This window comes from Copadichromis virginalis, linkage group LG6, assembly GCF_057382275.1.
Source record: "Copadichromis virginalis isolate Kocher_CV1m ecotype Utaka linkage group LG6, C_Virginalis_male_GT1.1, whole genome shotgun sequence".
Taxonomy (NCBI): domain Eukaryota; kingdom Metazoa; phylum Chordata; class Actinopteri; order Cichliformes; family Cichlidae; genus Copadichromis; species Copadichromis virginalis.
In genome coordinates this window covers 37,580,187-37,652,275 of record NC_140623.1, presented here as the reverse complement: position 1 = coordinate 37,652,275, position 72,089 = coordinate 37,580,187, and the positions used below count along the sequence as shown (strand labels likewise).

Here is a 72,089-nt window from a genome sequence, read left to right as displayed (position 1 = left end):
CGGAATTTTCTTATTACAGATGCCACTGTGAAGCGGCTTAGATGTGGGTGGACTCTCTGCCCAGCTTCCCTCATAGTCAGGCCGTGGTTGATGACATGGTCCACCAAAGTTGCTCTTATATCATCAGAAATATGGGTCCGTGCATGGCCTCTTTGACCTCCTCCTCCTCTTCCTCTTGCTCTCCCTCCATCCATGCTTGCAAAGTTCTTGAAATGGCTAAACTGAGGGCTTTTTGTGGTTGGCTAATTGGTGTTCAGTTTTGCAAGTAAGTGCCTTCAGGTGTATATTTGAGTGGTTGCAATTACCCAATGTGTTTTGTATTTTGGATACATGTGTTTTCCAAATGGCATCCTGAAATTTCATTTTTGAACGAAGTGTCTTATGTATAAAATAGAGTGTACTATGCAGGACCATGTGTGTTGCATAAAGGAGTAAGTGTGTTGTATAATTGCAACCAGAGTGCAAAGCAGCACTTTTGTTTAAGGTATGGGTATGGTGTTTGAGGTATGGTAACAAAAGCTTCAAGTTGTGTTACTTTAGTCTAAGCATGGGTTTATAGTGTTCAAGCAACGAGCAAAAACTGTAATAGTATTTTTGAAATAGTCATCCATCCATGACAATAAACTGGACGGGGTTAAAAACACCACTGCACCATAGAGGAACGACGAAAGCTATCTCTATTTTCTGAGATGGACAAGGCTCAGGATTTTCTATGAGTGTGTTGTGGGCAGTGCCACACAGTGATGCATGCTGGAGCCACAGGTTGAGGTTCACAAATCCCAACAGACTCAATAAACTCATCCATTGCTGGGACAAAGCTGGACTCTCTTCAAGTGGTGTTGGAGAGGCAGAAGTCTTCCAAGAGCCATTCATCCATCCATCCATCCATCCAGAAGACCAGCCACGTCCTCTGGTTCATCCCAGGGGACAACTGGGTTTTACTAAGCCAGGCCAAGAGATATAATCTCTTCATTGTGTCCTGGGTCTGTCTTGGAGCCTCCTCACAGTATGACATACCTGAAACACCTCACCTAGGAGGTGTCTAGGATGCATCCTAATTAAATATCCCAGCCACCGCAACTGGGGGAGTAGCTGCTCTATTCTAAATCTCAAGCTCATTCTTTCAGTCACTTACCCAAAGAGGCCATAGGTGATGGTGCAAATGTGAACTAACAGCTTCATGTTCAGCTCTTGCTTCACCACAACAGATTAGTATAGCATCCTCACCCCTGTCGTTTCATCTATCGGGCTTACTCTCCTCTCTCCCATTACTCATGGACAAGACCTAGAGATACCAAACTCCTCCACTTGGGGCAGCAAAATGTTCCACAGTAGGCACTCCAGCAATTTCCAGCTCAGAGCTATGGCCACACACTTGGTGGTACTAATTTTAAAAAATCAAAACAAAAATTAAAATCATGATCATATAATTCAATTCAATTTTATTTATACAGCACCAAATCACAACAACAGTCGCCTCAAGGCACTTTATATTGTAAGGTAGACCCTGCAATAATACATACAGAGAAAAACCAAACAATCATATGACCCCCTATGAGCAAACACTTTGGCGACAGTGGCAAGGAAAAACTCCCTTTTCACAGGAAGAAACCTTCCTTGCATTCAGTACAGAGAGGTAGCATTTATAATCTATATAATATGAACATATTTTAAAGGAACAGTTTTATAAATCCAACTCCAAACATTTGTGGGACTTCATGAAGTCTCTAGCTAAAATGTCCCAGTGAAGAAACTGTTTTGAAACAGTGTTTCAAGTGTTTCAGTATTTCCCAGTGTTTTAAAACTGGGCACTTAACGGCTGAGACAATTAGGGACCTAGGTTTAACACTGTATAATGAATGTGGTGAAAATGCCAGACTATCATATCACAAGTCAGTCACACTCTATTCAATTAAAAGGGCAAGCTCAGATTGTGGCACATCACTGTGGAAGCCCTGGTGGCAACCTCAGAAGCCACTAACTACCACAGTTTTTGAGGTTGATGCCATTTGGGGTTCATGTCAAGTCATATAGGGATGGTGTCATGACCTGCTGTGGCAGTGGTCTCTTTTTGGAGGTAATGCAGGTGCAAATTGGGTAATGCCATGGGATTTGGAGGTAATGCCATAAAATCTGTGTATGATGCTGTGGCATTTGGAGGAGATACCATAGCATCTAGGGATGATGCTGCATTTGGAAGTAATGTCATAGTTTTTTTGAGTAAGGCACAACTTTTGAGGGTGATTCCATAGAACTTGGGGGTGATCCTGTGGCATTTGGGAGTAGTGCCATATCCTGCCATGGAGGTGACTTCTGTTTGGAGGTAATGCCACGGGCTTTGGGGGTATTGCTATAGCTGTTGGTGGTGATGCCATGGCTGCTTGAAGGTGATGCTACAACCTGCAGCAGCTGTTTAGAGGGGATGTCATGACATGGAATGATAAAGTATGGAGGACAGGTGAACAACTGGAGTTGTGTCTCCTTCATAAGGCAATGCAATGTGGCAAGTTTACGTACATTAGTCATCTATTTCTGAGTGCATAATCACATATTAGACTGACTCATTCCCTCAGCTTATTCTCCGTTTCTTTCACACACACACATCAATTGTCTGGGTTGGTGGTAGAGTTACATGAATTAGTAACCAGTTGGGATCAAGATATACCCAAAGATATTTTTATGCACTGTTTTACAAAATCTGTAAAAACACATTTGAGTAACATGTAAGATGCTATGCAAATGTTTTACAATGGAAGCAATGTTAAGAAATAAATAGTTTGTGTCCACTGAAATTCCATTGACAGAGAGATTTTAATTTGAAATTAAAACAGGCATTGGATCAAAAGTGATAACATTCCATTGATTATACTTTTTTAAACATTTATAATGAGAAATGGACAGTTACATTCAACAGTGTTCTGAAAGATGAAATAGGCACTTTGTGTGAATGAAGGAGAAATAATGGAAGCCAATGTTATTTTTTAGTAACTTTTACTGTTCAGTGGTTTCAAAATTTCAAAACATCATGTAATGTCTCTCATCTTCACTGGTTAACATATAGGATAACAGCTAACAACATTTTTTAAGATGGAACATTTTCTGTGATGTTATTGAGAACATAAGTTAACATTATGAACACATCAACACACCTAAAATGTCATTGTGACATTTCACCAATTAATTTCCCTTTATAAGGCATATTATAAACTTAACGCAATTATTGAAGCTGTGATTTAAAAATTGTCAAGTCTGTAGATTAACGTGAATAACTGGGTATTGTTTCTGCACTACTTTCAAGTAGCCAATTTCAAGTAGATTTTCATCAGAAGTGTGTTCTGTGAAACCAACCATTCTTGGCGTAAGCTGGCTCGACAAAATCTAAAAGCGCAGTCAGCAATAACAAGAATCACAATGGTGGTTATCAACTTTCTCTGTTAAGCCGGTCTTATGTGTGCAGGCACATAAAGGGCCTCTCTCTCACCTACAGCATAAAATGGGCAAATTGTGAACATAAAAATGCAACAACACAATGGAACACTGTTGTTGCAAATAAGACAAAACAGCAAAGCTGGAAGAAAATAATTAATTTTGTAAATTCATGAATTAATATATTTTGTAGCTTGTAGCTACTGTTGTTCTAATGTGACAGTTAAACATTTGAGCTTTGAAACTTTAAACTTGGTGTATTTAAACATTAAAGCTTACTTAATATATATCATTCTCATTGTTTCATAGTCTGAGGGAGACATTAAAGTTATTTTAGTCTGATGCCAGATCAAAGTCAAACTAATTAATCAGCTGAATATTTTGGCAATAAATGTAATCTAGTCCACACTTTTAGCAAGAAAAAAACAAAAATGAGTGAAATGTGACCAAAACTCTACACTCTAACCCTGCTGTTTATTTAATGTGTTACCATTAATTACCATTGGTTGTCATGATTATATAGGGTGAAAGAGAGCTACCTTTGTGACATTAAGTTTAAGAACAACAGATCAACAAGTCATGTTTTGTAGTACACCCCTAGGGACAAGAGTTACAGTAGCTTGTGGCATCACCCCAGATACCCATGGTAACATATATTCATCTCCAGACAATCACAAACACTTGTGGTGAGTCATCAGCTCACAAAAACTGCATTTTAAGATTGTTGAGGTTGCTAGAAGTGGTGCAGACAGTCAGAAAGTTTATCATAGTCCTTAATCACCTTACAAACACTGTGTGTTATAACAAGGCAGAGGTATTCTGTGTTAATTTGTGTACTGTTCTTTTATGATGTTTGATTTTGATGTAAGTGTTATTCACAAATTTAGATATGTTTTGCTTTGTATGTATGTGGCGGCTTCAATATGGTTATATTGTTGGTAACTTGGACTTGGAGGCCAGAACAAGTTTTATCCATACTTTGAATATACTCTGTTGGGGATATAAAAGTGTATTCTGTTCTGTTCCTACAACTTGAATGTGAGGTCATCCCCTAAAGACACTGATAGAACTACATCATCTGCTTCGGTGGAGTTCAGCATCCTTTAGTAACAAGTTTGACTTATTTGTTAGCAACTGGGCAGCATTTTGAAAAGTGTGATTTTGTTTGGATTGTTTTTTTTTTTTAGTTAGATATTAAGAACAATAACCTAATCATTTGCTGTGTGCTAAAACTGAGGCCAGCAAACGTAATCAGTTACAGTAGCTAGCTTTGAAAAAAGTTTGGTTTTCTATTTTACATTAGACTTTTGATGGACATAATGGTCACACGGCAAATATCTAATTAACATAATCACATACAATCAGTATATCATTAGTTTTTAGTGAAGAACTTGTATTCTGAATTATGACCAATGCCAAAAATATTACATTGTACAATGTTGGAGGGCAGTTTTGCTATCCCATTCAATCATAAAAAATATACAAATATGCATCCTTTCAAAAATTATGTTTCCCAGCCAATCATGTTTGTTTAGATTATGATGATCACTAGAGTTCTCCCATCTCTCGTCACCAGAGATGGACAGTAACGCGTTACTTGTAACTATATAATGTTGCATAATTTAATGTTTGCCTGATGCATAAAGTTAAAAGATTAAAACTAATAAAACAAGTTTTAAAAGAGACTTTTTTATTTGATTACATTTTATATGATGGATTATGCAGAAAAAGTAGAATTGGGCTAAAAGATCTATTGCTTTATTACCTATTTAGGGGATAAATCATGTTTTAAAAAGTAACTAAGTAACTAATTACTTTTGAAAATAAGTAATCAGTAAAGTAACAGGATTACTTTTTTCAGACATAGGTGCAGTGTCAAAACTTGTCATCTAACATTCACAAGAGGTCATTAAATTTTTTTTCTCCACAGAGTAATGATTTACAAAAGCCAACAAGAACATCTTAGCCCATTCCAACCACTCAGCTCACATCTTGCCTATTTCTTATCCTTATTGTATTATTTATTTTTCTTCTTCTCTTTTTAGAGTTCATGCAGAAAGTAGTTCTGGCATCCTCATTTTACCTCTTCTGTGGAGTTAGTCAAGAGTGATAAAAGTACATAAGTGGGCACGGTGATGCATTGAAGACAATGAAAAGGAACGCGGTGGTACTTCAGAAACACACCATCCTTGAGTCTTCCAGTTTTTTGATGTCTGTCTCTTTGATCTTTGATGCTGGCTGCTCCACTAAACTGGGTGGCATTCAGTCAAGATTCTACCTGTGCCAGTGCTACATAACTGTCAGAAGATGTCATTTCCACAATTCAGACTTTACCAAAAGTTATTCATGTTTTCCCAGACCTCATTACCAACTTGTTTCACACCGAGAGATGCACACATTACTGGGAGTACACATGCAGCATAAGACATGCTTGCTCATTGCTTATCGCCACATCAAATAACTGCACATTATTTGTGGCATATTTCTGTATTTGTTGAAGTACCATTAGAGCCAATCTTGTACAGAAGGTGGGTTTGATGTCTATAGTATACATTTTTCATGACTAGGCAATTGCAGGTTTTTCATTTCTAAAAGCTAAGTAGCCATGATTGCATTGCCAGGGTTTCCATGTCACTGACCAACTTCCTCCCCCAATATGTTTTAATATTTCCAGATAAACTGAATGGTAAAAGAGAATACATCCACGTGGAATGAAGAAAATGATTATGTGCAACCTCTATGCTCAAAAGTTGAGGATAATATATCAACTTTTAAGGGACAAATCCACAGTGGATCATCAATAGTGGGGAAAATTACACCTTGCTTCTTGCTATAGGCAGAAACTTTCCAGTCAGCCAGGCTTTGCAACAGAGTGATATCACCAGATTGTTAGTGTGCTCTGTAACATCACACACAAAATTCATGGAATGTTATGAACTGCAACGTAGTCTTAACCTTCGTCATCCTGCTATAGTCCACCAGTGCTGCTGATGACAATACATGTACATATGAAGCTCCTACTTATGAGTCACTCTTAAAAATAAAGATGCAAGTTCCCAGTAAATAGAGAAGAAAAAAGCCAAAGAAACTCAAGAATGCAAGCACAGCATGTGTGTGCACGCATGTGTGTGTGTGCGCGCGTGTGTGTGTGGGAGAGAGAGAGAGAGAGGGAGTAATTTAAAGGTCATTGTCACAATGAGGCCTGCTAAAGAGTGTGTATCACAGACAGCCTGACCCAGCATAAAACCAAGGCAATTAAAGCCCAGCCACGGACCAGGGAATCGACACAGCACAGCAGTGGAGTGATCCAACATGGCCTCGGTCGCACAGAGTAAACAGAGGCTGAGGGAAAGGCTAAGGCAACTGGCAGTAAGGGAGGGGAATAGGTTATGCAAATGATCCTGGGCTCCGGCAGAAGGGAGTCAATGGAGTTCCTCCACGCTGACGGGAGCAGAAAGTTAACTACACAAACAAGTCACTGGGTTTTTGAACCAGTTCTCTCCTTCAGTCCCTCTGTCTCTTTTTGCAGTCTGCCTAAGTCAAATTATTGCAACTATCAGCTGATTGTAAAGCTCTGACCTTGATTTAAAAAAAAAAACAAAAATAGACTCCAAGCAGTCTTTGAATTCTTGGTTATGGATTGAAAGCTACCACAGAACAATTTGCCGTAATCCATTTTCAAGTATACTTACAATCTCAGAATCTCTCCCCTAACCAAATGAAATTCCTTTGTATTCCATTTAGCCCACAAAACATGTTATCTTTGCTCATAGTCTGCGGTTGACTTGAGAGAGAATGACAGGATGGCTGGGTATATGTGGGTATATTTTCATGCCATTCTGGTGGGAGAGACTTGGCCTGGTTTTCAAAGCCTGGTGCCAGATGGTGGGAGCAACTTGCGAGGCAAAGGAGGAGAAAAAAGAAAACAAGCTTGACTCTATAATGCCAAGACCAGATGAGAAGACGTAACCCAAATCAGACACACTCATAGACAGACACGCAGACATGCAATCTTGCATCTTGATCACAACTTCAAAAGACTACTTTGAGAGATGTTCTTTCGCAGGAGCCTCAGATACGCTGAGGTATGCTATTGTTGGAACATAAACAGAACCGTCTGTTCATCCCACTTAGAGGATTATACATTCACATTTACAGTACAGCTGTATGAGAAGGTATAACACATTTTTTTCCCTTTGAATGGTAGTGTTAAACAACTAGTTCGCTGTCACTGTGTCAAGAGCTTTATTTTAGCATCTTCAGTTCTCTTATTTTTTTTGTTTTATTTCAATGTCAATGATAGTTCACCCAGAATACACCCCCAAGTTGCAGGTTTATTGCAGACATTCGTGTTGAATCCATTTGGTGCAAACTATTTAGTTTCACCAAAACCCTGCACTGCATTTGGGTGCAGCTCGTTTTGATGTTATCAGCCCACTACATAGCCATTACCAGTTCACTACAAACTGTGAGTGTACAAAGAGGCCATCATGACAATTGTTAACAGGGTAACACCAAAATGTGTTTTTTCAGGTTAAGGAGTATTTTAAAATGTCATAAAATTATTGAAAACACATTCAGTAAGGAATGAATTATCACAATAATAATAATAATAAGCACTGTTAAATGAAAATAATATTAACTCATTCACTGCCAGCCATTGGCAGTGAATGAGTTAAACCCATTGACTCATTCACTGCCATTGACGGCTATAGACGTCAATGGCAGTGAATGAGTTAAACATTATAGTATTTCCTAGTGTAGGGACTTTGTTTCCAAAACTAGGGTTTATGATTTGCATCAAAAATATAGTACCCTCCTAAAATATGTAAACAAAGAAGTGACACTGATATTTTTCCATCTTCCATCTAGGAAATTGTTTTACATTTTTAATTTATTTCCACTTATCCCTTATGCAACATGTTGTATTTCTACACTATTTGCACTGAAAAAAGAAAGAAAGAGAAAAAAGAAGCTAAAACCATTTTCTGTTTTTTTCTTCATTTCTGTTTTGACCTCAACTTCAACTTAAAAATAAATAAGGAAAATTAATATTTTTCCTCTTACGTATTGTGATTTTGGAGGAATTTTCAGTTTTTAGGATGACTTTTAAATTTTTTTCAAGGGCAACAATAAAATATTTTTTTTTCACCATTAATCCAATAAGTTAAAATAATAGGACTTTGTAACAACAAGAATGATATTCATCCCTCCTGTTGAGTTTAAGGTTACTGGAACAATTTGTGTATTGCATTTACAACTAAATATAATTCAACAATAATTCAAAAGTCCTCATCTGAGTTTTATCAAAGCTTATACTATAATAAGTTATATTATTAAACATATGGGAACTATGACAATTGTAATTTTCAGACAGTTATACTTTCAGCAAAAAGTCCTGACTGATTTTTTTATGAAGCAATTAGATGAGAAATGATTGAATGCCCTCTTCTGGTGTGGTCATTAAGTGAGGGCACTGCCAGTATATTTTCCAGAATTTCTTGCAGATCTTTCTAAAATTTTGACAAAAATATTTTACCAAGGCTTTGTTAGTGCTATATCTTGACACACCTTGACAACAAGTGAAATGCACTGTGTTCTTGGTATTATCAATTAACTCACTATATTATCACTAAATAGCTCTGTGCTGTTCTTAAATTGCTGCTAGATTTGAGTTTGTCTACCATTCCTTGTTTCTCTTTTTTTATTTTAAGTAGAGGGCTCTTTGTTTACCAGCACCCTGGCTACTTGGTGAGAGGTTTCAATCATTTGTCTGGTGTTAGAAATTTTAAACTTTTTTCTATAGATTCACAGGAAGATGTGAGCTTTTGATCTCAGTACTGTAAATAAATCTGTTTCAAATTGCTGTGTACGTTGTCATCTAGAATTTTTACTTACATTTGCTGTTCAGTGACTGAGGTCTACATTATAGAAATCACACAGACACACATCATGTACTACAATCCAATGTTTAAATGTATGAGGATTTTGAGGCAGGGGTTAATGGGTCATTCATGGCAGGAATGTTGTTAGCCAACATATGGTGAGTCCAGACAGCTTAAACCCTATTTGGACAAATAAAGGAGGACAAGTCAGGTCAGGAAGTCCAAGCACAAAGACTTTGCGGAGATGACCTGAGAAAGAGATGATCCTAAGTTCATCACACCCCTTACACTTCAGTGCACGTCTCACAATACAAAGAACACAACTCAGACATGCACACAAACACTGCATAGCATGCATTTGTACTCAACACTTTGTGCTGGGTACTTTGTCTTGCAAAAGATTTTAATGCCTGACAAACTTTTGTATCCTCAAATAACTTGGATTAGACAAATCGGATGAATCAAGCATTTTAGTTTAATGTTGTGTTAATGTGGCTCTTAAGATAAAATACTGTTGATAAGAATGCATGTCTGTAATTGGGTGGGTTTTAAAGAGTTAACTGTATTAAGTAACAGGATCAGTTAATTGCAGTCTATTTTAAATGTAACTAATGAATTGATTACAGTTTAGTTAATTAAACTTTTAATCTGCTTTCTGTATAATAGATGGGATAGACTAAAATGCAACCTGAGGATCAGTGTACAATTACATGTATATTTTAATTAAAGAAAATTCATCATGTATCATACCGCAGAACAACTACAATTAATGTGGGTTACATATACTTCCACATTCAGAATGTTGTTCTTCAGTACAGAGAATCCTCAAAACACTTTTGATCACAGGAGCTCCATCCATCCATCCATTCGCTACCGCTTATCCTTTTCAGGGTCGCGGGGGTGCTGCAGCCAATCCCAGCTGTCATGGGGCGAGAGGCGGGGTACACCCTGGACAGGTCGCCAGTCTGTCGCAGGGCTAACACACAAGGACAGACAACCATTCACACTATCACAGGAGCTCATTGACACTAAATATTCTCTGCTTGCTAATAAATGAATTAGAATAAGCATAGATGATCCCTAACACAGTTAATGTAGTTAATACATACACTGTATGCTACAATCAAACCAAAGTACTTCATGGTGTTGTCAGTCATCTCAAGGCCAAGACTTTAAGGAGTGTTTCAACATGAAGATGATGAAAGTGCAGTGGCAGATTAAATGATAAGACATTAGGTGATTCAGTGGTTAAAATTCTAAGGGTAATGTTAAACAACAACACAGTCAAACAAGCTGATAAAATATCTATTAAATGATGGTAGTGATCAAACTAAGAAATGGTTTCATTATCTTGTTGACACTGCAATAGTTACAATTACTATTACTATGGTAACAATTACTATCACATTTGGGAGCATTCTTCTCAGGTCTGCATACTACTGCATGTGTGAGAATAGCTATAGAAAGCATTTTTGAAGCTCCAGAGGGAACTGGAGGAAATTAGATTTTGTCAGAATTACCACAAGTTACATCAGTTGCATCAGGATCGGTTTGGGGTGAAAAGTTTGCCCTGACATCTTCCTTGTGCAAGAGTAGGTAATTGTCCAGAGAATTTCCAGCTGCCGTATTTCTAGTAATTTAAAGGCGTTTGAGATTAACAGTCTTCGATGGAAGAACAGTTCTGGAATATGGAATATAGTCCAGACTAAATAAGTGAAAAAAATGTTTTTGCTTTGTTTTGTAAGTTTATATCAGGTTTATATCAGATTTATAAAGCAGAAGAAATAAGTGTTACCCCCAAACCCCCAAAACACTTAGCAGTGACTAGTAAAATCTACTAAGAACAGTACAAATTCGTATGCTGTTTAATGAAACAGCACAAAAGCTTAAACCTAGGAGATCTATGTAAGAGAATGTAGGGAAAAAAGGTTTTATGAAACATCACACACAAATTTCATGGAATGTCATGTTTTATGTGTTTTATGATATAACAGTACATGTTGGAGAAATGTACATTTCAGGAAAATATTTCAAAACCACAAAGCATGCAATAAAATAAATATAAATCGATAGGAAGTCACATTTGTACGGTATAATAGTATTAGATATATTAAATTAAATATATTTCTTTGCAAATTATAACCTGAACACAGCTTTGTGTTGTTAAAAAAAATCAAAACACAGCTGGAAACAAATGTTCCCTTTTTAACAGTTAATCTATTACAGCCATGTCGAGTACAAAATGGGGTAAGCTATCTGCTTGTTTTATTTTAATTTAATTTTTTTCTCTCTGCACTGTGCTGGTACAGTGACTGTACCTGCCACTAAGACACTAAAGTCATGGAGACACAATCTCTGTGAGATCGTTTTACTCAGATAAATGTTATTGTTACCGTGTGACATTATCTCAGGGACAATGCTATTGCACCAATGTTTAGTAAGTTGGATGTTTACTACTTAGTTTAGCTGTTAGCATCCTAACAGATTTTTTTAATAACCAGTTGACAAAAAGTACAGAAAAATTATTAGAATTCTATAGGCATTCAAGGAATTAGTCATAATGTAAAAATAGGGGCAGGGATAGCTCAGTAGGTAGAGTGTACGGGGGTTCAAATCCACTGAACGGCTACCCTGAGGTAGCCTGAGCAAGGTCTCTACACACTGCTCCCCAGGCGCTGGATTGGTAGCTGCCCACTGCTTCACTGAGTGAATGGGTTAAATGCAGAGCAATTTCTTATGGGATTAATAAAGTACACATTAAGCAGGGTACAACCTGAGATTAATATAATTTTACCAATTTAAAATATATCGTTTGAGCTTAGTGACTTCTATTGTTTAAAATGTTTGATTAACAGTATTTTTCCTTTTGTGTACTATACATACATACGTGCTGATTAATGTAGAGATCTGTTGCATGCATTTGCTGGTTAAAAATTTGGATGGATGGATAAATGGATTGATGGGGTGTACTAACTTGAGCTGAACTGAATTCAAATAAATTGAATTAAGACACATTTGATACATATTTAAAGAGGCTGTGTCTTATTGCCTCATATCAACATACAACAGTTTAAGATGCATTTGTTAAGATAGATAATTTGTAGTTTGTAGATGAGGATCATTTTAATAAGCCCTTTCATATCTATTAGTGGCAACTTAAGAATAGAGACTGACAGCTGAAATATTCCATTGTCTATTTGGAAATCTTTTTACTTCCTAATTAGATCTTTTCCCTGAGATAAAACTGGATCCATAAAAAGAGGTCTGGAACTAAGTTGCAGAAACATCTGAGACTTTGAAGTGGCTATAACAAATATGAAACTCAAGCTGTGCTTGATGTAAGAAAAGCTCAGTCATTACCTCTTAATATTGTGACTGTTGTCAAAGCATTCGCATAATTTATTATCAATTTATAGCACTGCTATGAGAGGGCTTTATCTTCATTTCTATTCAAAGTGTGCTTCTGTGTTAAGCAAGGCAAATACAGCTGAGCTGAGAGACTCTCTCTACAGCCTCTGCTCATTTAGCTCTATACGACAAAGGGAGATGAGTTGCATTTTCGGATGCATTCATTATTTCTCCTCTGTCTCTCTTCCTCCCCTCCTTTCTCTCTCTCTCTCTCTCTCTCTCTCTCTCTCTCTCTCTCTCTCTCTCTCACACACGTACTCTGTCCTTGCTATTAAAATCTGTGGGTATTTTTGTTCCCATTAAATGAATTATACCCATTACTCTCTCTGACAACTCAGCATTGAGTGTGTGCACCCCGATTTAACATTGTTCTAATTCCTCTCACTATTATTGCAATAAAGCATTCATCATAATAATTAACCATTTTGACATCTAATTTAAGTTAATTAATTTAAGAGAAAGAATGCTTGTGTTATATGGAGTTTTGTGAATTGCTTTGAAACTTCTGATAATCATGGGGTCAGAATGAGTGTTGATAAATTTCACATTCTTTGGAACTACAGGAAAAAAAATATTCGCACAAATGTGACATGGGTCACCTGTCCATTAAAGGACAATGACATTGATCCATCTTGGTAATAGCAGTAATGGCAGATTCCTGTGAGGGTAGCTTATGGTGACCATTCTTCTGTGTGCCAACCTAATGATAGACACTCGAATAAAATGCTCTATTCTTAGATTGGTAGCACCATAATCTATCTGGATAGAGGCAATCTAGCTTTTCAAAATCAGGCTATTGGTTTTCTCTGTATTGCTCTTCTGTTATGGATCCCTCCAGGCAGCACATTGATGTACTATAATTTGCGTGTTTTTGTTCTCTGCATTTGGCCAAAAGCTTCTTTGTTCGAAGAGACAAGCGATCGCAAACAACAGTAGGCAGATATTGTTATTGGCACATTGTTTTCTTTATGATGAAGCAAACTCTTGCAAGAAGTGCATTTTGAATTCACATATTGATTCTTTGAAACCGAAGCCTAGAAAATATATAGTTATTTTGCCAGGTTCTTGGTTTGCTTTTGCAGTGATTGGCGTTGAAATAAGAGCCTAGTGCAATAATAAAGCACATCTGATAAAGACATGTGTAGATTTTTATGTCTGTGCATTACCAGACCTGCCTACCAGCTACTGACCAAGTGACTCAAAGGTATCACAGACAACAATCGTAGTGTATCAGATTAGTGAGCATGAAAAAACAAAACAGTGAGCACACCAATATGTTTCTCTTGCTGTCACCAGAGCCTGTTTTTTCTAAAGCAAAAACACCATTAAATGATATTTAATATGACATGTCTTCAGCAGTACTCAGACAGGTATATTTATCATGCACGCTAATAGATTAGGGAAACACTCATTTGGTCTCAAGTAGCACAAGTCATTAATTAAATTCTCTTCTCAAGTGATTTTTCACCATGCTCTATAAGCACAACAGTGATATATGCTTGTGTCCCAAGCACAAAGTCAAACTGCAAGTAAAAAATTGTATTCAAGGCATATAAAGTGAGATGATTGGTACCTGTTGTCACATCAGACAGGCATATGGATGATCTTGTTGAGTTTCCACACATTGCAAAAATAAATAAATAAATAATGTATATTGGGAGATGCCCCTTAGAGTGGTGGAGATTGGCCGAGCTACACAGTCCTGTGGGACTTCCAGATACAGATGAGCAAAATGATGGTGGATAACCAACCGGACATAGTGGTGGTAGACAAGCAGAGGAAGACGGCCATAGTGATAGATGTAGCGATACAGAATAACAGCAACATCGGGAAGAATGAACACGAGAAGCTGAAGAAGTACAAAGGGCTCAGAGAAGAGCTCGAGAAGATGTGGAGGGTGAAGGTAACAGTGGTCCCAGTTCTAGTCGGTGCAGTGGCTCCTAAACTAGGCGAGTGGCTCCAACAGATCCCAGGAACAATATCAGAGATCTATGTCCAGAAAAGTGCAGTCCTAGGAACAGCTAAGATACTTCGCAGGACCCTCAAACTTCCAGGCCTCTGTTAGAGGACCCAAGCTGGAAGGATAGACCACCCGTAGAGGCAAGAGGGGAATTATATAATAATAATAACAACAACAATACATTTTATTTGAGTGTGCCTTTCTAAAACCCAAGGTCACTTTACAAAGAGAAAAAGACATCAATAAAACAATAGATTAAAATAGATTCTAATAAGTTAAAATACAAAAAAAAAAACCAACAAAATACAAGCACAAACACCAAATTTAAAAAAACACACACACACACACACACACACACACACACACACACACACACACACACACACACACACATATATATATATATATATATATATATATATATATATATACAGTGGGGCAAAAAAGTATTTAGTCAGCCACCGATTGTGCAAGTTCCCCCAACTAAAATGATGACAGAGGTCAGTAATTTGCACCAGAGGTACACTTCAACTGTGAGAGACAGAATGTGAAAAAAAAATCCATGAATCCACATGGTAGGATTTGTAAAGAATTTATTCGTAAATCAGGGTGGAAAATAAGTATTTGGTCAATAACAAAAATACAACTCAATACTTTGTAACATAACCTTTGTTGGCAATAACAGAGGTCAAACGTTTACTATAGGTCTTTACCAGGTTTGCACACACAGTAGCTGGTATTTTGGCCCATTCCTCCATGCAGATCTTCTCGAGAGCAGTGATGTTTTGGGGCTGTCGCCGAGCAACACGGACTTTCAACTCCCGCCACAGATTTTCTATGGGGTTGAGGTCTGGAGACTGGCTAGGCCACTCCAGGACTTTCAAATGCTTCTTACGGAGCCACTCCTTTGTTGCCCGGGTGGTGTGTTTTGGATCATTGTCATGCTGGAAGACCCAGCCTCGTTTCATCTTCAAAGTTCTCACTGATGGAAGGAGGTTTTGGCTCAAAATCTCACGATACATGGCCCCATTCATTCTGTCCTTAACACGGATCAGTCGTCCTGTCCCCTTGGCAGAAAAACAGCCCCATAGCATGATGTTTCCACCCCCATGCTTCACAGTAGGTATGGTGTTCTTGGGATGCAACTCAGTATTCTTCTTCCTCCAAACACGACGAGTTGAGTTTATACCAAAAAGTTCTACTTTGGTTTCATCTGACCACATGACATTCTCCCAATCCTCTGCTGTATCATCCATGTGCTCTCTGGCAAACTTCAGACGGGCCTGGACATGCACTGGCTTCAGCAGCGGAACACGTCTGGCACTGCGGGATTTGATTCCCTGCCGTTGTAGTGTGTTACTGATGGTGACCTTTGTTACTTTGGTCCCAGCTCTCTGCAGGTCATTCACCAGGTCCCCCCGTGTGGTTCTGGGATCTTTGCTCACCGTTCTCATGATCATTTTGACCCCACGGGATGAGATCTTGCGTGGAGCCCCAGATCGAGGGAGATTATCAGTGGTCTTGTACAGTGGGGCAAAAAAGTATTTAGTCAGCCACTGATTGTGCAAGTTCCCCCACTTAAAATGATGACAGAGGTCAGTAATTTGCACCAGAGGTACACGTCAACTGTGAGAGACAGAATGTGAAAAAAAAAATCCATGAATCCACATGGTAGGATTTGTAAAGAATTTATTCGTAAATCAGGGTGGAAAATAAGTATTTGGTCAATAACAAAAATACAACTCAATACTTTGTAACATAACCTTTGTTGGCAATAACAGAGGTCAAACGTTTACTATAGGTCTTTACCAGGTTTGCACACACAGTAGCTGGTATTTTGGCCCATTCCTCCATGCAGATCTTCTCGAGAGCAGTGATGTTTTGGGGCTGTCGCCGAGCAACACGGACTTTCAACTCCCGCCACAGATTTTCTATGGGGTTGAGGTCTGGAGACTGGCTAGGCCACTCCAGGACTTTCAAATGCTTCTTACGGAGCCACTCCTTTGTTGCCCGGGCGGTGTGTTTTGGATCATTGTCATGTTGGAAGACCCAGCCTCGTTTCATCTTCAAAGTTCTCACTGATGGAAGGAGGTTTTGGCTCAAAATCTCACGATACATGGCCCCATTCATTCTGTCCTTAACACGGATCAGTCGTCCTGTCCCCTTGGCAGAAAAACAGCCCCATAGCATGATGTTTCCACCCCCATGCTTCACAGTAGGTATGGTGTTCTTGGGATGCAACTCAGTATTCGTCTTCCTCCAAACACGACGAGTTGAGTTTATACCAAAAAGTTCTACTTTGGTTTCATCTGACCACATGACATTCTCCCAATCCTCTGCTGTATCATCCATGTGCTCTCTGGCAAACTTCAGACGGGCCTGGACATGCACTGGCTTCAGCAGCGGAACACGTCTGGCACTGCGGGATTTGATTCCCTGCCGTTGTAGTGTGTTACTGATGGTGACCTTTGTTACTTTGGTCCCAGCTCTCTGCAGGTCATTCACCAGGTCCCCCCGTGTGGTTCTGGGATCTTTGCTCACCGTTCTCATGATCATTTTGACCCCACGGGATGAGATCTTGCGTGGAGCCCCAGATCGAGGGAGATTATCAGTGGTCTTGTATGTCTTCCATTTTCTGATGATTGCTCCCACAGTTGATTTTTTCACACCAAGCTGCTTGCCTATTGTAGATTCACTCTTTCCAGTCTGGTGCAGGTCTACAATACTTTTCCTGGTGTCCTTCGAAAGCTCTTTGGTCTTGGCCATGGCGGAGTTTGGAGTCTGACTGTTTGAGGCTGTGGACAGGTGTCTTTTATACAGATGATGAGTTCAAACAGGTGCCATTCATACAGGTAACGAGTGGGGGACAGAAAAGCTTCTTACAGAAGACGTTACAGGTCTGTGAGAGCCAGAGATTTTCCTTGTTTGAGGTGACCAAATACTTATTTTCCACCCTAATTTACGAATAAATTCTTTACAAATCCTACCATGTGGATTCATGGATTTTTTTTTCACATTCTGTCTCTCACAGTTGAAGTGTACCTCTGGTGCAAATTACTGACCTCTGTCATCATTTTAAGTGGGGGAACTTGCACAATCGGTGGCTGACTAAATACTTTTTTGCCCCACTGTATGTCTTCCATTTTCTGATGATTGCTCCCACAGTTGATTTTTTCACACCAAGCTGCTTGCCTATTGTAGATTCACTCTTCCCAGTCTGGTGCAGGTCTACAATACTTTTCCTGGTGTCCTTCGAAAGCTCTTTGGTCTTGGCCATGGCGGAGTTTGGAGTCTGACTGTTTGAGGCTGTGGACAGGTGTCTTTTATACAGATGATGAGTTCAAACAGGTGCCATTCATACAGGTAACGAGTGGGGGACAGAAAAGCTTCTTACAGAAGACGTTACAGGTCTGTGAGAGCCAGAGATTTTCCTTGTTTGAGGTGACCAAATACTTATTTTCCACCCTAATTTACGAATAAATTCTTTACAAATCCTACCATGTGGATTCATGGATTTTTTTTTCACATTCTGTCTCTCACAGTTGAAGTGTACCTCTGGTGCAAATTACTGACCTCTGTCATCATTTTAAGTGGGGGAACTTGCACAATCGGTGGCTGACTAAATACTTTTTTGCCCCACTGTATATATGCTGTGTGTATAGAATCACATTGAAGTGACACCCTTTATTATGTCCGTCAGTCTGTCAGAAATGTCTGCTTTAATATGAAATGATGGTCAAGGTCCACAAATTTAAAATTCTAACGAATTTCATAATTTAAAATTAGAAAGTTATCATGTAGGCCTTTAATTATCTTTTTTAAACTTTTTTTTAAATACTGCAGTTTATGACTTGCAAAACTACTGGTATTCTCTTTAGTATAATCAGTAGTCTAAGTTTAGAGATGATTAGCAAATCTTAGGTTAAACTAAGATGGTGGACATTACACAGAAACATCAGTCAGTCTCCACATCAAAGCATTACAGGCTCACTAGCATTTTTAGATGATTGTATTTAACCACAGCTATAAAGCTTGTTAAAAAAGAAATGTGTTTTTATGCTTGAAATCCATTTATTTGGAGCTAGTTCACTGACACCCTGCCCTTCCCCTTCTCTTTTCCCACCACCACCATCATCAATATCAGCCCTTCAAACTAACCATGTTTCAGAGTCACTTTTGCACTGAGTTCTGTGCCTCTCACAGGTACTACAAAACAATGACTCCATTTCAGAGACTTGGGTTTTTCATTCCATTTTTAAACTCAAGTACCTTTCCGGAAATCCATCACAGGCTGAGATACATACAGTTTTCTGTTCAGACCTGACAATGTTCTCAATGTAGTCTGGGATGAAAAATACTAAGAAATATTCGGCTGTTTGTTACTAGTTCCCAAGGTAAAAACGAAGGATATAATATGGGACAATATTTTTAATATTTTATATTAATATTCATGTTTTTTCACTAATTTCACAAAGTATTAGACAAAGAGTTGTATTTCTGAATTTTTAGACGGATCTTAAATCAGAAGCGTTCCTAAATTAAGTAGAGTTCATGTTAAGGACAGAAACATTTTTTGCTTAAAATATGTATACATAGTATGAAAACCTAATTAAATAAAGCATAAACATAAAACTATTCTTGGTAAACTGCTCCTTTATTATCTAAGTTTGTTCTTGGGTTGCTCTGGCACGCTCCAACCCCCCATTTCCTAGTCCTGTTATTGGTTTTATTATCTCTTGAGCTCTGTAATATTTGTGGAAACTGTCTCCTCTTGTGGTTTTGTTTTCATGCAGTTCTCTGTAGACCAAAACATGGGGTTTTGAAAATTATTTGTTTTTTATTTGTCTGTCTGCTTTTATTTATGTTTATTTTACATACAAAGGTCAACTTACTCCCCTTGTGATATACTCCTGTGAAAACAGTTGCAAAATGCATCTAAAGTCAATTTGACCAGGGACACCTGCATCGCATTGCTTGTATTTTAACATATTTGTATTTATAAAGAATTATTATATAGCATAATTTGTATTTTTTGGACATGAAGGATCTAATGCCTTTTAATCTTTGACCCATCTGAGAGACAAAAAGGCAGAAAATCGTTAACTGATTGACTTTACCATTGATTTTAAACCTGTTCAACCAATTCCCACAACTTTGTAAATTTTCAACACTAAATTACTGAAGTACCCTTTCAAGAAGTGATTATTCTAACTGTGACTGTGCCTCCAGCAGTGGTATGCACGGGGGATGGACGATTGTCACCATTTTGCCAAATTGTTTTCTTAAACATTCATTTATCAGGTATGTGTGTGCACTGATGTGATATTTTTGCGCTCCATTTTTGCCTTAATATAATAGCTGGTGGCAAAGGGGGCACCTGGTATGGTCAGGTTAAGTACCTTGAAAGTACTTTTGTTGTTGACCCAAGTGCCCCTCTAATTAGTTAAAGTGTCATCCTTCTGACCTTAGGGCAAAACATAACCTTTTTCCCAAATGCTGCACACTCCATTTTATTATTTTTACTTTTACCCCATTAGTGTAGCTGTGTTTATCACTGCCCACACCAATCAGCAGCATACATACATTTCCATACAAGCTTGAAATCAGAGAAAATATTCCAGCTGGACTCACGCAGTCAAAATTGCCCACACATATCACAGGGAAAAAAAAATATCATGTCCTTTTCAATGTAGAGTCCTGTTGCCATTTCCAGGCATGCTTATCCATTAGTGCCAGGGAAAATGAAGGGATGTGCAAGTATGTGTGTGGGGTGGGCACACACAGGTACAGCACAATGTTCATGACTTCGTCTGCCAGACTTCTGTGGCTAACTGCATTAGTTCTGCTTCAGTCACAGTTGGAGACCCCACAGAGGAAGAGACTTAGCTGCAATGAGCCACCCAGGAGAATGAAACTGATCAACAGTGTTTACTTCTGAACAAAATTTGTGTGCACTCGGAGGGGCCTCTGTCTATATATGTGCATTTTGAGCATGTACTTGCTTTCATAGTATTGGCAATATCTGTGTGCATCTGTGCAGGTGTATTCTTGGGCGGTGTTTGAAATGCAGAGACAAGAGTATTTCTGAAATTGGAATGTGGAAATGGTTTGGCATACATACGGAGGGATTTCAGTGTCTCGCTGTGAGTGTTTTTCAGGGAGATGATTATGGTTTATTAGTATGGGACTGTACAGCCCTTCTAACTGATAGTCAGATGTCACAACGGCTGTTGCATGAAATTCATTGACTTTATAAGGAGGACATGCTGAGTTTTGGCTGGCAGGGGGGCACCGACAGCTTTGTAAATGTTTGGGAGATAAAAAGGCTGTGTGACTGTGGGCCTGTGTGTCTATCTGTGTGCATGTCTGGCTAGGGTGTAAACAATGGCTAAAGAAGTCTTGATAAAATGTCACTTGGGCGCTTGACCTTGTTTGACAATTTAAGGAGCAAATAAATAAATCACCCTGAAATGCATCACCGCAGGGTGGTAATACATAAATACATACCCACACACAGACACACACAAATAAACAGATTAATGCAAAATATGGGGGTCTAAAATTTTAGGATGTGATTTCTAGTTTATTTTAAATTACTAGGTTCATAAAATACCTGGATGTGACATGCCACTCAACTAAGACTATGTTAGTTTTTTTTTCAATTAGATTTTTCTTGCACCAAATCACAACAGCAGTTGGCCCAAGGCAGAAAACAGAAGCTGGGACGCTGAAGGATCTGCAGATCAGCAGAAGCAGCTTCAGTCCTCTCTCTACACAGGATGTATTCAGGCACTGTACTGTGCATAGGTCATTTGATAGTGCTAAGCTCTACACACAGTCATTGTATTTACAAGAAAAATGACTTAACCCTTTAAGACCTACCATAGAACCAAGTCCGCCAGAGCTTATATCATATTTTTACATGCTGTGGAGCCATTTTTGGGAGCATTTCAAGTTGCTATACATCAATACAACCATTATAGCCCAGATTTTAATAATATGTATTCATTAAGTGCATAGTAATTACATAAATTGCAAAAAAGTGCAATAAACTACAAAAAAATTGAAAATCGTTTTTGCTTTTTTAACATATGTTTGTAGTTAGAGAAATTTAAGAGGCTTATCCCTCAAAACTGTAAATACAAAAAAGTTGCACAAAATAGTTTCCCACCACAGGAAATTTATTTTGAGTGTCTTCATAGTTTTATTTTTGAAATACACCAATTTTTATACACTGCAGGAAAAACGAAAATAAATATTATACTGCAAATTTGCAAAAAAGCAGCATATGCATCAAAATAAACTATTTCCAGCAGTGCAATATGAGTCCTAAGCATCCCAGAAACGACACAGAAAGTCATAAAGTCAAAGATAACTTTTAAAAAGACGAGTATAGGCCCTGAGGCCCTGATAGTAAAAAAGACTACATTTCCGCGAAAATGACGTCACTTCCGGTTTCGGGCAGGTAATGGCGGAAATGCAAAAGTTCGCGCTGACGTCTATTCCAACGTAGGAAGTGTTATGACCAGCTGATTGGATCGGTAAAGCGTGTTTCTGGAATATTATGTTTTTGTTCCTGCAAGCGCTTTTTATGCAGTTTTTGCAAAGCTTTATGTGGAAGGAAACCGTGACCTAGGACAAGCTGATGGCATAAGATGTAAGTACAACTCCTCCGGTTTCATATGCAAAAAAGATTTTGGCGCTAGCTTACGTGGTTGCAGTGCTACCGGGATTTAAAAATAGTTACGCAAAACAGAGCGTGCCCGCTCCGATCGGCTGTAAAGGGTTAATATCACATCCTCTAGAGAGAAAATTACAAAGTCAATATGGTATGCCTCATTGTCAACTATATATATTCAGTTTTGTGTAACATACTGGGATATTTATAATTAGAGGCATTTGTATTTATTGGACTATTTTGTTATATTTTGGTAACTTTGTAATGTATTATATTTTTAAATCAACCCTTTAAAGCCAGTCGGAGTGGGTCGGATTTTTAAATCCCTGTAGAACCAGAACAACGTAAGCTAGCGCAATAATTTATTTTGCATATGAAACCAGAGGAGTTGTACTTACATCTCATGCCATCAGCTTGTGCTAGGTCATGGTTTCCTTCCACATATAGCTTTGCAAAAATTGCATAAAAAGCACTTGCAGCAACAAAAACATAATATTCCAGAAACACACTTTGCCAATCTGATCAGCTGTTCCTAACACTTCCTACATTGAAATAGACGTTAGTGCAAACGATTGCATGTCCACCATGACTTCCCCGAAACCGGAAGTGATGTCATTTTCGCGGAAAATGTAGTTTTTTACTTGTAGGCCTTAAAAGCCTATACTGGTGTTTTTATAAGTCATGTTTGATTTTATGCTTTTCTGAATAGTTTCTAGGATGCTTAGAACTCAGATTGCACTGCTTTAAATAGTTTGTTTTGATGCACATGCTGTTTTCTTTGCAAATTTGCATTATAGGATTGTTTTTAGTTTTTTCTGCAGTATATAAAAATTGGTGTATCTCAAAAATAAAACTATGAAGACACTCAAAATTAATTTCCTGTTGTTGTAAACTATTTTTTGCAACTTTTTTGTATTTAAACTTTTGAGGGATAAGCCTCTTAAATTTCTCTAATTAGACATATATGAAAAAAAAAACAAAAACAAAAACAATTTTCAATTTTTCTCTAGTTTATTGCACTTTTTGCAATTTACGTGGTTACTATGGATTTAATGCATAACTTTTATTAAAATTTGGGCTATAACAGTTGTATTGATGTATAGCAACTTGAAATGCTCCCAAAAATGGCACTACAGCATGCAAAAATATAAAGTAAGCTCTGGCGGACTTGGTTCTATGGTAGGTCTTAAAGGGTTAACTATAGTAGATTAATGTTCTTACTGTCTTGGAGCAACTGTGACCCCATAATTTCCTCCGGGTTTAATAAAGTATTCTGATTATGATTCTAAAGAATACACTTAAGAATTAACATTATCATTACCCTAGTACCAGATTGGGTATACCTTCAACTGAGACGGGTAAATACCTGCAGAGGGTAAGGCAAGTCCTGAGGAGTCAGCTAAATAGAAAGAGCAAGATCTGGGAAATCAACACTTACACCCTGCCAGTGATCAGCTACCCCACTACGATAATAAGATGTCGAAAGCAGGAAACAGAAGCCACTGACATCAATACAAGGACGCGCCTGACCATACATGGAGGGAGCACCCTGAGACTGTACGCTAAGCGAAAGAATGCAGAGGACTGGTGAGTGTCAGAACCACTGTCCAGGATGAGACAACAAACATGAACTGACTGTGTGCTTAGTGAATACCTCAGGCAGCAGAAACCCAAGAAAGCAGAGGAGCAAGAGGAGGAACCATCATGGAAGGACAAGCCCCTGCACACAGCTTATAGAGGAAGTGACTGACAATCAGAAATCCTACTAGTGGCTGGACAAAGCTGGACTGAAAGACAGCACAGAGGCACTAACCATGGCAGCACAAGAACAAGCTCTGAGTACAAGATCCATAGAGGCTGGGGTCTATCACACCAGGCAAGACCCCAGGTGCAGGCTGTGTAAAGATGCCCTTGAGACAACATAACATCATGGTGCAAGATGCTAGCAGGCAGAGCATACATGGAACGCCATAACCAAGTGGCCGGCATAGCATACAGAAACATCTGTGGCGAGTATGGCCTGGAAGTTCTGAGGTCAAAGTGGGAGAATGACTAAGCCAAGATTCCGTGGGACTTCCAGATACAGACAGACCAATTGCTGATAGCTAACCAACGAAACATAGTAGTGGTGGACAAGTGGAGAGAGACGGCCATAGTGATAGATGTAGCAATACCGAATGACAGCAATATCAGGAAGAAGGAACACGAGAAGCTTTAGAAGTACCAAGAGCTCAGAGAAAAGCTCGAGAAGATGTGGAGGGTGAAGGTAACAGTGGTCCCAGTTGTAATCAGAGCACTAGGTGCAGTGACTCCTAAGCTAGGTGAGTGGCTCCAACAGATCCCAGGAACAACATCAGAGATCTATGTCCAGAAACGTGCAGTCCCAGGAACAGCTAAGATACTTCGCAGGTCCCTCAAGCTCCAAGGCCTGTGTTAAAGGACCCAAGCTTGAAGAATTGACTGACTGCAAGGGGAATTTTATATCATGCTGACTTTAAATAGAAAAAAGAGCCTTTCAGTTAGTTTATATGGTTTTTTTTAAATTATTAGTTTTGCTTTCAATTTTGATTATTATGTCAAATAGTTTTGATTCCTATGATTCAATAAATGTCACTATTGCTTATAACACTGACTCAAAAATGACTTTACTTTCTGTAGGTTTACTGTGAGTGTAGACTATTAACATTGTGTAAAATTTTAAATTAAATGGATGGCACCATTTAATGGTTGTATTGGAATAGTCTTTGAAAAGGGATCAGGGCTGATTTAGCTGGAATGGATAACACTAAATTGTTTTAATTGCAGCATTTTAAATACACTTAGAATCTAGATGCAGTTCAGTCCCACAGTGCAAACTTGTTTAATGGCAGTTACAATACCTTAAATGTTAAACAGTGTGCAGCATAAATCTGTAACCAGTCAATGAAATACACTGCCATTCAGCAACTCTGCTGTTAGCTAGCTGTCTGTCAGTATGTGACTGTTAGCTCTGTTTAGCTGTGATATTCACTTACAATGTTTTCTTTTTTCACACATAGATTAGGAACCACACATTTTAGGCCTTTGTGAAAATTACTGTTACAAAGACCTAAGGTATAATCATATGTCTAGTATTTACATTATATGCACAGCTGGTAATTCTATATTTAATAGGCTATTGGCCATGCTGTTGCACAGCTCTGACTCAGCCAAAGCAAACAAACAAACAAACAAACAAACAAACAAACATAAAAAGGTATATATAAAAAACTATTTTTACATGTTACATATCTTTGTGGAGGCTGTGGTTCAGGAGGTAGAATGTGTTATCTACTGATCGAATGGTTGGTGTTTCAATTATCGCCTTGGGCAAGATCCTAAGCCCCAAATTGCCCCCAATGCATGACATTGGAGGCTGCTATGACAAAAATTATATTTTGTCATAGCAGTACCAGGGCTTTTACCATCTATTTTTCTAATTTGGTTTAAATTGTCGTGAATGTACAAACCAATTTCAACAAGGATACATTACTTCAATTTTAAAGTTATAATAATCCATTCTTTATTTTCTTGTTAACAATTCTGTCACAGTCATGTCATGTCTGATGTCTTGTCATCTGTTAAATCACAACATTACCAAAATGACAGGAATAACAGCAATGCATTTAGTACATATAGTGTTTATCTCTAAGGACTAAAAGGATATCAAGGGTGCTTTTGGCGATGTTTCAAATTCAAAGGCCAAATTAGCCCTTAAACAATATAGTGTTCTGTATGACAATATTTTATGTGAATGTTTAAATTTAAATATTACAATTATTTATCAAGCAAAATTTGTGTGGTTATGTCAACTTTGTGGTTCCAGTTTCACATGTATGTAAATTTATTGATCTTTGCATTTCATCGACTTAGGCTCTTGAAATCTTTGATGGACATTTTCTTTCCTTTATTTCTGACATTTTATGCATAAAGTGGTTAGTCAGTATTTCAACAGATATGCTCACTTTTCAAGTGTTGCAACTAAGAGTAGTCATTATAAGCCTATTATAATGTATAGATTTACAGTGCGGCAAAAAAGTATTTAGTCAGCCACCGATTGTGCAAGTTCCCCCACTTAAAATGATGACAGAGGTCAGTAATTTGCACCAGAGGTACACTTCAACTGTGAGAGACAGAATGTGAAAAAAAAAATCCATGAATCCACATGGTAGGATTTGTACAGAATTTATTCGTAAATCAGGGTGGAAAATAAGTATTTGGTCAATAACAAAAATACAACTCAATACTTTGTAACATAACCTTTGTTGGCAATAACAGAGGTCAAACGTTTACTATAGGTCTTTACCAGGTTTGCACACACAGTAGCTGGTATTTTGGCCCATTCCTCCATGCAGATCTTCTCGAGAGCAGTGATGTTTTGGGGCTGTCGCCGAGCAACACGGACTTTCAACTCCCGCCACAGATTTTCTATGGGGTTGAGGTCTGGAGACTGGCTAGGCCACTCCAGGACTTTCAAATGCTTCTTACGGAGCCACTCCTTTGTTGCCCGGGCGGTGTGTTTTGGATCATTGTCATGTTGGAAGACCCAGCCTCGTTTCATCTTCAAAGTTCTCACTGATGGAAGGAGGTTTTGGCTCAAAATCTCACGATACATGGCCCCATTCATTCTGTCCTTAACACGGATCAGTCGTCCTGTCCCCTTGGCAGAAAAACAGCCCCATAGCATGATGTTTCCACCCCCATGCTTCACAGTAGGTATGGTGTTCTTGGGATGCAACTCAGTATTCTTCTTCCTCCAAACACGACGAGTTGAGTTTATGCCAAAAAGTTCTACTTTGGTTTCATCTGACCACATGACATTCTCCCAATCCTCTGCTGTATCATCCATGTGCTCTCTGGCAAACTTCAGACGGGCCTGGACATGCACTGGCTTCAGCAGCGGAACACGTCTGGCACTGCGGGATTTGATTCCCTGCCGTTGTAGTGTGTTACTGATGGTGACCTTTGTTACTTTGGTCCCAGCTCTCTGCAGGTCATTCACCAGGTCCCCCATGTGGTTCTGGGATCTTTGCTCACTGTTCTCATGATCATTTTGACCCCACGGGATGAGATCTTGCGTGGAGCCCCAGATCGAGGGAGATTATCAGTGGTCTTGTATGTCTTCCATTTTCTGATGATTGCTCCCACAGTTGATTTTTTCACACCAAGCTGCTTGCCTATTGTAGATTCACTCTTCCCAGTCTGGTGCAGGTCTACAATACTTTTCCTGGTGTCCTTCGAAAGCTCTTTGGTCTTGGCCATGGCGGAGTTTGGAGTCTGACTGTTTGAGGCTGTGGACAGGTGTCTTTTATACAGATGATGAGTTCAAACAGGTGCAATTCATACAGGTAACGAGTGGAGGACAGAAAAGCTTCTTACAGAAGACGTTACAGGTCTGTGAGAGCCAGAGATTTTCCTTGTTTGAGGTGACCAAATACTTATTTTCCACCCTAATTTACGAATAAATTCTTTACAAATCCTACCATGTGAATTCATGGATTTTTTTTCACATTCTGTCTCTCACAGTTGAAGTGTACCTCTGGTGCAAATTACTGACCTCTGTCATCATTTTAAGTGGGGGAACTTGCACAATCGGTGGCTGACTAAATACTTTTTTGCCCCACTGTATCTCAGAAAAACAAATTATTTGTTTTTCCGAGATATATCTAGAGCTGTCACACCTTCATGCACTCTTCTTTTTCAGCTAACAGTAGCTTCATTATCAAATGAGACAAATGATATATGATAGTAATATCAGTCCAGCACAAGACAGCGCTACTTGGCTAAAGAATTCTTGTCCTGTATAAGATAATTGAAATAATGCAATAATGTTTGTACACCTGAGTACATGTACATTTAAGGTATTGTAACTGCCATTAAACAAAAATATTGTCCCACTTTTCTGGTGCAACATTGTAATTATGTTTGATTGTACACAAAGAAATATGCAGTAGGAAATGTAAATGTTTAAAAAGCAAAAATGATTGAAAGATAACAGATTAATCAAATTCCTACTCTTTGGATATATTATAAAACTAAATTCATGCAGCCTATCAAGTGAGTGTAAATAACTTTATACTTGCAAAGTTAACTAACTTGGAAAAAATATAACTCTACAAAACAGCCATGCAGCTAACTGCCAAACCTAAAATTAGTTTAGAATTGATTGGATGTTATAATTACAGCAGGTTCGGTACTTTAGAGAGACTTTAGATGCTTGAGTAAAACTGAGTGGAGGAGCACATCCACCATAATTTGTACCATCTGTGGAATATTGGCCTCTTTGAAAAGTACAGTGTAAATTATGCACAGTCTTCTACTCATCTTTCAAGTCTGTGAAGGAATATGCTCAAATACAGACAGACACACACACACACACATATACACTGACCTAGACACCTACACTCATGCACACACAAACACACACACACACACACACACACACACACACACACACACACACACACACACACACACACACACACATATACACTGACCTAGACACCTACACTCATGCACACACAAACACACACACACACACACACACACCCAGACAGAAACCCTTTCCTCCTTCCCAGAGCTTCTCTTCCTTTATCTAATCTGTGTTTTATTGAATATGGTAATTATAATGAAAGGCCTATCTTGTGCTTGGTTTAATTTGTTTTTGTGCCTTTTTCTGATCTACTGCTTACTCCTTCTGATGAATGTGTGTGTGTCCGTATGTGTGTGTGTGTGTGTGCGTGCGCGTGCATGCGCATGTGTGTGTGTCTGTAGGTGTGTGTGTGTGTGCACATGTACGTGTGAGATGGAGATACACTATGTGTGCTAATGAGCATGTGTGTGCTTGTGAGAAAGAAGTCCCTGCTCTGACACACTGCGTTACAGTGGGACCTTTGTAATAAGGAAATAAGACATGGCTGCTGATGTCACAGGAGTTTAACTGTGGCTCAAGGGAAGGAACTGGACACACACACACACACACACACACACACACACACACACACACACACACACACACACACACACAATGTAGACAGCCCAAGACATCAACAAAATTCTTCCATCGGGCCTATTGGGGGTTCAGGGGATTAAATACAACATGTAACCTTAGAGACCCGCTTCTGGTTGGCTGACACGTTTTTGCTCTCAGTGCTCCTGTAGGGTTGTTTGTTGTTTGTGTTCTTGTGTTTGTCGATAAAACCTAGAATGCTTGATTATGCCTAAAAAGTTTGAACCATGCAGCTCCAATTCTGCCACCCCAGGTAAGGAGACATTTGACGTTTCTAGCTTTTTCATTCTCTATTGGTTATTCATGGTTATTCACTCATCAGAACCTCAAAGGCTGAGTGAAATTAAATACAAAGAGAAAAAGGGGAAAAGGCTGTTGATTTCTTTTCAACTTGGTACAAAACAGATGTGGTGCACAGACAACAAAATATAGACTAAGTCAGAAAAAATTCTTCTATAGCCCATTTTCTCTTGCTTTTCCAGCAATACCAACAGAATCAATTCTTCTCTTTTTTGGCCCTTATTTTTGCACCAACTCATGCTTCCAATAAAAACAACCTCCTTTCAAAGAGCTTCTTTGAAATTCAGACAGACCCAGACTGCCAAGAGGTAGCCTTGTCACCTTATTCCTTGTTGCTACATATTTTAAGTGGCAATACAGTGAGAGGAAACCACAGGAGATGCATAGTTACTGTAATGGGGAGTCTTTTGATATACTAGCTCCATTTGACTGGGGTCTGGGGAGTCTCGTTTGAAAGTATTATCTTTAAAGTCAAGCTGCATCCATTCACTCCATTACCTCTGATGTTAGTCAGTGTTATTAAATAGGAGAAAGTCACGTCATTTTTGACACTGTTAATGCTTGCTGCAAGTAATACACAATGACTGTGAATAGGAAACCTGTGATTTGTGTAATTTTATGTGTGCATGTGCACATGTGCGAAAGAGGAAGAAAGAGACGGTCCGCAGAATACAGTATAGCAATAGATGGCCTTAGCCTTTGGTTTGAAAATGTACTGTAAAAGAAATATTGCACAATTCACTCTCTAAAGTAAATGAAGTAGCTGAATAGCCACACACACACACACACACACACACACACACACACACACACACACACACACACACACACACACACACACAGACTAGATGAGACCTTTTCAGTGTGATATATTCATTGTACATGTACTCGAGTTTGTGTTTCCTTAATATGCATATGAGCTTGTTTCCTCTTGTCTCCACTGGCAATGTGGGGGTAAAGTGCCACAGGGGTATCACACAAGGGGTTTCCCATTGTGACTGACAGTATGAGATATCAATTTTTCCCTCCACTGCTTGTGTCTCAGTCTCTTCTTTTGTGTATACATTTTCAGCAGATGTACATGCCTCAATCTACAATTTTTCTGGTTTTCCTTTAGAAACTGTTGTCAAAAGAAAAGTTTATTTCCTTTCCAACGTAAACAGTAAGTAGACAAGACTTCAACAAATGTTTCACAGAACAAAGACCCACTTTGATCTCCCATTAGCATTTAACAATACAATACTCAGCAGGAATAAAAACATAAATGCTCATTTGCTCCCTTTTTTCTTAACACACCATGTTTTTCCATCAAAGGCCCACTGACGACACCTCAGGAAGGGAAGAAAGAGCCTTGAGCCATATAAGCCTAAGAGGAATTATGCATTACTATTAAACAACTGTGTCTCTGTACAGTATAGTATTTCATGGTGGTAATGCTTTTCAAAAAAGGGAACATAAATTGAGGAAGATACAGTGTCCTAATAGAACAATGAAATATTTTGTGGCTGTAAGCTTTTACAAAAAGGACTTACATTACAATCTTCTTATTAAAGGTGAGTTTGTGGATCACAATGGACAGAAGAGGAATCATCCAGTGACTGAACAGTTGAGGAGAATCTTCTAAAAGTAACTGTAAATATTAATACCATTTTTTTAGTCAATAAATAGTGATTACATTATGTTCTGTCTAGACACGTTTTGGTTTTTATGACAGAATTAAACAAGCAAGCTACAGTTTGTTGTCCATTTGGGAGAATAATTATGTGCCCCCATGTGGAATTTGTAAGTTTGGCCACTCACTCACAACCATCAAACATCTCTAATTTTATGATGGTGGATCACTTGTTGAGAAGCACAAAATATTTCTTGTAGTGTAGTGACCAGGATTGCAAACATCTCAGGAGGGACTCTGCCCACACCTCTTTACAGGAGCTCACTAAATCTTGGTTTCTTGGCTGATTTTTGGCGTCTTAGGTCTCTCCAAATATTTTCTGTTGCGCATCAGTAACCGGAAGGTCGCTGGTTCGATCCCTGGGCTCTCTGTCCTGGTCGTTGTGTCCTTGGGCAAGACACTTTACCCTACTGTCTACTGGTGTTGGCCAGAGGGGCCGATGGCGCGATATGGCAGCCTCGCTTCTGTCAGTCTGCCCCAGGGCAGCTGTGGCTACAACTGTAACTGCCTCCACCAGTGTGTGAATGTGAGAGTGAATGAATAATGGCATTGTAAAGCGCTTTAGGTGCCTTGAAAAGCGCTATGTAAATCCAATCCATTATTATTATTATTAGCAGCATCCTCCTGAAACCAACAACATTGAGAGTAATATCCTCCTCTCTGCCCCTTAATGCTCTCTGGTCGCTATGGTAATGCGTAAATATTTCTTTCAAAATAAGACACAGAACTACAACACGGGAAAAGACCCAGGGAAACAGAGTTCATGATAAAAACCTGAACCTAGATTTCCCTTTATCATAATGCCCCCAGTGGAGCAGCTTCACTGATATTCTGTATTGTGTATTGTGCAGAAAAAGACTTTGATCAACTCTGAGGCATATATTTTGGGCTTTTGGTTACATCAGTTCTGAACCATATCATCAATAGAGCAGGTCCTGTTTTTGATGATTGAGCAACAAGTAAGTAGTCTGCCTAACACGCCGTCTGAAAAAAATGCAGAACAAAGTTCAGACAGTGTGTAGGTTTTCTTTGATCTTGTCAGCATGTCACGCTGATATTGAATGGGCTGTGAGCTCACTGGTTAGATATTCCCATTTGATCTAATATATCCAAGTCTATCACTTACCAGAAAAATAGCACTATAGTGAGTAGTTCATATGTGACTTAAAAATAAAACACTGATGCTGTTCAGAGGTCTCATAGTTACCTAATTTCTAACTATCCCTATATAATTCGTCACACATTTTATATTGTATTTTCATTCAATTTGTTAACTTTCTTTATGCTCACTTTGACAATTGGATAAAAATGTTAGCATCATTCTCATGTCTTAGTGTCTGCAAGCAGAAGAAACGACTTACATGCCTCACTGCCCAAAGTATAGAATAGTGTGACACAGTAACTAGACTAGATCCAAACTGCCAGATCCAGTGAATTCATGTGACCTTCTAACAATATATAATCGCTAAAAATGATGGCTGTAACAACTTTGATGGTATTCTAAAGTAGTGTTTTATCATTTGATTTAGTGTAAAACAAGCATTATATTTTGTTCAACAGGATTGAAACCTAGAAAGCGAGAGAATAAGCTCATCGCCAATGAGTTTGCTGAGCTTATAAGTGATAAGTTTTTGTTTTATAACTGTCTATACAATCAGACTTTGCTTTATAAGCAAGGAAGATGACCCATTTTGGCCTCCTGAAATGGCTTCACTTTTCAGACATCAAAATTATATCCATCTGATAGTGTTGAGGTCATTACTTAAATCAAATTAATGTATTGTACGTTGCTTGTTATTTTTCTCAAAAGTAATTCAGTATCTTACTTAAGCAATCACCAGAGAAAGAAATTAATTACAGTACTCATTACTTATTACATTATTATCGTGTTACTCCATAAAATGACCTGAGACGCATTACCAGTTAAGAATATAAACCTTTGGTTACAGTTCCACAAAATGTGAACACAAAACTAACAACATAACCCAAAGTTGATAAGTAGCCCAAAGAGAATTTAAAGTGATCATCACAGTGATTGTACTATAGAAAAAGGTACAGACAGAAATGGAGGTTACAGTACTGCAAGTTTGTCTATCCATACTCTGTGGTGAAAAAAAAAAGTCACATATTTAAAAAAAATAAATAAAAATGGTGACCTAAGTTACACATCGGTAATCTACATTGAACGTGATATGATAAGTTCAAACAGAGAACGTAACATTGCACACAAGGGGATGATGAAATTAGCAAAATATATAGGAAAATCCCCAAAATTCAATTAAATTGAATTCTGTTTTATTTATATAGTGCAAAGTCACAACAACAGTTGCTTCAAGATGCTTTATATTGGGAACTGTCACTTATCATAAATATTTTTTTAAAAACATATAGATGCTAATAATCACTATATGTGTCACAATGATCGTGCAAAATTTCGTTTAGACTGGCTCACGCGTTAAGGAGAAAATAGTGTACTGACAGAACAGAAAAGGCAAGTACAAGCACCAAATAATTGTATCTAAGTAGAATTTTTTTATTTGAGTGTTTATTTTTCTGACAACTTTTTACACAAATACCTATATTTTCTACTCCTTACATTTTCAAAACAGGCTTGTTACTTTCGGTTTGAGGAATTTGAGGATATTACTTCAAACATGCCAATTCGAGTCTAAATGGAGAGTAACATAAAAACTAAACAATCGTATAGCTGTATCCATCACTTATATTAGGAGTTGGTGGGATTTCTCTGGTGTGGTGTCATGGGTTTGCTTCTGTTTTCAGCACAGGTAGGCGGGGCCGGTGTGTCACGGGATGCTGGCACACCGGCGGTACATCAGACGTCATTTGATGGAGCATTATTTAGGAGCAGCGCGACACATATAGTGTATAGTTGTCAAGTTGTCATCGTGTTACTTCAGCATCTAGCTAGCACTACAGAAGAGGATTGAGCGTAAATGGATTAATGTGTTGTGGCAATTGATTTCAAATACAACATTTTTAATGGCTCACCAAATCTCAGCAAACACAAATTTGTTACACAAATGCAGTTTGTCACACACTGTGTCTGCTACCTAAAGCTACATCTACTGTATTTCCCAGGGAGAGAAAAGGATGAGAGATGGAGAAAGATGTCAGAAAGACAGGACAGGAGCGAAACAAGGGAGGTTATATTCAAAGGAAAGAACTGCTGAGTGGCATTTGTAAACGGGAACTCTAAAGCTTATGTGCAATGTCCTCAGTTTTTACCTCTCAGCCATGAAAAGATGATGGGGTATTGTTGTCACCCCATTGGGAGTCATTTAGACAGACGGGCGGCATGGACACTCAAGTTTGTGGATGCTATAACTCGAGAACGAGGCAAAATAGGAGTTTTAAATTGATACCATAGTTGTATCTCCTAAAAATCTTACTGAGCTCGATCTCAAGGTCAAGGCTGGAGGTCAAGTTTTCTGAAAATTTTGTGAATGTGACAACTTATGAAAGAGGTAATATAAGAGTTTGAAACTGATACTATAGATGCATCTGCTAAAAATCTCAGATGAGTTTGAATCCTGGTGACTTTGACCTCAGCGGTCAGAGGTGAAGTTTTCTAAAAAATCTTGTCAATGTGATAACTTGAGAAGAACTTGAGAACAATGACAACATAGGATTTTAAAAATAATATATAGGTGTAGCTACTAGGAGGCTGAAGTGTAGCACTGGCAGTCGTCAATATTTTTAAATCAGATATTGGATCTGTATATGACAGGAAGTTTTTTTTTTTTTTTAACATTGTGAAACATTCTGGAGAACAAACTGAGATATACTAACTTATTACAAGTTTGCATTAAAATAGTGAGAATTTTAAAGTAAAACAAACAGATTTGTTTTCTATACTGTGTGTAAAGCTCTATTTTGGACTGGTGCACAGTGGGTATGATGTTCATGGTCAGTGTTAGGTTTGTGTAGCAGAGATTAATTTCAGTTTAAGATGTTGATGCTTACAGTAGATTCCTTCACTAAATTCCTCCTTTATGCCATCTTGTTACAAACGAGTACACTGCTATAAGTAAATAAATGAACAGTCTTGGATATTGATGTGGTCAGTTAGCATATCAACACAAAAATAGCAGATAATGTTATTAATCAGTTTCAGTGGTGTTAATGAAATGAACAACTAGTCCACTGGGAATGGTTTTGCAGTTGGAGGCTGCTGACATTTTCCACCTCCCTCTTCTCTTTTCTGGCTGTTTTAAACCAGTGAAACTGTTTTAAACCAGTTTCACATTTGGCTAGGGTCAGTTTCACTGTTAGTTGCATGAGATAATACCTGGAATCTACAGATGTTGCACAGGTAGTCCAACTCCTCCAGGATGGTACATCAATATGATCCATTGTCAGAAGAGCATGGAAGAGGTTCTAGGAGACAGACAACACTCTAGGAGAACAGGACACAATATTAACGTGCTATACTTTGGAACATGTTACACCCGGCACCTGTTATAACCTATGGCAGGAAGACATTCAAACACCTAATAAATGTGCATTTTTATTTACCATACTATTAAACTGCTGTTAACTGTGTTTACTGAATATTTTAACTGGGATTATTTTATTTATTTATTTTTCAGCTATTCTGAGAATGAGCTCATCACTGAATCACAATTATAACGCTTCAACCTCATTCAAATTTGATTGCAATTAACATAAAATATCTCTCTAGAAAATTTGTTTTTCTAATGTTTTCTCATACACATAATGTGGGCCACAGTGAGAGAGTGCAGACAAAATCAAGAGCCCTTGCAAGTCTCATAAGTAGCAAATGTCATTTTAGCTAAAATAGTAGTGATTATATCCATTTTCTTTTGATTGTTTTATCATACACAAAACAAGAGATGCACAGGTTGGCAAGTGAGGACTGGTCTAAATGTTACATTTATATGTGTGTCAAATGTAACTGAGACTGTGCGACTGAAGATCTCTGTCTTTTCTTGCACGTCTCCAACAGCAGAGGACCCCTGTCTCGCCTGCAATTTCTAAGTCTGACAGCTGAGAGCCAGATAGCAGAACAGGAGAGGAAAGAAGAAGGGAGAGAGGCAGAGGAGACAGGGCCTGAATTTGTGGAAGGTGAAAAGAAATGGGAAAAATGGGCAAATAAGTAGACATACATAGGGGATAGTTATCACCAGATCAACCCTTCCCCCTATTCTATCCTTTCCTCTGTGGGGACCAGGTGTTCTTCTGAGGGGGCATGACTGCAAAGAAAAAAAATATAAAAGCCTGCCCTCATGTTCACTTGGCATCTGCACCTGCAACTGCAGGGTTGGGAGGTGGGGAGGGGGAGAGACAAGGCGTCAGATAAGGTTGGTCTCTAGAGGTTACTAGCTTTGTTGTTTCACCACCCTACAGCAGACCTCTATGCCCTCAGCAACACCCTCTCCCTCCGCTTGACACATCTCCTTGAAATGAATGCCAGGCTTTGAGTCAGCAATTCAAGTTTCTCTTTCCTATAGACCAAGCTCTTTCTTGCTTTTTTCCCTAGCTGGTCAGGTATATTCTGTTTTTATTTTACTGTTACTGTTTTAAGCTGTTTTGTGACAGCTGGGGACAGGGTAGGCATCATCCTTTTTTTCTTAGCATTTTTGGCACTTATGCACTTCCTGTTAGTTTTCTCTTATACAGCGATGCATTTGCTACTCATATGTCTTACATTATTTACACTATTTATTTCAAATTCAATTTCAACAACTATTAATATATTTTACTTCCCCTTATATTTCTACATGAATGCCATTTCTTGTTCCACTAATGTACAGTATGAACATCAAGCCACCTTCTTTTCATCTTGTATTTATTTATTTATTTATTTATTGGGGGGGGGGGGGGGGCTTTTTAAATGCTCTCCGTGATGTGTTGTTGTTGTTTTTTTTCTTCCTGTGGTTAGCCTGTTTGTTTCTGTCAGGCACGTTGCAGTAGCCTAGCACTGGAGGCTGAGCTCTGTCCTCACTGGGTTGTTCCCTCCCTTGAGGTCAGGGTGTGTGAGTCAGAGGCCTGATTCCGTCACCCCAGGTTACCAACTCACTACTTCCTGTCCAGAATTTAGAATGAGAAGGTGGCTGAGGGCAAAACGTTCCAGGCCCTGTGACCATGTGTCTGTTGTGTTACAGAAAAGCAGAGCAATTGTTATCTCGGCCATAACTCTTTTTGTTTGTTTTACTTTTTTTCTGTCCTGAAAGGACACAACCCAGAGAACTGATTGTGATTGTGCTAGATGCAGTTTGTGAACATACTAATAATTGTTGTGCTTGTTTTTTTTAAGTAAGATAAAATGGATTTCTTGGGTATATATACTCATTCATCAGTCTTCTAACAAATATTAATCAGTGTAGCTTTAAAAATAAACATATAAAAATGCCTGCTTCATTACAGTATGTTGACCAAGAGTCAATGTTAAAACCTAAAACATAATGATTATTTAAACAAGTTTGCGAAAAAGGTTTGAAGCAAATATATCAACACAGAAATAAATAGATATAGACCTTTGTAATACCAAAAGAACTATGTCATTGTTTATGACAGCTGGCAAACGATCTGGACTGGAGTTGCCTTTTTTTTTTTTTGCTTTCAGTGCTTTCCCCGACAACCACCATCATCTGTCCGTGCTTGTATCACTGATGCTGTTGTCTGTTTTCATCTTTGTTTCTTGTATTTGGATCCTGGCTTCTCCTATCCAAATACATTGTGTAGGGTGTGAAAAACAGGAAGCTATGATTGCTTGAGATACAACATGTAGTCATTTGTCTCTGCCAACTGTAGCAAATAATTTACAACTGCATAATCTGTGCCTAATCTGACATGGTGACCATATCAAAAAGCAATACCTTGTAACTGTACTGCAGCTTTAGGCAAACCATGTGCAACTCCTACTGCAACCTAGAAGAAAGTAAAGTAATGAAAAAAGCAAATAATTACATTTCTATCAGTCTTTCTACAGTCTTGTAAAAGAGGGTCTCGACTCCGTGTCTAATACAACCTGAGAAAAACTAACAACAGCATGATTGAAAATAGAGTGCCTGTTTTTCACACTCCTCATTTTCTGATGAGCTGAGTCTGACTGATTAATTAATCATTGTTTGTCTAACCAGAAATCTAATTAAAAATGCTTTGTTCTGACTTTGAAAACATTTACAGTAAGTTCCATAAGTAATTTAATTAAAGATTAATCTTTGAATTTATTACGATTTATTATGCAACCAGTAAGTTTGATGGATAAATTTTTGATTCTAAATGGGGTTTTTTTCTGCTCAAATTAGAAATGAAATCATTTCTTTATAGTGAGCTGAAATCTTATTGACATGATCTAGAAACATATTTGACCTAGATGGCAAGCACAATGCCAACCCTGCCTGACATGAGGTGAAATGAATCAAATGAACAGCTGTTGAATGGAGTTTGTTGTGTGAAAAGCTAGAATGCATTCTGCTAAATGTTCACAAAATGCATTCCGGTCAACAGGGCAGCGAGGCTACGTCTCCGGTCAGTAGGTTGTTGCAGACCTCTCCTGCCAACAGATAAGGAAAGAGATAGGAGTAGAAATAGGCATTGAAGCGCACACTGTAATAGCTGTCTGCTCTGGCCTGATGAGGTGGCTGGGGAATAGAGCCCAAGGATATGGGAGTGTTTTTGTGAGAGTGTGTGTGGGCTCATGTAGACTGATGAGGTAGCCAGGGATAAGAAAGCAAAGGAGGAAGTCTGCATGGGTGTGCCATACATGTGTGAACGGCAGGGTGTGTATACAGTGGGGCAAAAAAGTATTTAGTCAGCCACCGATTGTGCAAGTTCCCCCACTTAAAATGATGACAGAGGTCAGTAATTTGCACCAGAGGTACACTTCAACTGTGAGAGACAGAATGTGAAAAAAAAATCCATGAATTCACATGGTAGGATTTGTAAAGAATTTATTCGTAAATTAGGGTGGAAATAAGTATTTGGTCACCTCAAACAAGGAAAATCTCTGGCTCTCACAGACCTGTAACGTCTTCTGTAAGAAGCTTTTCTGTCCCCCACTCGTTACCTGTATGAATGGCACCTGTTTGAACTCATCATCTGTATAAAAGACACCTGTCCACAGCCTCAAACAGTCAGACTCCAAACTCCGCCATGGCCAAGACCAAAGAGCTTTCGAAGGACACCAGGAAAAGTATTGTAGACCTGCACCAGACTGGGAAGAGTGAATCTACAATAGGCAAGCAGCTTGGTGTGAAAAAATCAACTGTGGGAGCAATCATCAGAAAATGGAAGACATACAAGACCACTGATAATCTCCCTCGATCTGGGGCTCCACGCAAGATCTCATCCCGTGGGGTCAAAATGATCATGAGAACGGTGAGCAAAGATCCCAGAACCACACGGGGGGACCTGGTGAATGACCTGCAGAGAGCTGGGACCAAAGTAACAAAGGTCACCATCAGTAACACACTACAACGGCAGGGAATCAAATCCCGCAGTGCCAGACGTGTTCCGCTGCTGAAGCCAGTGCATGTCCAGGCCCGTCTGAAGTTTGCCAGAGAGCACATGGATGATACAGCAGAGGATTGGGAGAATGTCATGTGGTCAGATGAAACCAAAGTAGAACTTTTTGGTATAAACTCAACTCGTCGTGTTTGGAGGAAGAAGAATACTGAGTTGCATCCCAAGAACACCATACCTACTGTGAAGCATGGGGGTGGAAACATCATGCTATGGGGCTGTTTTTCTGCCAAGGGGACAGGACGACTGATCCGTGTTAAGGACAGAATGAATGGGGCCATGTATCGTGAGATTTTGAGCCAAAACCTCCTTCCATCAGTGAGAACTTTGAAGATGAAACGAGGCTGGGTCTTCCAACATGACAATGATCCAAAACACACCGCCCGGGCAACAAAGGAGTGGCTCCGTAAGAAGCATTTGCATGGAGGAATGGGCCAAAATACCAGCTACTGTGTGTGCAAACCTGGTAAAGACCTATAGTAAACGTTTGACCTCTGTTATTGCCAACAAAGGTTATGTTACAAAGTATTGAGTTGTATTTTTGTTATTGACCAAATACTTATTTTCCACCCTGATTTACGAATAAATTCTTTACAAATCCTACCATGTGGATTCATGGATTTTTTTTTCACATTCTGTCTCTCACAGTTGACGTGTACCTCTGGTGCAAATTACTGACCTCTGTCATCATTTTAAGTGGGGGAACTTGCACAATCAGTGGCTGACTAAATACTTTTTTGCCCCACTGTATGTCTGATGAGATGGCCATGGTGAAAGGTGGTTGGACCAGGCTGTGTAAATGATGGCCGATGAGGTCTCTTGAAAGTCTATTTAGCGAGAGTAATGAAGTAGGTCTGCCAGGGGAGAAATATGTGGGATAGGCTGTGTGGCTAAGACAGACAGCTTGGTCACCTCACTCAACCTTTTATGGGGAGATGAAATGGATAAGACATATCAGTTGTCATGACTTGTATTCTCTCTGTTTGCCATCAAGAAGAAGAGGAATCACATCACTGCAATTTACAGCCGCTGATAGAATGTCAGTATCCACCTTCAGATTATGCAGCCTGCTTGGTGAAGTCCAGATGTTTGTCTATATTGTCATTTTATTTTCATTTAAAATAAACACTTAAATAAGTAATACTTAAGCAGACAGAGTTGTTTATTTACTGAACTAAAGCCATTATAAATCAGGAAACACTTCTATTTTTTAAAAACTATTCATTTTAAAATACAACAGTGTTTTTTCTTTTCTTTTTTTAAACAGTTAACCATCAGACAGTCCAATAACACTTAATGCAATGATTGGTGAAGTCATCAAAGCTGTGAAAACAGCTTCTTTCTGTCCTTGACAGAGCCATTTGTAACAGCTATAAACAGTAGCCTGAACCTAGTCAAGAAACACAAAAGACTCAAGCCTTTGGGTTATTTACAAATTAAATTGGATTACTTTCTTAAGTGATTCAAAATGATACCTCAAATTCTTTACCAATGACACGCATATCTGTTTAGAATGTAGCATTAAAAATGGTTCTGTTACGTATGATCCCATATCTATCAAATTTAGATTTTGGACTTATAAAGGTAATGCCTCCAATTTTTTGGTTACAACAGGGTAATGGTGGGGCAATGATAATTGCATGATTGCATGATGATAATTTTCAGATCAAATTTTCATAATGAGGTAATTACAGGGAAAAATATTCATGCCGTACTTGAAATTGTTTCAAGGTCAGAAGATGTCAGTAGTAACCATATTAAACAATAGATTTTAATGCTCACAAATTTTAAGTTTTGCCATTTCAGTTCTTTCAAAATTAATGGGATAATGTTAACCCAAATTTCTCATGAGAATATTTTGGGGACAATGTTAACAGGAGAGAAACCGTGATTAAAAACAAAAAAAACAAACCCAAAACTTGTTGATACCAACGTATTACCCTATTTTACCATATTAAGACTAATCCAAGCTGTGACCTCTTTTTTTTCTCATTCCTTTTCCTCTAATTTTCCAGTCTCATAAATAAACATACCCTGGATTGTTTCTGGGTGAGATCAGTACCCCAAAGGCAATTCATTCATGAAGGCAACCACCAGATTAGTCACATACTCTGGTCACATGTATCCCTGCTCTTTGATGAGGGCTATCTTGTGATAGACACAAACAGATCATCTCTGTTTTTAGGACGTCAAGTGAGGGACTGCTGTTTCCCTCATGATTTCAGACTCCAGTGCTCCTCTTCTTCTCTTCTTCTTTTTCTTCATGTGTCTGTGAACTTGTGCCAGGCCATGTGAAGATCACACTGGAGTGAAAGGGTGGGATAGGGATTTTTTTTTTTTTTTTATGAAAAGCTATTGAGGTCAGGGAATGGGGAAAGTAGAGCAAAACCATGGTGATTACTTCTTGAAAATCCAAGACATCTTTTGGGATAGAGCTATGCATTTTTTAAAACGAAAAACCATGTGCTTAAAACAACACCAAAGCAGTTGAAGTGGGCTGTGAAGATTTGAAGTTATAAATTGTTTCGTTGCCTTAGCGGGACAAATGGTTCACAGGTTCACCAAAAAAAAAAAAATTCTTCATAAAAATATAAAAGCGCTACTGTTAATGTTTATAATGTGGTTTTAACCATATCAGTGACACTAGACTACGGTTTATTAAGTATGAGAGTGACTTTGCCAGTTTTATAAGCTGAAATATCTCAACAACTACACTGTTGTGTGATTTGGTAGAGGCACTCTTCCTTTGAATCCTTCCAACTTTCATTATGCCTGGATTTGATTCAGACAATACTATCCCCCAGAGGAGAAATCCTAATGACACCTGTGTAATCTTTTAAATGTCTCTGACTGTTGGGTAGATTGTCACAAAATCTGCTGCAAACATGCACAGTGAATTTGGCAGCTCTCTAATTTTTCATCAGCACCATCTTCAAATCAACTTGTAAAAAACCTGTGGCATTCCCATCAGCTCAGCCAGACTTTTTTTGGGGTAATTAGCAAATGTTAGCACACCCATAACTAAACTGATATGGTGAACTGAGTAAACATTAACTGATTTATGAATGCAACAAAACACACTTTAAATAACTTCAATGACACTGTTTATTTATCACCACTTGGTCTGTGTATGTATATGTGTGTGCAATTCTTTGCGCCTCACCATCTTTGATGTTCATATGTACTGTATTTGTGTATGCCTTCCCTGTATGATTGCAAAACCCTTCAATATCTTGCAGTGATAGCCCTCTGTCCTGTACATGATCAAATGTTCTGTTAGTAAAAATACACAACAGGCCAAAACAACTCAACTGGTTCTTTGCTACACACAGCAAGGCCCAGCACCTGTAAGTGGTGAAAAGTAACAATCAAATAAGATCAACTTAATTCTTGGTTCATGTGAAGGGGTTTTCTGAAGCACTCTCCCTTCACTTTAATCATCTTGATTTTGTAGCACTTGGTTTTATTAGATTGAATGACGATATGAGGTGTAGAAACTAACCAATGGTTACACAGTTTTCAGAAAAAAGTATATTGTATGCGTATATATATATATAGTTATATATATAGATTTATATTCATTTATAAGCTTTTAAAATAGCACAGTAAACACTTTGCACACATGATAAAAACCACTGAATGTGTCTGATTGTTTATGTATAGGCCAATGGCATCAAGGGAACCACACCCTCATCAAAGGAAATTTTACTTTCTCTGCAGTCAGTCAGCTCAGGAAGGAACATCAGAACTGTTACTACTTCAGAAATGAGAACATTCATTTGTGTGTGTATGTGTGTGCGTGTGTGTACGTGTGTGTGGTTTTTTTTATATAGATAAACTGAACATGAGGCTAATGAGCTTCTTTTTCTACGCAGTACTTTTGTTCAGAGCTCCTTCCTGAAGTGGCTTATCTGGAAAGATGATTGAACTCAGCGCTAGACCACATGTTCCTTCTGTAATTGCAAGTTGGAATATTTTAGAGTTTGCACACTTTAACCACACAGAAAGAACAACAGAAACAAAAAAGAGAAGTTATATAAAGACAGTCAAGTTAAAAACCAGAGATACAGAATTTATAATACTTCACATTTTCTCTGCTTGCCCCTCTTTACCATGATTTTTTTTCATACCTGTACAACATCTGCTCTCTCTCTCTCTCTCTCCTCTAATTGTCTCTCACTTTCACTCTGGCAGTTTGTCTCCTTCCCGCAACACAGTCTCTGTACAGCTGGCTTAGTGGTGACCATAGAAATAGCTAAAGGGTTCCGTGTGACGTTGGTTGAAGTTTGTACAGAAACATTTGTTTTTTTTTTCTTTTGTTTTTTTTCTTTATGTAAACAGGCACACACAAATTTCTAGAGGCTAACTCTTCAGTCAACAAAAACACCTTCTTGACTTAACTGTTCCCTCATCATCACACATGATGTGTATTCCTCTGTTTGTTTCAGTTCCTTTCCTCTGTCTGCTGATGACATTGTAATTTTCACATGGTCAAGAGTTTCGGCCCCGGTCTCAGTCCTGCTGAGAGAAATAAGGCCTTGGATTGCTCTTTTGATATCTAGAGGTTTACAGCTACTCAGTTTTTATTTCTCCTTTCCTCCCTCAGCAGACACAGCCAAGGCTTCGTTACAGTTCGCCACCCAAGATAATGAAGTTTAACCAAGGTTGCTGTTGTCCAGGTTGCCGTTTGTTTAGTTTTATTTCGCTGTCTCCAGCATCAGTGTTGGTGGTCTAGTAAAGGAATTCACGCTGTCTCCGACAGATCCACATGGAATGAGCTAGCAAATCCTTTTGCGGGCTGAAAAGACAGAGAACACACTCGTTAAGACAAATGACACCCTTTCCCTCGAGGCTTTTTAGTGACACAGGCGGCTCGAAATACTATCTCTTGAAGGATACGTGCCACAAAGGACTCTCTGTGAAGTTATTTATACACCCTAGAGGCTGGTTCTCACAGCATAATTGTAAAACTAATTTGGGAATTGGGTAAAAACATGTCTATCAGTGAAGATAAATGCTCCAAAATTTGGTGGCTACATGATGCATGCGTAGAAAATACACAGAGCACTAATTGATTCATTAATTATCTATAAATGGATCATTAAACATTTATAAATACTTTATCAAGACAACCCTGGTGATCAGAGTATTGCCATAGCAGCATAAGATGCTATTTTTAAAAGTAGAATATATTGCCTATTGTTTAATAAAGTCTCAGCTTCTGGGACTATTCTGATAGCCTATTTTCTTACAGAATGATGAACAGCAAAACCTTTGCTGTGGCACAGCGGGTCCATTTATTTCAACTGATAAGAAAAAATGGAGGTAACATCAAAAAAGTAAATTGAAATAAAATAAAGTTGTGAGTTTTGGACTGAGCGAATATGGAGCACATTTATCCTAACCCTGCAAGGCAGACGAGATGAGCAGACACACAGGCAGCTATATTTGGAGCAAAACAAGCTCTAGCACCTAAAGGCTAAATACCAATTATTTTTCACACAGACCTGATGTGCAAGAAGAAGATTGCTTGCCTCTGTTAAGTCACAAACAAGAAAATAGCAGGTTATGGTGCTCATCGTTTACCTGAGAGACAGCCCACAGTCAGCATGCAGTATCATGGAGGGTGGTGGTTAACATGATGGTGACTTGACTGGAAATGACTTCTCTACTGAATGTGTATATCAAATCCATTCTCTACTCTTAGAGCTAATAGAATATTCATGTAATGTGGGAGCCTGGAAAGCAATTGAAGGTGCTAAGAAGTGTCCAGCCATCCTTTTTTTCCCCTTGCTTTCCTTAGAAATGCAAACTGGAAACTGAAGTCTCAATTTTAGTGGTTCAGTGATTATCAATATGTTTCTTTTGCCAAATTAAACTTACTTTATACTGCAATAGTTTCCTGCCTTCTTGCAGAAAACTTGTGTACGTGACATTACCAACTGAAATATTTTGACCTCATTGTTGACAGCCCATCTCACCCACTCTTATTTATGTCATGTATTGATCCACAAGCAAGCAAGTATAGATACTCAACAGTTCCTTTGTAGAACAAAATGGACTTCAGTCCTTGTGAAGAAGAAGCAGCAGCGTGGGTTGTGTTTCACCTTTTGAGCTATTCAGTAAGGAAGTCATCATGCTCGAGCAAAACCAATGTTGAGCAAATGGAAAAAGATGTCCTCTACATCATGAGATGATCTGTCTTTTGTTTTCTCTTTGCATGCTCCAATCACACAATGTAGATATGTGGAAACATGACGTGTGCTTGTTTTGACAACCTTTACTTATATGAGCATCAGATAAAAAGGATTTTGAGGGGAGAATTTGGAAAAAAGGAAAAAGAAAGGGGCAACAGCAAATTAACACAAGTCCAATTCATTTTTTTATTATTACTTTAGAATAAGTCACATAATTACAAGCAGCATTTAGGGTTAGGGTGAGGTTGATTAAAAATTTAAGTGTCTTTTGGAGAAGGACAGTTAGAAATAGTTTACATTTTACAATTGATAAAATTAATGATAATTTACAAAAAAAAAAAAAAAATCAAAAAACTTAACAGAACGATATAACAAAAGATAAAGCCGTAATTTTAAACTCCTTAATAAAAGAAGAAATAAAAGTTGATGAACATCATTAAAAAAGTCCAGATCAGAATCAAGAGGCAGATTCATTGTCCCCTCCTTTAGTATCTGTACTGGACCAGACCAAAGTCATAGGGTCCCAGGGACCTTTCATACTGATACTCACAGAGAAAGGTGGGTTTGTATGGTAGGGTCCCCCTATCATACTCTTTCCTCTCTAGCGTGCTGGAGCTGTACTGCTGTTGCTGCTGATGGAGATGATGGTGAAGGCTGTGGTGTGACTGTGACCTTTGGCCGTCCTTGCCAAAGGTGGAGAATGACCTATCGTTGGACGAGGCAGTGGACGAGGTCATGGTGAGTTGGTCGGAGAGGTTGACAGAGGAGGGTACCTCAGTGTCGGGCAGTGTGGCATCCATGCCGGGGACATGCAGATTGCTACGGTAGTCCGGCCCCTGACGCCCATCTGATGGCACAAAGGATGGCATCCAGCAGCGGTCAGAGTGACCCAGGGCCTTGCACTCTTCTGTACAGTTGGAGAACAGGTCAGTGCCTATAGAGAGTATTCAGAGAGAGGATGCCAAGTGCAAATGAAGAAAGCACAAATGGAAAGCCAGAAATGTTGATGGAGGACAATAAGTAAGAAAAAAGGAATGGGGTCATGATAAAAGAAGCAGTATAAATATTTGGAGTGGAAAGGGGAGATGGAGGGAGAGATGAGTGAAAGAAGAAGAGAGAACACAAGTTAGCAATCATTTGCCAATGTCGCAAGCAGAAAAAGTGCTGCAAAAGCTATTCATCAAAGAGACAAGGCCAACATTGATGAAGCGAATTGTTTGTTTTCTTCCTCACCCCATTCATTCCGAATGAAATGTGCAATCAAAGTGATGTGGTGTTGAGAAAACATTTCAACCCCCCCACCCCCCGACATCAACATCCTCAGTCTCACAATTGATTTTGAAACACCAGGAGACAAAATGCGAATCTATATTCCTTCGTCTGTACACAAAAAACGATAATTATGTTAAGAAATGTGCCACAAAACCAACAAAATAGTCACTGGCTACATAACCACACTCTAATGTCAATCATCCCTATACCAACCGACAAAGTGTGTAATTGGCACACAGCTTCTGCCAAAAACAAAAGACCACATAAAAAAGATCAAATCAACATCTGAAATGATATAATAGAATGTCAAACACACTCACGCATAAACCCCAAGCATGAAGGAAGTACCAGTTGTGTTAATTAAACTGTCTCTGTGTCAGAGTGTGTGTGTGCTCATGTGCATAGTGGATTGTAGTTTTCCTGGCTCTCCAGTGAAATCTGGATGGTTTAGGAAAGCCTTCAAATGACGCGATAGAAGCAGGAGATGATCGGTTTTGGGTGAGAAGAGGAAAGAGATCTGTTTCATAAGGAAAGGGAAAAAAAGAGCAAGGGAAAGAAAGTGGGCGATAATTCCCTGTGGCTGAGTGGGTTTCAGATCTATTCTACTGATCCATTCAACTGATAGTGTCTCTATTGCTCCATTACTAACACTACACATGTACACACACAAACAAAATAATGTTAGAGAAAAAGCAGAGAAGCTAGACTCTTTTCATATTTTTTGAGAGGGTAGGGGTGTGTGGGAGAGTCTGTATAGTCACTAGTGATCAGTGCAGTCATGTCAACGAATAAATGTGTTAATATTATCTGCCATCTACAGAGCATGTTTTTTTCTGCCATTTCCACAACCTGTCATGGATTACAGATCATTTGAACCTATACATTCTTTTCTAAAAGACGAGAACTGAGTACAGAAGAAAGTATCCATAAGGTTCATATTGTTAGTTAAGTTTTGTTTGTTCTGTCTGGTAGATTGCAACTGCTTTGCTGTTTGTTATATTTCAGTATCGTGACAATTTACAAATAAATAAATAAATAAACAAAATGAAGTTGCCCTGTTTCCATGTGTTCAATATAATGATCTGAGCAATCATCAGCAACAAAAGGTACAACCCGCACTTTCTGAACTTATTTTGGTGACCTCGCAGGCTATATGCATACTTGCAGATGTTAGTCAAGGCAAAAAAGCACTTGTACCTCCTTCTCATGTTTATCACATTAAAATAAATTAATTGTAGTTCTAGTTAATGTTCTTCTGAACAATGCTAGACTAAATCTTAAGTGCACAAATAATGCAATAAAGCTGAATCCCTTGTTGTGGAGACAGAATACAGTATCTTTCATCATCTGGAAAGTATTATGTAGGCTTAATGCATTAATAATAAAGCTGAGATTTAGGTAGGATTTTTTTGTCTATCATTTTTATGTTAAGTGGGATAACTGGTTTCACTGTTTATGGATGCATTTATTTATTTATGTATTTATTTATTGAACTGCAACTAAGGTAATCCTTGAAAATACTGAAGACGGGGAAAAAGGCTAAAAAATGATGAGATGAGAACAGCCAGTAAACGGTTACGTATTTCGAAATAACCTTAAAATTAATTAAATCTAATTTGATGCAAATTATTAAACATACAACAAAAACATTATTGTAGTTTTGACTCTGTTGTGTTATACATCGCCAGTTATTTTAATAGTAAATATTGACCACTGCACATGTAAATAACACAGCAATATCAGTCTTTATATTGTCAGAACTACCACTACAACAGATCCCATTTCCTTCTATTTGTGCGCGTCGTGTGGATCTAATCTTGCTAATTCATGCCTCATGGGGAGCGAGAGAGGCACAAGACTGTGCAGTGACCAGAGAGCTAGAGACAACAAGGGCCAAACAGACTGGGGGGACTCACAGATTTCAGAAAAAGAGACAGCAGGCGGGTGAAACGGCAAGACTGCAGGAACCATAAGGAACGAGAGGGGAAACCTGGGCAATCACAGATGGAAAGAGCAATGGCCAGAAAAGACAAGGGAGACCCAAACCTTACAGATGGAGATGGGAAAAGGGCTAGAGAGAGGTGGGCTGAGTTGGAGGCTGGCTTTGATTTACCAGAAACAGCATTACAAATGTCCAATTAAACATTAGCTTTTATGTGCTTCAACCCTATTTCACAAATATTTTTTAAACATTCATTCAGATGCCACTTTTCTAATTCTAATTATTCAAGGCTGTGTGGAGCAGCTGCCTTATCTGAGTTTAAATAGTTTAAAATAGATATGTGTTAGAGCTGACAAGTTCTTTGTTTAGTATTTTACCTTACATATTTTGTTTGGTTACGAAAGATTTAAAGTCATGAGATATGTTTTTAGTTTGTATACACTGTCTGGTTTGATTGCCCCATGAGTAAGCACAAGTCACAGGTTTTTGCTGCCAAAGGGTGCATTTGTTTTTTATCATAGAAGGGATGTGGCTCAGTGGCAGCACAAACCGATCCGATGGAGAAGAAAATGAAAAATCTCTCAATTCCATCAGGACTAGTCCAGGAAAAGCTGCTCCAGGAGATATTTGTAATGCTGATTCCATTTTTGAGTGGCGTTTACTTCAATTTACCCTCCAATTCACCCCAAGAACTAATGTATATTTATGGTGTCTTTAAAGGCTGGGTGCATATAAATTATGGTATTTCTGTTAATTCCCACTTTTATATTTGCCCTTTAACCTTTTGGTGGACTATTCAGAAATGTCTCTTCTCACACGTGAAGGGCGTTGACCTCAGGCCACTTCCTGTCATTTCTGAGGTATTGTGTGGATAAAGAAATTGGGTGTCATAATGCATACATATATACATTCTTAAATGTATAAACAAACGAGCAGGAAGACTGAAGCACAGGTGCGTAAACCAGACATATATTTGGCAGAAACCACATGGTACCCACACCTGCATACCAATAAAAAGTTAATACTGAAGGATTATAAGAGAAAAGGTTTGTTTGTGCCGTATTTCTCATTTCTCAGTTCGCACTGTACTCTGGAGAGGATGTAAAAATATAGTCTGCTCTGCACTGTTTACCATATATCAGGCTGAAAGTCGTGTTACAGCTTCCGAAATGCTCAGTGATTTTTTGCCTGCCAACTCACTCTTGAAAAACTGACAACGTGAACATATATGTTTGCAAACACACATACATGCTTGAAATACTCCATTAATACAGAGATATGTAAATTTACACGAGCAAACAGACAGGGCATGCATACATGACACCAAGTAGCTGTTGATCCCCGTGAAGCACCTTTTCCTCCTCAGGCAGGAAGAAAAACAACAACCAAAACAGTGACTGGCAATGACAGGCCCTGCTAGCAGCCCTATCTCTCATTGTGACCTCATCAGGCAGGAAGAACACACATACGCACTCTCACATGCACATGCAGGAGACAATGTAAACGATGCTACACAATAAAAACCTGATCTACTTGCTAATAAGCAATCAGCACTTCTGTTCTTTTTTCTTTTCCTTTTCCCCCCCATTACAACTCTGCATGTTTCTGAAATCCCTTGTTGGTGTGATTTGACTAATTGCGCTGTCTGACATACATCCAGCAACAGCGAGCAGGGAAATGAAGGAAAACAATTTCTCAGGAAAACACGAGCCTCTAGTTTGAATTCATTTTGTGGGTTTACACTTAGATTTGCAGTCTCTCATTCTCTATTAGTCCCTATGAGTTTCTTTCCTTTCGTCCTCTGTCTCTCATTATTTTCTGTCACATGTAATTCTCCTTCTTTCCTCTCCTTGCCTGTTGCTTTTTCTCTCCTTATTTTGTTTTCTCCACCCTTAAAAAAAGAGCACTCCTGTTCCCCCAGGTGGAGGGTGTCTTCTATCCATACCTCTGTTTTTCATCTTGTCCTCCACTGCTCCAGAGAGAATACAGACACAAAACATCAATATTTGGACAGCAGCAGCGTACGGCAGGGGAGTAGCAGAGCTTCCTTACATGAGTTGGCCAGAGAGGCTGTGATGAGTAAACCAGAGACCTCCCAGGGCCAAAACAGAACAAGATGGCTCTCACAATTCTAGACGTAATGACAGACAGAAAAGAATGTTCCTAGCTACCATTTTCAATGTTTGTTAGGCAGCAACTACGCTGGGATGGAGAGCCAAGATGGCCCCTCCTGTAACAGTCACTGCTTGATTAAGTGCAAAGGGACAGTTTGTATGATTTGGACCTTTGTTGAATGCCAAGAATTACAGTGTACAGTTCTTTGACAAAAGAACTTCTGACAGCATCGTTCTACAAAATTTTGATTTATTACTACTTAGCTTTTCTTTTCTTATTTCTGGCCTTCAGATGTTATTATAAAATTGCACTCAGAGACTGTTGTTTCTAATATTTTACCTAATCTATGTATCGTGACGTCCTACTCTTTTTTTAATAGGTTTATTCAGGCAAGCTAGACCAGATGTTCAGTGACATTCATTTTCTGGAGAGAAAATGGCCAAAGCATGTTTATGACTCCCCCAGAGTTTGCAAATAGTCTTACGGCCTTACCTTTTACTTCGAAATTTTCAAGGCCTCATGTGAGGAAAAAAGAATACAATACTCTTTCACTTTTGATCTTGAGTTTTTAACAGATTCAAGGTATGTCCATGTACAGGCACTACAGCCATACTTGTGTCCTCTTTTTTCAATCACTTCAGGGTTAAAAACACATTCAGTTTATTCAAAAGCTATACCCTATTTATACTGAAGAGGGTATTCATCAAGGTGCTAAAGTTGTTTGAGTGTGTATTAGTAATCACTGCAGGACATGTTCCTATTGTGGTTTCTTTTTCACACAGAGAATCCTCTTCCATCTACCTTAGCCATGTTACAAAGAGGTCATTCAAAATGGAAACTGTTTAAGTGCTTCCACAGAGATAAGAAAGACATCTTGCAGGAATCTGAGCAATCTCGTCAATTAGTTAATCAAACTGATTGCCAGAATTCTCTTTTATCTTTCTCTGCTCTAATTTGTATTGACTATTTTTGAATTCAACAAATGAGTCGTGTTAGTAGAAGAGATGCCATGTCTGCCTATTTCAGGTAGAATGCAAAGTAATTTTTTAATGAGAAAATGTTTATTTTTTTCATTCTGTTTCCTGCAGAAGATTTTGCATCGAGCTCTTTTCAAATTCTTCCAATTCAAAGGCAATAAGTGTGGATCTACACAATGAGTTCACCAAACTTCCATCATGCCATCTTCGTTCAGAGGTTGCACATTTACGAAAGTATTCTGCTGTCATTGTTTCTTGTTAAAATAGCCGTTCCTTAAGAGCAGTGATTTTAAGCAAAAAATTGCTAAACATTTGCTGATTCCAGTGTTGTTGCTTGTTTTATACGATAGTAAACTACATATCCTTTGGACTGGTGGTCAAGACAAACAAGCAATTATGTAACAATATTTTTAGGCATTAAACCATTTAGAGCTTTGAAATGATTTCAGTCAGAAATTAAACTAAATAAATGATGAAAAACATGATGCACGGCCAACTGATGACACAATAATTGTTAGTTGCAGCCTTTGTCTGGTGTTACTATTTTAACTACGGACTTGAAAAGGTTTTCATGAGTGAAAGCTTTTCGGTTATGACTGTTTGCCTTTTGTTTGTCATTTTCACCTAAGCAAAGGAAATGTCTTCCGAATGCATTTGTGTATTTTCTTCCCCTCAACTCCTTTTCGTTCGAGTTTCCTTTATGCAAGCTTTTAAACGAAAACTTGAGATGTTCTCTTAATCATCTCACAGATTGCATTTGTTTGTTTATGACATTCTTTTGGCATAAATCTATATTTCTATGCAAACCATTTGCCCTTTAGTGTCTGGGACAATGAGAGAAGGTGGTATCAAAACACTGTGTGCTAAATTCCTCTGACAGCTTACTGACATGGGAAACTGCAACACTGTGGCCGCCACTAATTCATAATCAGCCATCTAATACACCGTTGCCACAGTGATTTAATTGTCTCATTTGTCACGGCTGTTGTTCTCACCATAACAAACGTCATGATAATGATCATTTCCAGTCTCCCACCCGTCACGCAGTCTTCCACAGCTGATCGAATGTTTCTGTGAAGCCAATTTTTTTTCCTGATGAATATTTTATCCTCTCTTAAGTGTCACCTTTTTTTCTTACGTTCACTCACTCCTGTTGTCACCTCCAATTTAGATGATGGGAGAGCAGTGTATAATTTGGGAAAAAGAAGTCTTGGGCTATAAAAAGTGTGGCAGTCAGTCAATAGTGCTTCAGCTGTTGATGAACCAGTGCCTCACTGCAGACACGCTGCTTTGAGAAAAAGCCATTTGCCCACTTTTTAAAGGTATCTGGTGGCTCACAGGCAGTGTCCTTTTGATTTAAAACCACGTCAGGAGACTTATTTTCTAAAGTGTCAGCCGAGCGGCCGAGCGGAAAGCTAAGGCAGGTGTAGTTGATGATATGCCAACTGGAAATGGTTTTCCCTTGATTTGAAATATTCTGAGGTGCACAAAAAAGGAGAGTGTGCTGTGCGGTCCCATGAGGAAACTTTGCCTCTAACCCTCCTTTGATAATTGCTATGCAAAGGATCTAGAAATGAATTACTGATCAGCCGAGTGTTGCGGAGAGCCAACGTGTGGGGGAGACAGAATGAAGGATGAGACCCTGCCACAAACCCAAGAAAAGAATATGTGTGTGTCAGGCAAACGCATGCACACACAGAACACAAGCATATGAAGTGTTATCTAGGCATAGTCATGTCAAACACACAAATATATATGCATATTTGTGTGTGTGCGTGTGTGTGTGTGTGTGTGTGTGTGTGTGTGTGTGTGTGTGTGTGTGTGATCACAGCCAAACATATGGTTGTGAACACAGGTTCTCAAGAAACACATAAAAGTACATCAGGTCAGTACAAAGTCATCATGGCTCAGGCTTTGGCAGTCTGGCTTTCTACTCGCACTAAACACAAAACTCATACAGGAAACAGCACATAATAACACAACTAAACTTACAGAAGCTCGCAATCCACATAAGACAACCAACAGCATTCCTGTCCCTGTATATTATTAAGTAACACAGAGAAAAACAGAGACACAAATGAGCAGTATGTACACCCATATAGAGAAAATATATATATATGGCAAAGTGCCAACTGCTTTCCTCTTAAACTGAATCTCATTTAAGCTTCACACAGCACCATCTCAAAGGAGAAAGCCGTTTCAATACAGACATCATCACTGAGCCTTGTGTTCTACACAGCACACACACAAGCAGATTCAATACAGGTATCATGTATACACCTACATATTAAATCAGACAATGGTATACCTTTACACCTACACAGACACACACTCCATCTGGTTTTGTTTACAGAAGTCTGAGAAACTCAAATGTCCCTCTTTCCAAAATACCAGTCGTGTGATATTACCTCCCATGGAGTGTTAAGCTGTTCCCTTCTAAATCCAACATGCGGACCAAATGTTGGTTTCCTGGTATGAAATACAGAGTACAGCACCAACTGTGTACACTCCCAGACCAGTGCCAAATGAGGTTTCTAGGAGCCAAATAAAGCTGAAGAAACATGTTACCGATTCAAAAATGTAGGTCTGTAACTATACTAGCAAATCGTCACAAAGGAATTCAAGACAATTTTCCACATAAAATAAGTGATAAAGTACAGTCTCAGACTTGTCCAGGATCATGTTAGGACTTATTCCTTTCTGATATCTTGAGACATATATCACATACTTATACATCCAATGTTCCTTGTTGTCTTTTTTTTTTTTTTTTTAATCTGATCTGCTGGTTAACATTGGGCAAAATTCTTGAATAACAGCGAAATGCTACATGCATTCCAACAAGAGGTGTATGTTTAAGCAAACCCATTAATCATTTCACAAGGGTTTTTTCTGATAAAAAAATAAGGGAGTTTTGGATTTCTTCCAATTCTGTAGTTCAGTCTCGCACAGTTTGACCTTCCCAGCCTGTTTCATGAGCGAGGGCAGAGAGTGACACTACCACTGCTGCATACTGGCTCTCTATTTTGGCTTCGTTCATTAACAATGTCAAACACAGGAGAGCATAATGAGGGACCATTCACTATCCTACAACACCTATCTGATCTTTTCTATTTGTATTCTCAGCATTGATATGATATTTGGCTGGCTCCCGTCTAGACAGGGGTCTTACACGCGTCGTGTGGAACAATCCCTCAGAAGGAAAGGGCAGTTCAATATGAAATGAGATTTTGTATTGCTCCACTTTTTGCCTGACTCCACTTTGATCAATAAACAGGTAAAAACCTAATAGAATTTTAGATAGAACAAGGCTAGCCTTATGATAAGACCCAAAGACATGTCTAAAGAAATCTGCATTGTTTTAAAGTGTAAAAGAGAAATGAGTGAGTAAACAGACCTGAAATATGAGTGTAGGTGGGGAAATGTTACCTAATCCTGATATTTTACCTTTATTTTAGCTGCAAAAGCTACAAAAAAAAAAAAATGCAAAAGGTACTAATATTTTTTGATAAGCAGAATCTATACATCAAAGGTACTACAACACCCCAAGTGTAATGCTGATTGAAATGCTTCTCATTATATCAATTTAGCTTTAATGCCTTTCATTTCACTTCAGTGAGGATATTGATTTGTGCCACCAAAGCACTATAGGCCTCACACTGCCTTAGTGCCATTTACTGTCCTTTCAGCACCACTTCATGCTGAAACAGCAGCAGACTTAAAACGAGAGAAGTCGGAATGCAAGGAAGGAAGAAAGAGAAGAGATTTCCCCCCAAATTTCCCTCCTTTTCACCCGGCTGTGAAATGTAATCAACACCTCTGGGGCCCAGTTCGTGCCAGCAAGCAACCTCGGAGTCTAGGCCTTCGCACTCTCTCAAATTAAGGAAATTAAAAGTCACCGGTCCGCACCAACAATTCAGCTTTATCCCATTCACAATAACAAACACACACTATTGAAACAGATCAGGGTAGGGTGTGTGAGGGCTAATATGTTGGTGTAATTATGTGGGGTAACTCACCGGCTGAATGACCCCGGTTTGTGGCATCGTGGTCACTGTCACCCTGTTCGCTGTCACCGTGACCACTGTCTTTGGAGCTAACAATATCTGCTTCTTGAAATGCCGAACTAAAAGAGGCAGTGGGGAGGGCAGAGAGTTGAGGTATGAAAATAGTAATAGGGCAGAAGGAGAGAGGTTGAGACAGGGAAGCAGGAGACGAAGAGAGAAGCCAGGATTAAAAGGGAAAGGAGAAGGAATGGGAGAGTCAGAAATCAACACCACATTAATATAGTCACGGTGGCCATCAAGAGTCTAAATTGGATGTTACACATGGCATGTAATGAAATCCAGCATTACAGCTTTAATAGACGCTACTCCGTCAGTTATGGGACTGATGCCAAATTGAAGATGAGTGTTATGGATACACTGGGAACAGTGTAGCCTCTCAAAGCCACAATTAAGGATGCAGAATATATGGGATTCACACTGATGGTTGTAATATTCATTTTTATAGACATATGAATAGGTTGTGGCTCCATGAGGCATATTGAATGTTACAGGTCTTCTGATGGTGGATTGTGTGTGGCTCTTTAGGCTCTGTGATTTGGAGATGTTTCAGTGTCTGTGCATGTGTCGCTAAATGTGTGCTTTTCACTACCTGTTGACACGTCTGGGTCTGTCCACAAGATAGCTGAGTTCTGCTCGTTGGTGTTTTGTCTAGAAAACCCACAGACAACATTGGTCACATGTGATGCCGAATAAACAGAGGAGAGAGACATATGTTTCAAAATAAGAGAAGCATTTAAAAACATATATGGATACACTTGATGTCAACGTGTAACTGTGTAGAATAAGTTGTGGCTATGTGAGGCGGGGTACCGACGGTGCGCGCATCCACTTGGTGAGTGAGTGGGCGAGAGGAGACGAGAGTAGGGGAGAGTAGGTTAGGGAGGCGATTGAATGCGTAAATGATTGAGCCGCGCGATGCTGAAACTGAACAACCTTTGTTCACCGTGCTGCCGTGCTGGGTTGTGCACGGAATACTTAACGCACAGAAAAGGCAAGGCTGTGACTGGCTGTCTGGCTCCAGTCCAGCCAAACCGCAATCAACAAAAAGCCCCAACTCCACAGCTCCGCTGGCAGAACGCACAGACTGAGCACATCAAGTCTATTGAAGCCGCTGGTCTCATATCTTCTTATAGATTCTTATATTTGCCACGCAAACTTTATAACCTCCTGGGGACATGTGCAGTATTTTGTTTATTTATTTTTTAAAAGATCCACTGTTAGGGAAAGATTCTGGCGTTGCTAAACCAGCAGAGCGAAACGCTCTCCGGGCGATTTTTTTTTGCACATTATAGTGCTTTATTGATTACATACTCCCTTCTGTGTAATTTAAAAAAAATACATTCGTTTGAATGACCAATATAAGTTCCACAACTCTCCAACGTGTAGCCTAAAATTCATTAATTATTAAAATACTTTTGTAAAATTCACAAATTACACTGTTGGCCCTTAAGTGGGAACTGGTTAATATGTGCGTCAAATTAAATCGTTTTTACTGAATAAAGAATAAACATTAAATAAAACACGTTTTTCAACTTGGTGGTCTAAAGAAATTGGCAAGTAAAGAAAAATATCTGGCGCACTCAACTTCTTCGCACGACGTAAAGGGTGATCTAACAGCAATCTGTTACCAAAAAAAAAAAAAAAAAAAAAAAAAAAAAGGACTACCAGATTTAAAAACTGACATGTCCAATCACCATTAAGCATGACAGCGGTTAAAGGCCACTAAGCACAACAGCCAATGGCACATTCCTTTATAAGTCTTTTGAGAGAGTTTGACATTAGAACAGCTTGCCATGCCTAAAAACTGGGTTAACTGTTGAAATTGGGGTTTTGTGCTCTTTTGATGCAGCTCAAAATGTAGCCCAGAGAGACTGCTAATGCTGATTCAGGCCTCTCTTACCTCATTAGACAGGATACTGCCATTAGATATGATGTCCGGCTGTTGGTCACTGTAACCAGTGACTATGGCGCCGCAGGGGTTGGTGTGATCTGTGTCAGTGCTGCGAGAGGGGCTGCATGGTTTCAGAAACATCAGATCCGTTTTGGCAGATTCCGGTGTCAGACACACCTGGTAGCAGTAGGAATTCTGGTTTTGGTGATGGTGGGAGCCGAACCCCCCTCCTACGCCGCCTACACCAGACTCCTCCACGGGCACCTGCCCCACGGGCCCGACTCCTGACGTTACATTGGTGCTCTGAACTAACATGATGTCGGATTTACTTAGCTTTTTCTGTTTACGGCCACGAGCCTGCCTGCTGCAGCACGAGCCACAGCACAGGCAGCAGTCACCAGCAAGCAGGCACGTGTATATGTTGAGCTTCTTGTCCTTTTGGCAGCGCACGGCCAGCACGATCATGGCCAGTAGGAAGATAAAAGAAACAGAGCCCAGGGCAATGATGAGAATTAGGGTGAGGTCAAGGGAGGTCTCTTTTGTCTTGGAAGCTGAGCCGCGATCGACACCGCGGCCTTCATTCACGCTGTCCACTAAAATTACACTCACACTGGCAGAGGAGGACAGAGGTGGCTGCCCGTGGTCCCTCACTTCGATCAGCAGGTCATAGTAGCCCTGGGGATCCCGTTTGGGAGATATCCTGCGGGCTGTTCGTAGTTCCCCTGTCCTCCAGTCCATGCGGAACATTCCCATCTCGTTGCCCCGTAGGATGCTATATGACAGGCGTGCGTTCTCTCCATCATCTGCATCCATGGCCACAATGCGCGTCACTAGATAGCCTGGTTCCGCAGAGCGTGGCAGGTGCTCTTTGGCTGTGCCGTTTTTGCCGATAGGGGCTATCACAGTAGGAGCGTTGTCATTTTGGTCAACTATGATCACATTTACAGTAGCGTTAGAGAAGAGCTCGGGAGCACCTGAGTCCTTAGCCTGGACCATGAAACTGAACTCCTTCAGCTGCTCGTAATCAAAAGAGCGTAGTGCGTAAAGGTAGCCAGTGTCCTGATTTATTGACACATATGTGTCCACGGACATGCCCTGTATGTCACACTCCAATATGGAGTAGGTTATAAGAGCATTTTGTCCTACATCGGGGTCCAAAGCGCTCACGGCGTGAATGAAAGCACCGGGCACGTTATTCTCAGTCACATATACATCATAAACAGCCTGCGTAAATCGGGGCGCGTTGTCATTCTCGTCGGAGACGTGCACTTTAATTGACTTGCTGGTAGCCAGGGAAGGCTGACCTTTGTCTTTAGCCACCACGGTTATGGTGTATGAATCTGTGTTCTCCCTGTCCAACGGTCCGTCTGTCACAATGGTGTAATAGTTTTTAAAGGAAGATTTCAGCTTAAAAGGAACATCCCCTAAAATTTCACAGCTCATTTGTCCATTCTCATCAGAATCCCTGTCCGAGACGCTAAAAAGTGCGATCACGGTGCCCGGGGCGTCCTGCTCGCTCACAGATTCAGTCACAGTGCTGAAACCGATCTCTGGTGTGTTGTCATTCACGTCCACGAGTTTGACAAGCACTTTGCAGTGCGCGGGGACCGCATTAGCTCCCAGATCTTTAGCCTGAACATAGATCTGGTGCGTGACACTCTCTTCATAGTCCACCTCACCCGCTACCTCTATCCTACCTGTTCTGGCATCAATGTTGAATAATTCCTTTATCCGCGGTGTGTTATGATTGCTGAAAGAATAAACGATCTCTCCGTTTTGTCCCTCATCAACATCAGTAGCATTGAGCTGAATCACGAGAGTGCCCACGGGTGAGTTTTCCCGCAGATTAACCGTGTACACGGACTGGTCAAACGTGGGCGCGTTGTCGTTAGAGTCCAGAACTTTAACGACCAAGAGAGCTGTCCCGGTCCGCTGCGGGATGCCCCCATCCACAGCCGTCAGCACATAGCGGTGCACTGCCTGCTGCTCTCTGTCCAGCGGTTTCTCCAATACCAGCTCCGCAAACTTGTTCCCGTCGCTCTGTGTTTGCACGTCAAGGTAAAAATAGTTGTTATTCGTTATGGCATATGTACTGAGCGCGTTTGTGCCAACGTCAGGGTCGAAGGCGTTCTCCACCGGGAAACGGGTCCCGGGAATAGCGCTTTCCGAGATTTCCACAGAAATGTCTGTTTCAGGAAATCTGGGTGGATTGTCGTTGATATCCATCACCTCAATCTCCACACGAAAGAGCTCCAATGGATTTTCCAGAAACACCTCCAGGTGCAATAGGCACTGGGTGGTCTGCTTACAAATTTGTTCCCGGTCAATTTTTTCCTTCACCACGAGCGCACCGTTCTCTAAGTTCACCTCCAGATAAGGTGTCCGTGAACTAGGCACAGTCTGAAAGTGGCGAGCGGAAAGTTTGGTAATGTCCAGCCCCAAATCCTCTGCAATATTCCCAACCACAGAGCCCGGTTCCTGCTCCTCTGGCACCGTGTAGCGTAGCTGAGAGGCAGCTCCATCCAGAGTGGAGAGCAGGAATATTAACCAAATCATCTCCTCTGCCTCTGTCCAAGTGCACTTCAAAACGGAAAAAAATAAATGTTATTCCCTCTTCTCACAAGAAATGAGCATTTCCCATTTTCTCTGTCCGTAAAAGGGCAGTGAAATAAACAGCAACAAGGCTGCACGACTTTGAAATTCCTCTCCTCTGCCTCAGGTCAGTGGAACATTGTGTCGTTTCAGCTGTGAGAAGCACAGCCATTTGATCCGAGCTTCTCTGTTTTAATCAATTCAGCACCGGTCTGTGAGTTTTGGCGTCAGCGCAAACATTGCAGGCTGGAGCCAGGACGCATAGCCAACTCATAGCCTCTGCACAGAACAGACTGCCCCTTCTTCACAGAAAAAAAGTCACAAAACAAAACAGGAAATTCCACACCAGCAGAGAAAGAACGCAAAAAGTCCTATTTATGCACAACCGAAATCAGCAACAAATATAACTTCTAAAGAAAGCCTGGCGAATAACACGACTTTCTCCCTATCTTTCTCTATGAGGATGTAATCACTGCGCCTAAGCGCTCAAAGCGGATGATGTTCACAGCTCGGCTTCTGTAAAGCAAGTGTGAGCAGCGAGGTTGGTTTTGCGCACAGCTCCTTTCCCCACCAGCCAATGATATTCTCAAACAGCGGGTGTGATGGCACCTGATTGGGGCTCCGCAACGCCAGCCAGAGAACACATCGGACCCTCATAACAAAACCAGTTAAGTGCCGCTGCGCTCCTCTCCTCTCCTCCCCTCTTTCCTCCAGGCCCAGCCTCAGTTGTAGCAGGGAAATTAAATGTTTTACACATCCAGTGAATTAAGAAAGTTGAATAATAGTGGGTGCTAGTTGGCGTTGGCGGGGCTGTGTAGATAAAACTGAAGCTTCCGTCGAAATAGTGGATTTTTTGAAAAGTTTTTTTTAACCTTATTCGTATTACTATCATGAGGATTCCTTTTTTGTTCCAATATAACAAATATCTCACAACTTGTTAGATGAAGAGCCATGACCCTCGTGTGGCTGTCCTTGACGCAATTATTTCAACAGTTTGCTATTAAAGCGCTGCTCTGATAGCAAAGCATGAGTCAGACTGTACCAAGCATACTCACAGCCAAAGACCACCATGTAAAATGCCTGCGCAAGTAAAGACAGCTAGTGACGCAATACTCCAAAGTGCCGTGGTCACTCTCGTCTCTCTCTCTCTCTCTCTGAAATGCACACATCTCAACAGGATATTGGAGGAAAAAATAAAGCATTTTAAATAAAGTATACATATATCCAATGCAATTTCCTGACGAGTATCAGTATGATACAAGGTTCCATCAGAGCAGGATCACACATGACTTACTTTAATTCAGAGAAATGAAGCGTTGTACTTTAGTCCTACCGTGTTGCTAATAGCCTAAAGCCTATTAGTTCTCCCATCTTCCCGTTTTTATCATTAACCTCCTCACATGATGGCCTTAACGTTAACGTTGCGTCATGCGCTAATTTAATTCATAAAGCACATATTAAAAATGCAAATGGTGGAGTTTTGAGAGAGATACGAATAGTGGGGGTCTAACTACTTGCACACCATTTGGCGGATGACGACAAAAAGATGAAAAAGAGCGTAATTGAGGCTAATTAGCATAAGTCTCTAATTCCAAATGTAATAGATGGAGCGAAACAATATCGGCCGTAATGCAAAACGACGTGCCCATTGTGCAGTGGATTAAACAGCGAGTGATACGCGATTCTGCATCTCGCCATACAAGTCAGGAGAAACAAAGAGGAGACGTTAGATGAATTTCTACCCATGTCTGAGCTGGAGCTGTGTGACTGAATCGAGCTGACACTGGAGTCGAATCGCAGAGCGGTGCGCTCTGCATCTCCTCTCTCTCCAGCTCTCTCTCTCAGTCGCGCTCTCCGTCCCTGTCAGGGAGTTACAGACCAACGTCGCCCCCTTGCGTTAGCCCACTTTCTTTTAAAAAATTCTGTTGATAAAGAAGAGCCAACAGAACCGTTAATGCTATTTTCTAATTAAATGAACATTCACCCAGTTCCGTGGAAGGAAAGCAACATATTACATTGCTGAACTCTACTGAAATGTTCTCTTTTGTTGCTCATTCCACTTCAACATTATATCTTATTGTCCGTTTAATAAGTCTTGCTGGTTTTTATTGATACAGCGGTGAAGTATATATATATATTTTATATATATATATATATATAGCCTGAATCAAAATGTATTTGTAACTCTTTAACAAAGGTTGAACTGTAGGACACATTCAGCCTGCACATTAAACAACGTGAGCCACCACAACTACACCCGACTACCTTCACTACCGTTACACCTTTGTTTTTTCCTAATGTGGCATTCATAGTGTGTTCCATGTAAAAAGTCATTTTAAATGGAAAATTACTCAATGTTACTGAATTTATTGTGCACAGGCTTAATATAAGAAGTCATGTGTTCAGCCAGAATATGGGAAAACATCTAAGCATCATAGGGCCACCACGAGTAAAGACCTTTACTAGTTCTTGTGTTTAACAGTTAATATCACTGTTAAAAGTGTCAGTAGAATGACATTATGGGTGAAATAACATTTATTTTCTTACCAAGAATGACAGTGGGGAATCAATATTACTTCATATTTGCCTGTTAAACACTAATCCTTAGAAAGCAACTGATTAGCCCAGCTGAAAAAAAAAAAATAGGAGAAAGCAGTCCTAGATGGTTAGTTTTTTCCTTAAAAAGACATTTTTTTTAAAAGATATTTACAGCTAGCATGAAAACTTCAAACATTTAGTAATTAAGAAATGACTGAACACACAAACAAACAAACTAATAAATAAATAAATTCAAGTTTAAATAAGCCTGGACTGTATATAAGCATGTGTAAATATGGGACCCTAACTTGCTCACTCTAAATATTATGCTGTTATACATATATCTTTCTAAATTACACTTTTACCCTATTCTGAGAAGCCAGCTGCGATGAAGAAGATGAAGAGGTTAAGGACTGATCTATGGACTGTTTAGTCTTTGAGAAAGTCACACTTCTTCCTGTCTTCATACTAATCATGTGCTGTCTATAGCTTACTATTCATATTCCTATTGATCTTCTCAAAGAGTTTTCTTTTAAAGGAATAACTGCAATGCTACAAAGGCATGTTAGCGTAAGAAATATGCATTCACAATTTGAAGACTTTGGTTAACTTCATTTAGCTCCATTTAATTCCTCACTTGACTCCTTGTGTCCGGGCAAGAACAACAGCCATATTAATTCCTCTTTCACTCTCGGTGCATTTATAATTTAGTGGCGCTGAAATGACAAATGGGACATAATTTTTGACAAATGATATCATAACTAGCCATGATGTGAAAGGCTAACAGACTAAGGCTGGTCTTTAGGTAAAAGCTCAGCAGGCCATTAAAATTTCATAATATGAACAAAAAGGCAATTAAGATATCATTAAGGGGGTTAGCACCCAAAGGATATACCTCAAGCTTATTACAGTGCCCTTTGATAGGCCTGTACCTAACCGCTGTTGCAGCCTGCACTTCAGAGACTTAAAAGAGAAGAGTTGTAGCCCAGTGACAAACTGCTAAATGGGAGATATTGTCTCTTTCAATATGTCAACAAAAGCCTGTGTTTGAATTTAAGTGCACAATCGTGGCCAGAAAATTAGTTCAGACTTGGTTTAAACTAACTCTTGATGGTTAGTTTATAGAGGAAAAAGAAACTTGTTAATTTCTGACTGTTTTATCTCATCGGCTTATTGAAGCTCTGGGGTCATAAACGCTGAAGAAACTGTAATACAAATGGAAACAGGTCAATAAACAAACAAAATAAATGTGTAGAACAGAGCTGTTACTTCTTAGTGTCACGAGAATCAAGCTTGAGAAGAAAACTGATCAATACGTAGCAAATACAATTCACTGTTAATAACTACCCCACTCTTACTGAAGAAATTCTGTTCAGTTGTCTCATAGGGCTTTCATGTGAAATCCGCAAACAGTTGCATATTAAAAACCACACTACATCCACCCTTTAACCCTAGATGAGTATGATCAACGCAAACCATTTGTACCATTTGGGCTCCTGTAATTGCTTTAGCTTAGAAATTGCAGTGTGTTGTAAGCTGGATAAGACCATGTACAAAATGGATGGCTGTGCCCTCAGCCCAGAGTGAATGTGTGTGTGATCAGTGTCTGTCCCAGACAGCTGCAGGGTGACTCCCTGCCCTGATGGCCATTACTCAGTTTGATGGATGGAGTGATGGTGTAAAAAGTGGTGGAGAGAAAAAGAGAGGGGTAATAGGAAAGTAGGAGGACTCAAAGGAAGCAGTGGACAGCACATTAGGGCAAAATGAACAAGATAGTGAGAGGGAACAGAGGAATGGTTCGAGGAACAGAGGCCACAAGAGGTTGAAATGTTAAAGTGAGATGAGAGGAGGTGAAGGAAGAAAAAAAGAAATGGAGAGATGGTGATATGGGATCTGGGCATGACAACAGTGAATAGTGCTGATAAGAAATGGAAGAGGAGGCAGAAGAGGATGCTACTTTAGGTAATTGGTTTATTTTCATGGGGAGAATCCATCACCATTTCTGTAAATACATCAGTAACTGCCCGTGATAATTTTCAGTCCTTGCTTCTCAACATGATGTAAAAATTAAAAGAGAGCGAGAGAGAGAACATAAAAAAATCTGTTAGCGTTTAAAAACACAAACTGTATACTACATAAACATAAAACATAGCAAGTGTACAATGCAGCATTCAAAGTAAAATAAATTAGTTACCAAATCTTTTGAAAAAATTTACATAATTAAAAAAGAAGAGTAGGCAAACAGGTTTTCTTTCTGCATTTCACAAGTAACTTCACACAGAAACATCAACAATTGCACAGCACTCCAGCTAGCACTCTTTGATGCAAACCATGAAAAGCATACTTTGCTAGTGGCACTTTGGACTTTGTAGGCAATATTAGAGTGGCTCTACTCAAAAGCAGTGTTTGCATTTACATGTGGTATTCAGTCTCACTGACTACATTCTTGTCCTTTTACAATGCCAGATGGTACTGTGCAACAAGTTGAAAGGTCTTAAAGCAGCAATAACTGGTTTGTAATTTGGCAATTTTTACACAACACAACAAGCTGTAAACAACCATCAACCACAGGACATTGCAGTAATGCATGTAGCACAAATGCATTTTTTCTTTTCAGTTGTTAAGTGCTTCATAATGTCCAAAACCAGGTGTTGTGTTATTAATTCTTATTTTAAAATTTATCTTATAGTGAGGACACTTTAACCTGGCAAATACCAAAGAATGTCACGACACGTGTAAAAGCAAAACAAAAGCTCTGCTGCAGTAAGCTAGCTTGTTAGTGTCCCCATCACTACCTGCCATGATAACTTGTCTTTGTACAATAAAGAAAATGTTAAGAATAAGTATGCTTTGTTGCACACTACGTTTTGATCATTATGAGTACAGGCTGTACGCTTTATGTAGCCTTACTTGATAGTGTGAATCCAGTTATTCTCTCAAAAAACAAACAAATAACAAATGTAAGTATGAAAGCATGTGATTTGAAATGCATCACAAAAGTCTGATGATGATTATCTGTACGTTTGTTGGTATGAGCAAAATCTTTTCACATAGTCATTCAGATAGTGGCTCTGCTTCAAAATCACGCAGAAGATTTAAATGAACCAAAACACATTTTTAGCATTCTTTGCTACTCATTTGTGGCTTTAAATAGCCTAATCTTTCACAAAAAAGCAGTTGGTGTAATAGAAATGATAATGATGACAATTAACAAGTAACTGATGGCACTGATAAGTGAACACCTTACGCATGTCATACTTGCTTTACACTAATGATGATGACGACAGGGATGATGGAGGAGGGAAGTGGAAAAGATCATCAATGCCATAAACAATAAATATGCAGCGATACTATCATTGCCATTAACTGTGGAAAAATTACTATACAATCCCCCCCCCCACCCCACCCCCCCCCCCCCCCCCACACACACACACACACACACACACACACCTGTGTTAGATTATTAAAGCTACAACACATTGCCTCAGCTATTCTGAGAGAAAAAAAGAAAAGTTCTTCCTCTGTATGCTGTAATACCATCATGCTTAAAAAAGCTCAATAAGCAATCTGTATCTGTCTCAGCTTGGCCCTTCGCGCTGATGTGCTCCACTCGGGGTCTGTTTGGTTATGCAGTGATTGTCTTCTTTCCTGCCCTTCTTACTGGCTGCCTCCAAACCTCGGAACTTCAGCATACACAAAACTGCATTTCTGAGTCTCCCCAGACAGTAGACCAATCTATATGCTCATATTCATCTTAGCTGGAACTGATCTGTTCTCTGTCTTAATGCACTGGCCTTTCCCCGGAGGTTAGGTGAGGCCCCCCATCATATTCCTCCCACTCTCTTTCTCGCTGTCTCTCTCCGTCTTGCTTTCTGAGAAAATGAAAGATTTAATCCACTAAAGACAGCACAGGCACTTTAACAAATACAACAGTCAATATTCATGCAGATATACTGTACATGCGCGTGCTGCACCTGCAGGCTCAAAGTGACCCATGTGTGCGGAAATTGATTGACAGTGAGACAGTGAGGGAGGTCCCCATTATAGCCAGAGTCTGGGGGAAATGGTTGAAAGATTCACAATTGGGGATTGGTTTCTATCAAATCGCCTTTAAAAATGGATGAATCCTCTAAATTACTCAAGCGGTTGCCTGCCCCACCCGAAATCCCCAGTTAGAAAATAGATGTTTATGTTCAATATGCTTGCTTTTCTCCCCCCAGTCCAGCTCCACTCATCCTGCAACCCAGCCACATTCAATTCTGAAATTGTTTTGTTATGTGGTTGGCATAATGAGTTATGATCGATCTCTATTGAGGGAGAGAGAGCGCGAAAGAGAGAGAGAGACCATTGTTGATGGGGGGCTATGTCTTGGGGCTGCCCATATAATATCATCTAAGCACTCCATCTTAGCTGGAAGACAAGGAGATAGAACAATAAATATAACCTGATACTCTGCCGCTGTGATAATTGAAGGATTCATGGTCTAATGGCTGAGCAAACTACAGACGCGATAGAGCGTTCAAGTTAGCTGAAGGTTTATGTGTGTGTTTTCTGTTGTTGGGATTCAAAGCATCTGCCAAAATACAAATGTATTTAGCTTTAAACCGCTATAGAGAATGTTTTCACTTTCCTTTGGGCTTTTATGAATGTTTGAACACATCTTTGTTTATTCAAACAGTCGAACTTCGTGACATTGGATTGGTTCTGCAAGAATCTGCTGTATGTAATGCAATATATCCCCAAACCTCATAATCACCAAGGTACAGCTTGCTTCTTTGCTGTATTAAAGCCTCAAAACTCCTGGCAGTCAATTAGGGGCCGTTGTGTATGTCAACGAAGCGAGGCGAGTTTGCTTGCTGATATTATGGCTAATTAGCTCGACTCAGCTCCCCCAAGACAGAGAGGGAGACACTGAGGTATTGTTGTGGTTTCACTGACGTTCCAAGCAGAATCTCTTAAGTCTTGAATGCATAATCCTCTCCTCAACATTTCTTCAGCAGAAAAACTGGAGATCATTTGTACATTTGAGGCTTGGATGTCTTCTGGAGACAGAGGCAAGCTCAGATGATAGGAATTCAATAGTTTTGCTGCATACTTTATATCTTCCAGGATTTATAAGAAGCAGTAGATACAGAAGAAGACCAGAATTTAGCATTGACTTTCCTGTAGCTGTCATTAGTTTACTGAGGATTCTGTCAGTTGCAAAGCCTACTTCATATGCCCAGCCAGTGGATTTAAGCGTGATGACTGCCTCATGTGTACAGGAAACCAGAATATTAAATGAATGCTCAAGGAAAACCCTTTGATTTATTAAAAGAAGCAGTTAGATAACTGTCGAAAAATGATTTCATGTCATAGCTTGGTGGCGTTTCTATTGATTTATTTAAAATATATGAAAGTGTTCACTTAGGGCATAGAAGTATTATTGTTAGAGCGGTGCAGTGGCATTAAAATATAGAACTTTGGTTATAACAGTAGCTCTTCCTCACACACAAGGATATTGTGTCAGCTAAAACTAAATATATATCTAAAGTTGTTTATGTTTCCCAGCTGAGCAGTAGGTTAGATGTAACACTGAGGAATCTGTGGTCTCTCATGCCTGAACATGTTATCCCTGCACTGTCAGCCAAAATGCTTTCACAAAGAAGTGCTGTAGTTTCATATATCATTAAATGCGTTTCTTATTTTAGAAGAACTTAGTTTGACTAAATTTCTAATGTATATATTTAAAAAGTCAGAAGGGTGTGTGGGGGGTGGGTGGATGTATGTGATATGATAACACAGCACATGTGAGCAAACTGGGGGCTACAGGATCATGAAAAACATTCAATATTAATGTTTTATGCATAGACAGTATAGAAGATGAATGTAGCCATCTCCCCCTAGTTTCTGAAAGCTTGATTTAAAACCATGAAATAAGTGTCCTGATGCATGCTCAATCATCCAGATAAGGAAATCCTAAAAAGTTGATTCTGTTCATCTAAGTGTTGCATTTTCATTGGGACAAAGGTTTCGTCACTCACGCACGTAAGTTGAGTCTTGGGACTGAATAAGTCACTTGGACTTTTTTGGGATGGGCCTTGACATATTTATTTTCAATGTTGTAATCACAACATTTCATGATTTAATCCTGTACTTTGAAATATAGTATAACCAAGATGTTTAATGTAGACTTTGATTCGATGTGACCAAAAATAAGCAAATAAGTCCTTTAATTCACCAAGAAAGTGTTTAAAGACTGTGGTTTTGTGTGGTGGACAATAGCATGGTGCTTAGCACTGTTGTCTCACAGCAAGAAAATCGACCACATTGAAGCCTTTATGTGTGGAGTTTGTGTAGACACTAAAGCTGGTGCGCCAGAATGTCATAATAGGGGGTTCTTCAAATAAAAGGGGGGAGCAAGTGAATCAGAAACCCAGGGCCCAGAGATGCTACAGGGCCAATCAGAAAAAGTTTATTCCCCAAGGCGGACAGCAGGAATAAAAACAAACTTCTTAAAAACAAAACGTATACAATAAAATGTTCTCAGTATGCCAAGATTCCCACCAAGACTAGATAAGACTTTATTGATCCCACGGCGGGGAAATTTGTGCAATAAACATCATTCTAAAGCTGGTAAAATACAATGTGCTCTTTGTGCAGTAAAATCCCCCACAGTCAAATGCATTATTTCCCACTGTTCCGAACTGAGTTGCCACGTTACGCTGCTCGGTCCTTTCCTGACAATCGGGCAGCACAATCTTTCCAACGCCTGGCTTCTACGTGTTCCTCCTCTTCATGTCTGGGCCTCCTCTGTCTCTGTGCTCAACCATCCATCCATCCATCCATCCATCCTCTTCCGCTTTATCCGGGGCCAGGTCGCGGGGGCAGCAGCCTAGGCAGAGAAGCCCAGACCTCCCTCTCCCCAGCCACTTCCTCTAGCTTATCCGGGGGAACACCAAGGCGTTCCCAGGCAAGCCGAGAGATATAATCTCTCCAGCGTGTTCTGGGTCTGCCCCGGGGCCTCCTCCCGGTGGGACATGCTTCCGGTATGATGGCGCCTGTGTCTGGCTTTGCCGCTGCTGGTCGTAATTTTTCTGTGCTGTTTTTCTCTGCCCTTTTGTTATCGCTTCTTGTCACTGATGTGTTGGCTGCTTCAGTCTATGATCGCCTGGCGCTGTTGTCCATCCAATCTTCTATGTTGGGTCAAGATACCTCATTCTCCTGTGACGGTGTTTTCCATCCTCTGCTGCCGACACCGGTGCGTGGATCTTCGTCAGGCGTCATCTATGGTGCCCTTCTGAGTCCACGCAATTCACGTAGGAAGAGAGGCAAAAGAGCAGGTGTCCAGGTGAGACTCAGACTGCTCTGGAAGCGGGGATTAGCTGTACCTTGATCTACGAGGTGGTGCTACCTAAGGAGTGTTCATCCAGACTCTCCGGGTGTTTGGTGCTTCATCCCCACGGTGAGTGGAATTTACAGACGTCGCGGATCAAACCCTCAGTTTCGAACTTTGCCCGAGTGGGTATTCCTTCGTCGGCCAGCCTCGGACGTCCAGTCGTGGAGGAGGTCTCGCTGCAGTGTTTGGAAACCAGTTTCACTGTCATTCAGTAATGGTCGGACACTTTTCATTGTTTGAACTACAGCTGGTTAGAGTTGGAAATAAAGATTCGCTTCATTGTGATGTAGTATATCACCTACCTGGCATTAATAGCCTGTTTTTAAAGGATTTTAGTAACTTCTTATCCTCCACTTTGAAGCTGTCCAGACTGGCTATAGTCGGGAATTTTAATATACACATTGATGATGACTCTGACCCCTTTGCTAGAGGTTTTCTTAGCCTCATGGACTCTTTCCATTTTACACAGCATGTGTCTGTTTTACCTCCTTATAATGATGTTGATTTACTAACAAATCTTTTTAATAACTCTTGTCTCTCTATTTTAGACAATATTTGTCCTGTAAAAACCAGATTAGCTGCCTATTTCTCAGACCTTGTATCAAAGAGCAGAGGTAACCCCAAGGTACTTTTTGACACCATTAGTGATATTGTTGTTCCTGCTCCACCTGCTGTTTCAATTACCTCGAATGAAGATTGTGAAAATTTTCTTTCTTTCTTTGTTGAAAAAGTTAGTAATATCAGGAACAATATCTCTCCTTTTGTGTCTTTCTTGTCTGCTCTCCAACCCATCCTAGGCCTGTTATTTTAGAAAGATTTTTACCTGTGTCCTTACCTGAGCTGGTCAAATTAGTTAATTCGATGAAAGCGTCCTCCTGCTCTCTTGATATTTTACCTGGATCTTTGTTTAAAAATGTCTTTCAGTCTATCGGTCCCAGTGTGCTTACAATTAACAATACTTCACTGGTTTCTGGTCAGGTCCCTGTTTATTGTAAGAATGCTGTCATTCACCCTCTGTTAAAAAACCTCCATCATAGCTGTGTGATTTTTCCCTGTGGCTCCTTGTGCTTTAGTTTTTCCAGTTTAGTTTATTTTGTATTGTTTTTCGTGTCCCACTTCACGCCAGCAATAAAGCTGTGTTTGTTGAGTTTACCTTTTGTCTCTGTGAGTTTGCGTTTGGGTCCTCTCCTGCCTGCCACACAGCCGAACTGTGACAGAAGGACGCAACACTGACAAAGAGAAACATGGGGCTTAAATAC

General features: G+C 39.5%; 1 protein-coding gene across 3 annotated transcripts; it reads right to left on the bottom strand.

Moving 5' to 3' along the window:
• Positions 1 to 42,168: 42,168 nt before the first annotated feature.
• pcdh10a (protocadherin 10a) lies at positions 42,169 to 61,428 on the bottom strand. 3 transcript variants are annotated; one of them, XM_085460297.1, is made up of 5 exons: positions 58,332 to 61,428; positions 57,021 to 57,079; positions 56,384 to 56,490; positions 46,612 to 46,995; positions 42,169 to 44,662 (listed from the first exon to the last, which is right to left on the bottom strand). In XM_085460297.1, the coding sequence occupies exons 1-5, from the start codon at positions 60,876 to 60,878 to the stop codon at positions 44,643 to 44,645; spliced, it is 3,117 nt and encodes a 1,038-aa protein (XP_085316423.1). In that variant the 5' UTR covers positions 60,879 to 61,428; the 3' UTR covers positions 42,169 to 44,642. The 3 variants fall into 3 exon arrangements, with proteins under 3 accessions (XP_085316423.1, XP_085316424.1, XP_085316425.1); XM_085460298.1 differs by having other exon boundaries at positions 46,835 to 46,995; XM_085460299.1 differs by having other exon boundaries at positions 58,932 to 61,428.
• Positions 61,429 to 72,089: the final 10,661 nt, after the last annotated feature.

Coding starts and splice junctions, on each gene's coding strand:
- pcdh10a (XM_085460297.1), bottom strand. CDS start 60,878: ATGATTTGGTTAATATTCCTGCTCTCCACTCTGGATGGAGCTGCCTCT. Junction 56,491..57,020: donor AGACCCAGACGTGTCAACAG/GTAGTGAAAAGC, acceptor TGCCTCTTTTAG/TTCGGCATTTCAAGAAGCAG. Junction 44,663..46,611: donor ATACAAACCCACCTTTCTCT/GTGAGTATCAGT, acceptor CTGTCTTTTCAG/CCCGCAAAAGGATTTGCTAG.